The 66,802-nt window shown below is 45.4% G+C and overlaps 7 protein-coding genes across 20 annotated transcripts; 1 reads left to right on the top strand and 6 right to left on the bottom strand.

The window, feature by feature from the left end:
• Positions 1–13,768: 13,768 nt before the first annotated feature.
• lmo4lb (LIM domain only 4-like b) lies at positions 13,769–18,354 on the bottom strand. The gene is made up of 5 exons (XM_027024163.3): positions 18,033–18,354; positions 16,414–16,630; positions 15,358–15,454; positions 14,627–14,776; positions 13,769–14,381 (listed from the first exon to the last, which is right to left on the bottom strand). The coding sequence occupies exons 2-5, from the start codon at positions 16,626–16,628 to the stop codon at positions 14,373–14,375; spliced, it is 471 nt and encodes a 156-aa protein (XP_026879964.2). The 5' UTR covers positions 16,629–16,630; positions 18,033–18,354; the 3' UTR covers positions 13,769–14,372.
• A 1,987-nt stretch (positions 18,355–20,341) lies between these two features.
• Positions 20,342–25,875, bottom strand: ccn1l2 (cellular communication network factor 1, like 2). 2 transcript variants are annotated; one of them, XM_035536292.2, is made up of 7 exons: positions 25,433–25,875; positions 24,645–24,831; positions 24,420–24,505; positions 23,342–23,555; positions 22,756–23,097; positions 22,201–22,400; positions 20,342–21,769 (listed from the first exon to the last, which is right to left on the bottom strand). In XM_035536292.2, the coding sequence occupies exons 3-7, from the start codon at positions 24,471–24,473 to the stop codon at positions 21,464–21,466; spliced, it is 1,116 nt and encodes a 371-aa protein (XP_035392185.1). In that variant the 5' UTR covers positions 24,474–24,505; positions 24,645–24,831; positions 25,433–25,875; the 3' UTR covers positions 20,342–21,463. The 2 variants fall into 2 exon arrangements, with proteins under 2 accessions (XP_035392185.1, XP_026879982.2); XM_027024181.3 differs by having other exon boundaries at positions 24,420–24,500.
• A 7,856-nt stretch (positions 25,876–33,731) lies between these two features.
• On the bottom strand, positions 33,732–38,505 carry LOC113586210 (uncharacterized). Of its 6 annotated transcripts, XM_035536509.2 has the most exons (11): positions 38,375–38,504; positions 37,731–37,926; positions 37,351–37,522; positions 36,686–36,764; positions 36,480–36,595; positions 36,022–36,097; positions 35,608–35,937; positions 35,250–35,445; positions 34,968–35,095; positions 34,223–34,328; positions 33,732–33,966 (listed from the first exon to the last, which is right to left on the bottom strand). In XM_035536509.2, the coding sequence occupies exons 2-11, from the start codon at positions 37,879–37,881 to the stop codon at positions 33,767–33,769; spliced, it is 1,554 nt and encodes a 517-aa protein (XP_035392402.2). In that variant the 5' UTR covers positions 37,882–37,926; positions 38,375–38,504; the 3' UTR covers positions 33,732–33,766. The 6 variants fall into 6 exon arrangements, 5 of the variants coding, with proteins under 5 accessions (XP_035392402.2, XP_081559277.1, XP_081559276.1 ...); XR_014118796.1 differs by lacking the exon at positions 34,968–35,095; XM_081703151.1 differs by lacking the exon at positions 37,731–37,926 and having other exon boundaries at positions 36,686–36,795; positions 38,375–38,505.
• Positions 38,506–38,724: 219 nt separating this feature from the next.
• On the top strand, positions 38,725–51,354 carry fkbp15b (FKBP prolyl isomerase family member 15b). Of its 4 annotated transcripts, none has more exons than XM_081703148.1 (30): positions 38,725–38,864; positions 40,249–40,355; positions 40,529–40,562; positions 40,856–40,925; positions 41,123–41,197; positions 41,288–41,386; positions 41,830–41,979; positions 42,171–42,239; positions 42,575–42,718; positions 42,934–43,082; positions 43,491–43,539; positions 43,894–44,028; positions 44,427–44,517; positions 44,620–44,696; positions 44,870–44,957; positions 45,178–45,287; positions 45,386–45,484; positions 45,596–45,690; positions 45,950–46,052; positions 46,399–46,431; positions 46,833–47,004; positions 47,272–47,408; positions 47,597–47,752; positions 47,855–48,007; positions 48,105–48,197; positions 48,330–48,443; positions 48,672–48,779; positions 49,140–49,741; positions 50,241–50,349; positions 50,735–51,354. In XM_081703148.1, exons 1-30 carry the CDS (start codon positions 38,815–38,817, stop codon positions 50,816–50,818), a joined length of 3,555 nt encoding a protein of 1,184 aa, XP_081559274.1. In that variant the 5' UTR covers positions 38,725–38,814; the 3' UTR covers positions 50,819–51,354. The 4 variants fall into 4 exon arrangements, with proteins under 4 accessions (XP_081559274.1, XP_035392400.2, XP_035392401.2 ...); XM_035536507.2 differs by having other exon boundaries at positions 40,484–40,562; XM_035536508.2 differs by lacking the exon at positions 46,399–46,431 and having other exon boundaries at positions 40,484–40,562.
• A 434-nt stretch (positions 51,355–51,788) lies between these two features.
• Positions 51,789–56,591, bottom strand: stambpb (STAM binding protein b). Of its 3 annotated transcripts, none has more exons than XM_027024195.3 (10): positions 56,162–56,591; positions 54,956–55,178; positions 54,649–54,724; positions 54,430–54,525; positions 53,774–54,167; positions 53,366–53,490; positions 53,064–53,201; positions 52,848–52,960; positions 52,502–52,601; positions 51,789–52,283 (listed from the first exon to the last, which is right to left on the bottom strand). In XM_027024195.3, exons 2-10 carry the CDS (start codon positions 55,156–55,158, stop codon positions 52,227–52,229), a joined length of 1,302 nt encoding a protein of 433 aa, XP_026879996.1. In that variant the 5' UTR covers positions 55,159–55,178; positions 56,162–56,591; the 3' UTR covers positions 51,789–52,226. The 3 variants fall into 3 exon arrangements, with proteins under 3 accessions (XP_026879996.1, XP_081559278.1, XP_081559279.1); XM_081703152.1 differs by having other exon boundaries at positions 51,789–52,087; XM_081703153.1 differs by having other exon boundaries at positions 51,789–52,087; positions 54,023–54,167.
• A 145-nt stretch (positions 56,592–56,736) lies between these two features.
• Positions 56,737–60,483, bottom strand: tgoln2 (trans-golgi network protein 2). Its single transcript, XM_035536514.2, has 4 exons — positions 60,274–60,483; positions 58,749–59,827; positions 58,563–58,646; positions 56,737–58,241 (listed from the first exon to the last, which is right to left on the bottom strand). The coding sequence occupies exons 1-4, from the start codon at positions 60,377–60,379 to the stop codon at positions 58,239–58,241; spliced, it is 1,272 nt and encodes a 423-aa protein (XP_035392407.1). The 5' UTR covers positions 60,380–60,483; the 3' UTR covers positions 56,737–58,238.
• A 1,673-nt stretch (positions 60,484–62,156) lies between these two features.
• LOC113586208 (uncharacterized) lies at positions 62,157–65,789 on the bottom strand. 3 transcript variants are annotated; one of them, XR_014118955.1, is made up of 5 exons: positions 65,532–65,655; positions 63,668–65,010; positions 63,485–63,568; positions 62,761–63,096; positions 62,157–62,648 (listed from the first exon to the last, which is right to left on the bottom strand). XR_014118955.1 is itself a non-coding variant. In XM_081703857.1 (4 exons), the coding sequence occupies exons 2-4, from the start codon at positions 64,775–64,777 to the stop codon at positions 63,094–63,096; spliced, it is 1,197 nt and encodes a 398-aa protein (XP_081559983.1). In that variant the 5' UTR covers positions 64,778–65,010; positions 65,640–65,789; the 3' UTR covers positions 62,655–63,093. The 3 variants fall into 3 exon arrangements, 2 of the variants coding, with proteins under 2 accessions (XP_081559983.1, XP_026879990.3); XM_081703857.1 differs by lacking the exon at positions 62,157–62,648 and having other exon boundaries at positions 62,655–63,096; positions 65,640–65,789; XM_027024189.3 differs by lacking the exon at positions 62,157–62,648 and having other exon boundaries at positions 62,655–63,096.
• Positions 65,790–66,802: the final 1,013 nt, after the last annotated feature.

Genomic DNA, 66,802 nt, shown 5'->3' with positions numbered 1-66,802 from the left:
CTTTAGCTGCCGATTCTGGTGCTGCCGGACAGGGACCAGCCTGTCAACTGCTGCTACACCCGCAACATCCACCACAGTCCATCCAGCAGTGCTGCCTGGGTTATGAAGGGAAGCACGTGACTGGGTGGACCGATGCGCGATGCCTCTCGTCGTCAGTGACCCTGCCTCGGGGCTGCGTGGACGTTACGGCGTGCTGCCCTTAAGTGAAAAGCAATTTAGGGACTCAGACAAAGCAAGTGGGCTGACCTTTCCAAATTCTTACAAGGCACAGGGTCTTGGTGCCTGGTTTCTCTCAGCTGTTTCCTGAGGACTGCACCCGCTAGCAGAGTGAAAGTGCTCGGAAGGATTCAGATTGTGAATTTTAGGGGAAGGTATGTAATAAGCAACAGTGGTTTGGGTTTTCTTTGGTCAGTGTCTTACAGATTTATCCTTGGTAAGAGTCTTCGTTGATTGTTGTTATTGATGGAACAGAGCCGCTGGTATTAACAGCGCCTTTCTACTGGAGGGAGAGTGAGAGCAAGACAGAGAAAGTGGAGAAACATGTCTGATTTCATAAAAGGGGGCGGCGGGGGGGGGGGGGGGGCTGCAAATGACAGGATGTTTTTATTGTATTGCACCAAGGGCAGCTCTCAGTTTCCCCTCCTTCATCCACCCAGCACTTATCTGGCACCCCTCCATGCATCCATGCATCCCAGCTCTCCTGCACCCAACCCCCTCCCCCATCCTCGGCACCAAATGTGGCATTGAGCAGAGGAAAAGAGCAAAAATTGTCCCGGTGTTATTACCTTGAAAATGGAGAAATGAGGAAAAGAGAGAGGGAGACAACGCAAGACACTATAATTTGGCCATTTGTAGTGTCTGCAGGTTTCCTAAGGAATTGGGCTACATGCGATGCAGATGCAGGTGGTTTGGCATTGAAGTGTGTCCGTATGAATGATGTGAAATAACATAATGAGCCAGCCTTATTTTGGAGACTGTTTTCCCGCCCGCTTTGATGGGCTTCTGGAGGCATTTGGTCGCACTGATCTGGCACTGCTGACTGTTTGTTCACTTGCTGCTCTGCTAATGGCCTGAGCCTGCTGTCAGTGTACAATGGAGCTCGCAGTCTGCGTAACATATGAGGGATACATAGGATAACATGGGGAACGCCAGGCCTAAATGTACTGCTGCTCCTTGACTAAAGCAGGATCCTGGTACAAGCTTGTCAGAAAAAAAAAAAAAAACTTTTAAAAACTGAACGTACAAAATCCCCCCCCCCCCACACACACGTTTTTATACCTTGTCAAGGATGAAATGAAATATGTAGCTTTTTTTATGTAGCACTTTTCATTATTTAGGGCCATTGTTCTGGTCCTGCCGAGGTAGAGCAGCAATTAGGAAATACAGAATCAGAATACAGAAATTGAATTGAGTTGAGCTCGCAGGACGTGCAGGGTAAGAACCTGTTCCTATAGTGGTTTATTAGGCCTTCGAATATCTCCACTGCTGTGTCTAACAGACTCACATGAGACTCTATCATGGACATAATCAACAACATAACATAAGTCGATCACTCATTGTCAGTTTTCAGGCTCGCTGCGTTATGACTTTCGTCCTAATGAACTTGCTGTCGGCCCATCCGAGCACCTGCAAGGTTGTCACGAGGTTCAGGCTCTAAGACAACTTCTCCGAACTCTGAACAAAGCACGCGCTCAGATTCAGGCCCTTCGTTCCATAGTGAGCTGAAGGTGACTAAGGTATAGCTGTCGGGGCCTTGCCCGCTCGAGCAACAGCGGGACGGTATCGGTCATCACTGCCGCCTCTCTCAGACCCCCCATTTCTCACCCAGTCAGGGTCTGCCTCCCTGAATGGATGAAATTACACCGAATTCTCCAGTAATTGAAAATACCGATCCCACCTTACGGTTTGCTCCCCCTTCAGTACCCAAAGACACAAATCTATCAGCCTGGCACTCTCGGTACAGCTCTGGCTCTCTCCCTCTGTCGTGCGCTCTCTGCATCTCTCTCCCGCACACACTTAGCAGACCTAACAAAGGCCTTTTTGTAGCGTTTTAAAAGGCCCTACCCTACTTCGTCCTCACTCCACCGAACTGAATGGATGCAAACTGGTGGTGTCCCAATTACCGTCTGCCCGCAGGATAACACACACCAGCGCAGCTCCGGGCCGCACACGCGTACACGCCCCGCTGTCACAGATTGCAGGCATTGACGCTGTGCCATTGTGTCTCATAGCTCAGCAGGAGAAATAATTCGGGTAGTTTGGCCGTAATCGGGGCTCCTTGGGTGGAGAACGCTAGTATTGATCTCCGCCCCTCTCTTTGGTTGTAGCTCTTAAGATTTCCAGACCAAAGACAAATTTACAGAAGGCTTATTTCCCCACATGAGATACGTATGACACATTTAATTGTGCATATAATTACCTTGAAAATGTAAACTTATAATAGATATATCTGTCATTTTAAAAAGACAAGCACATGATTGCACGGGCCTGGCTGTGAGAGGATAAGCTATGAACGACAATCTAATACAGTACGAAAAACCCAACATGTATGTGACACATTGGAGCAGGAGGGTACAATTTTGGGATTCAAAATCTCCCATGAAGAGTACAAGCCTGGTAATGAGATATGGGTATTAATAGCCAACACACCCTATTAGTATAACAAGTGCAACTGTGAGGACACTGTTTGAGAGAGGACCATCTAATGTAACAGAGCCTGCCCTTCACACTTTTAACTCCCTCACACTCAGCCCACACATACACACACACACATATATACATTCATATATTATCACCATTGGAGGGACTTCAAATGAACTTCTGTAGATTATATAGTACTGTGCCAATTCCTAAATCGAACCATGAACCCTGAACCTTGGTAAACGAAATTAATTAATCTCCTTTAGACTTTTAAATAAAACATCGAGCAAGGCTGTCGTGCAAAAAAAAAAAAAAAAAAAGTATTCGTTCTACCATTAGTGACTCCGAACAAATATCCAAACAAGTCATTTCAACTCAGACTGTGAGCTCTGTCTGCCGTCTTGAGGATGGATGCTCTGCCGAGTACAAAGTGAGTGTTGACGTGAGGTCTGATGTGCCATATCTGTTACAAGTGCAGGCTCATGCTAATTAGAAAATTAATTACTGCAGAGAAATGAATATGTGGCTTCAAACTCTCTTTTTCTCAAGTCCTCATCGCCTCCCACACAGTTAATCTCGCTGCATCTCTCCCTCTCTCCACACACGGTAGTCAGATGTTGCGTGCAGTGGGTTCATCTAGATCAAACTTTTTTGCTTGATTTGCCCACAGCGTTTAGATTGTTCTTTTTAAAGTTTAGAATTACTTATAACCGAGATCGGCGTTTCATTCACAGCCGGAACCTGCGAGTGTCAGATCAAATTAAGACAAACATATATGCATGCCTAAAGTGTGTGTGTGCGCGCGCGTGCACGTGTGTGTGTGTGGGGGGGGGTTTGTGTGTGTGTGTGGGGTGGGGGGAGGAGTGCTCACAGCCTAAGGAAAGCACACAGGTGTCAAACAGCTCATCTCTCTCTCTCTCTCTCACACACACACACACACACACACACACTCTGACACTGTTGCCAAAGTGCCATTATAACCTAGAAAAGGTTATTTTAACTCAGTTTAACATGTAAGGAGATGCTTTGCACCCTCTCCACTGACAGCAACTGTGTAGACTGCGGCCCATAGCAGTTCGTTATTTTCACAATGCTATTTTTGAATTGATTTCATATGTACCATTCTGAACATAAACGACTGACTACCACCCCTGGAGCTCCTGATCTCTGTAGACCAGAGAGAACGACTGTGCCAGGATAGTGTGGGAAGACTAAATTACACCACACAGGTCAGGATCTTATTCACATCACTGGGCTCTACCCACACACACAAAGTGCCAGACTAAACACACACACACACAGATAAAAGTACTAATAATACAGTAAATAATGTAGTTTAGTTTTGAATGATGCTATATTTCCTAGCTGCAGACTGAACAGATTAAACAGTTTTAAATGTTACCTTGTTACTGTGTTATTGCACCTATTGTAACTTATTGTAACAGTCCGTGAAAATATAAGCTACTTATCTGGTCCGCATTAAAATGCTTATGCAAATGAACATGAATAAATTACATTTGCTTAATGTAAATTAAGACAATGTAATAAATCACATTACATTTGTATGTTATTTACTGGAAATGATAGATTCTGTGTGCCACTAGTCCAACAGTGTGCTTTCAGTGGGCAAAAAGACATATAATATAGATTTCAGATGCACTGAAAGACAATTAAGACCTGCATCTGTTCACTTAGAGAACAGGAAGAACAGAACCACACCCTCAGCATCAATATAAGTCAACACACTCAACACACTCTCCACATAAGTGAGCCACGCCCTCAATGTAAGGGAGCCACACCCTCCACATAAGAGCCACACTCTCCACATAAGTGAGCCACGCCCTCAATGTAAGAGAGCCACACCCCCGGTATAAGAGAGCCACACCCTCAGACTAACGGAAGCTCTGTGGGATCACTTAGAGAAGGAAAAGAACAAAAGGCAGCCAAGATCAAAAGCAGAAACTTGGAAGAGTTCCCAGTGGGACCATTTAAACATTTGTTGCTCTGATGAATAACTTTAAACATCATGTGTGCGTAAGACTTTGGCATAGTACTGTATGTATGCATGTGTATGTACGTACATACATACATATATACATACATATTTATTTTTTCTTTTGATTTCGAAGAGAGGAAGAGAGAGGGAGAGAGAGAGCACTGCTTCTGTCCCTGTGCTGTCTCACTGAACTGCAAATCAAAGCAGATGGACCCATTTGCAGCCAATTAGCCGCTGCACTCAAAGCTCAGACTCACCTACACAATTAAAGCCGTGATAGAAAAGCCATCCCAGCAGCCCCGGCGCCGACCCCCCAAGCACCCCGCAGTCCAGATGGGACGCGAGCATACGCTGCTCTTGGGAGCACAACGATGAGCTCTGGAGGACCGGAGACTGCAAAAACACCACACACCGCTGCAAGAAGATGTGATCTTCACAGACAGATAGAGATGTCACACACACCACATTTTGCCTTCCAGCACTGGAACAGCAGAATTAAAGTGACCAAGTTGTTACACTGGGTTTGGCTGAGCACCAAAGCTCTGCACCTCGCAGCCCAACAGGACGGTGAGCATGAGGTTTACGAGGCGTATGAGGTTGAAGTGGTCTTATGAGGCTAAAGTGGTTTTAAGAGGTATATGAGGTTGAAGTGGTTTATGAGGCGTATGAGGCTGAAGAGGTTTTATGAGGCGTATGAGGTTGAAGTGGTTTTACGAGTCGTATGAGGCTGAAGTGGTTTTATGAGGCGTATGAGGCTAAAGTGGTTTTAAGAGGTATATGAGGTTGAAGTGGTTTATGAGGCGTATGAGGCTGAAGAGGTTTACGAGGCGTATGAGGTTGAAGTGATTTGCCTTAGCTGTCAATAGCCTCCGTTCTCATCGTCCTTTAGGATGTTTTTTTTTTTTGCTTGTGGCCTGAAATTCAACTGAACTTTGGATTGCCTGCACATAATTTATGGACGGTTTAAAACCAACATTTTTCACCACTGAGCTCCCTAGTTTTGGGGTGTTTTGTATAGAGTAATTTAGCACTGTTGCATGGTGTAGTGTAGCACTATTGTACAGTGTAGGGTTGCAGTGTTGTATAGTTTAGTGTTGTATAGTGTAGTTTAGCACTGTATGGTGTTTTTAAGTACTATTGTGTGTTTAAGTACTGTTGTATTGTCTTGTTTAGGGCTGTTGCAGGGTGTAATTAACTTTCTTATCTGTCCAAAGAAGATTCTAGGTGAGTAACTGCAGTGTACTGTAGTAAGAGATGTAGAGGTATATAATATGCCGCCAGATGGCAACAGTTGTTGCAGATTTCTTCATGGCATTCTCTTTCAGAATATGCTGTTATGTTAATTTAGATTGCAATAATCTGTTTATTTTAGATTTTGATTTTTAGTTTAGTTTAGATTTTTAGATTTTGGCGCTGACGTAATATGAGTGCAGATGTCATTGATATATGTTCTTGCAATTTTGGACAGTAAGGTGTAATTTAATCAATGCACAAACATACAGAAAACTTTGCGTGCATTTAGTTTGCTATTTTCCCAAAGGCACACACAGTTTAAGTAATTTAAGCAATTATAGATGACTTACTAGCCCAGATTCATCAACACTGGAGCAGACGTCTCTTGTGCAAAGCGCAGTAGGCTTGCTGTGTGTGTCACCAGTCCGTCTTTTTTGTTTATGCTTTGATTTGTTTTGGTTTGTTGGTTCTTTCCAAATGCCAACCAGTCGTTCACAGGGCTTCCTGCATGGTGTAGCACCCATTATCATGGTAGCAGATCTGATTGTGCCTGCACTCATGTACAAACCCCACAAACTACAGTACGATCCTGTCCCTGTTGCTATGGCCAACGTATATGTTTAAATAAATAAAACAGAAACAAGGTCATGTGCTATTAATGGAACTGGTAGTATGACAACTGAACGAGATGCTTTGTACCAGCCCACTATATCCATGTGTATTTTGATTTGGAGATACAGCTTACTTGAACAAGCAGCAGTGTTTCTTTGTCTCCCAGTGATATTTCACTGTTTTGGAAAAGCATGCTGTGTTCCGTGAAGAGAAGCAAAACTATGGTAACCGCTCTCTCTCTCTCTCTCTCTCTCTCTCCCTCCCTCTCACTCCCTCGCTCCCCCCCTCTCATCCTCTCTCTCCATCTCTCTCCCATTCTCCCCACCTCTCTCTCCCTCTCCTGTAATCACTCTATCATGCTGCCGGCCTCTGCTTGACTCCTTTTGTGATGGTCCACTTCATCTAAGCCATAAACAACTGCTCCCTCTCTCTCCCTCCCTCTCTCTCCCTCTCTCTCTCTCTCTCTCTCTCTCTCTCTCTCTCTCTCTCTCTCTCTCTCTGTCTCTCTCTCTCATCAGTCTGCATTGAGGATCATATTTTATTAGGTGATTAGGTGTTTAAGTAATGGTCGCTGTCCTCTGTAACACGATTCCACTGGCAGAATATAGTAGGCCTATTTTTACAATGGACCCGAGATGATGCAGACTGCGTAATATCCCCACATACACACCAATTCAGCAGTTCAGTAGCTACTCAGATAATGTGGTTGATACACGTAAAAGTGAAGTCTAACTGAACACGTCTGCTGTCATCAGATTAATTAAGCACTTAAACTGAGTGTTCACACGTCTCGTGTGTGGTGGTGTACTGGAATTAAAGTGAAGCGCAGTGCAAACTCTAACATCATTTAGGACTGGATCCTGTTTCAGTCGGTGCATCAGTTTGGTTTTCATTCAAAACACAGATGGTTTGAGTGGCGGCTTGCAACTTGCTTGGTTTCAAACAAGATCCCAGTTGATTTTGACTCCTGGATCCAGTCCTAGATTGTATAAAAACCAGTAGTTCATTTAGTATTCAACTCACAGTCCATGAGGTTCAGTTACTCCAGATTATCCACTCTTTGCTTACCTATCAGCTAGATGTGATGGCAAAGTGGCCAACTAGTTATATATACTGTTTACCAGTCTACCACTGACTAAAAAATCCAGGAATGCGAACTGGATCTGGGGCCTGTGGTGAAATACTTCTGCTGTAAACTGCTCCTGAAGTGCATGGCTGACCGCCTGCTCTGATAGGCCAAATTTAATTACATCCTATATCTAGAATTGACAGTTAAGGACGGGGTCTGATTTTCTTTATAGCTCATTGTCATGTTGTCATTTAGGGACTACTTAATGTCGGCAGAGTAACACTGGACAAATAAATGAAGCCTTTTGAAATGAACAGAATTGAAATAGAGAAACAGAGAGATAGGGAAGGAGAGTGAGTGAGGGACAGAGAGAGAGAGAGAGAGAGAGAGAGAGAGAGAGAGAGAGAGAACAGTAGAAATATTCTGCCACTGTTATGAATGACTTTTCCTAGCACCACTGAGTCTTACGGTCAAGGTTCAGCACGGCCAATCCCTGTCAGCTCCTTCTCTTTCGTGTTCTGCTTTAGGATGCGCTGGGGGCCGGTCCACTCCCCATGTTTGGTTCACACCACCCCATCCTCTCCTCTTCTGCTGATCACTATCGCTACAGAGTTTTGAGAAGATTCCATCTCATGGACGTCCTGGTTAGCAATGTGGAATGCGAGGTTTGATCGCATACCGCCAAGCAAACACGCACACACACAAACCCCTACCCTGCAATAACGCTACATGAAGCAAATATCAGCATCATTAAAAAACCAAAGAGGTGACAGACGAAAAATGGCAGAATGAGGAAAAACAGAAACAGAGAGGAAGAAAAGGAATGCAAATGGAGAGAGAGAGAGACAGAGAGAGAGAGAGAGAGAGAGAGAGAGAGACAGAGCACTATTACCAGGCCTCTGTATCAGTGCAGTCATCGGCTGGTCTCCTGTACTGTGTCTGCTGTCTGGCTCCATCCAGCTTATCAGAACTCCTTAGTGACTTATACAATAATACACACAAACCACACACGCAGTCATTCACAAGAGCATACAATAATGAACACCACACGTGCACATACATGAGGTACACACCCCCAAACGTGTGTGAATACACACGCATGCACGCACGCACGCACACACGCACAATTTATGGTTACAAAAATATTGCAAAATTTCTTCCTGTTATTTCTGCCTACTATTCTCAAGGTGAACATATTTCCTGCCCTGTGTTTTATAATGGGTACAAATTAAATGGCTACCTGGATAGACTGAAAACATATGTGAGATATTTTACTTGTCTTGTTACCTACATGTTTTGGACGTGGTTATATTGTTCTGTTATTTAAAAAAAACAAAAACAAAAACATATCTGAACTTTAACTTTTTCATCTTTTCCTCTCATCACTGGAAATATTCGGTCCCCGCAAAGTGCTAAATACATGCCCCCCCCCACAGACACCCTGCTGTGGCCCCTTATTGTCTGTCTGAGCAGGTGTGTGACAGGCGATAACCAAGAAAGGAGCTCTGTGGTTCAGTAACGTGGGGCTCCCTATGAGGAGCTGTACTGGCATTTTACACACAAACACACACACACACACACACACACACACACAAGCACATGCACACACACACACGCACGCACGCACATGCACACACACACACACACACGCACACACACGCACGCACGCACATGCACACACACACACGCACACGCACACACACGCACACACACACACACACACACTGCCCTTGAGCCACATTTGAGCCCTGGCATTTCCACGCAGGCCTAAGAGGAGAACAGGGCCGGGTTTTGAGCCTTATCTCTAGCTGAGAGCCTGGGCAGCATTTCCCAGAGTACTTCTCGAGGCCTGCGGTTAGGACCCCTCTTTCACAGCTGCCCTCTCCGCTGCCCATGCAAGCCCCTTCCATGCCTCTATCAGGCACCTCTGTGGCCACCTTGGTCCGGGTCCAGCCAGGGAGGTGAGGGTCTCGCTACTCCTCTCGCTGCTGCGTGCAGCGCTATCTCTCTGGTAAAATGTCAGACCACTAACTGACATTTCGGCTGCCTGATTCTGAGTAACGGCACGCTAGAGTATGTGTGTGCATGCGCGTGCTTGTAAGAAAGAGAAAGAGAAAACCTAAATTGGAGCCTAAATACACAGATAAGGCCTTTCGTGCTTTTGTTTCGATCTAACAGAGGAGAAGAAGGTGCAGACAAAGAAAGACCCAGTAACTGGACTGCGCATTACACCAGCCAGCTTACACACAGATATCAAAAGGAGATACAGACATATTCCTCTGGCTCCGCAGACTGCGGAAATGGTGATGGATCAGCGGCGGAGGGCCCTCGGAAGAGTGCTGGCAGCGCCAGGCTAGCAGAGCAGCTGCACCGTGCACAGGACACGTGCCAACAGCTCCGAACCACCGCGTTCGCCCACTCAGAACGTTAATTGTGCGTTCCGGTGCTGAACGCGGCTCTCAGCATGCACGCGCGTGCGTGTGCATGTGTGTGCGCTTGTGTGTACGTGTTTATGAAGGTGTTTCGTACTGCATCTGTTCCTCTCCGCGGGGTGCTAATGAACAGTCTTACTCACCTTGGCTAGAGATGGAGAGGAGGGAGAGAGAGTGAGAACTACACGAGCCTTGAGGGGGAGCAGAGACTTCAGAGAGCTCTTTCACTTCTTCTGTCTCACACACAATTAGGCCTCAGTGATACACCATCATACACAGTGTAACAAATGGTATCAAAGACCTTCCTCATATCACTTACTGCCCTGTGGTATAATTAAATTCTGTTGTAGTTTTAGCATTGAGAATTTAGACACTTCTTCATCCGGACGGTGTCCATCCATGCATGCTTTGAGACAGCAGCGCGTTTCTATTAATGACCAAGCGCTTTGTTTCTGCTGCCCTCCAAGCAGAGACCCGCAGGCCATAACCGCCGGACACTCGCCACCCAGAGGCTCTCTGTGGTCCTCCGGACGTGTGTGTGGTTGTGTGGTACTCAAGCAGGTAATGCCAAGGGCGTTACGGCATGGAGTAAAACTGACCAGTGCATGTGCGTTTGTGTTGGTTTCATTATGATGTGGGTCTCCTTTCGATGCACGTTCACCTCCCAGGTGATCAGCAGTTCCTGGCCTTCCTGTGGGGCATCATGCTCGCCACGCCCCTCGCCACACTTATTCTATCACATCGCTAAAACAGGCAAAATGTCTAAATAAGGCCACCCCCCCCTCCCAAAAAAAGAAGCTAGCACAGGCCTGAATGAGGCCTGTATTATTATTACACAGACCTTCCTATTGTCATCATTCAGCCATGCAGCTTTAGGTCACTGTGAGCCTGGTGTGGACTCCTTCTCCTGCCTGGTGTCTCTGAAACGGTCTGCATTAAAGGCCCGGGCAGCACCAAAGCCATACGTCCATTTAAAATGCAAATGAGTCAGTTGTCAATCTGAATGCGTAATCTAATTAAAAAGGCACAGTAGCAAAGACATGATCATGGTCCATGGTAATGACACCTAATGACAAAAGGCCTCGTTAGAGCCAAGGGCTTCAACGCACGGGCAGACAATATTTCATCAGAACTAATCTTGCATGGCACCGGGGCTACAAAGGGTTTGGTGATGCAATGTACCTCGTAAGAAAATAAGCACCCCCCCCAAAAAAACCCGAACCCCCCCCGGCAAGTGACAGCGGACGTTCAAATGCAACGAGGAGTTTGATTAAACATGCTAACACAATTGAACACACACACACACACACACACACACACACACACAGGCACACACACATGCAAATATCAAGACAAATCACACTGTGTGCTAGCTTAGGTTATATAACAAAGGATCCATATGAGCCATATGAATACATAATGGACAAATCTGACTCATAGAACACTTGTAGTTAGTTCACCCATGGCCACATTGTCAACTACATTAGACAATAACAAATCAGTACCAGACCTCAACCCCACCCTTTTGTCATGCTCTGCCGCAAATGAAAGACAGATATAGAAAGAGTGTGTGTGTGTGTGTGTGTGTGTGTGTGTGTGTGTGTGTGTGTGTGTGTGTGTATATGTGTGTGTGTGTGTGTGTGTGTGTGTGTGGGTGGGTGGGTGGGGTGTCAACTCAAGCAGGCTTCCATGTAGCTAATTTATTTACAGATTTAATTAGGCCGATTGAGCCCTCACGGTTCTGAGAGAGAGAGAGAGAGAGAGAGAGAGAGAGAGAGAGAGAGAGAGGAGAATGTCGCCAGCGCTACACTTCTTTAATTACTCTCTCCTGCTCCAGATCCCCATTCACCCACGTCTGGGGAAAAGCTTAATTAAAATCCTCATTATTTTACTTTTAATTAGTTCCCCCCTCTTTTGTTTCCTTTCACCATATGGCCATGTTCCGTGGTCAAATTAACGTAATTGAGCTAATTAAGCCGATCGCCTTAATTATTCAAAGCATTCTGATTGGGCAGTGAAAGCCCCCCCTCCCCAGCTCCTTCTCTGACATTCTCAGCTCTGCTAAGTTCACAGTTGTCAGGACCGTCTCTGTGACACGTAGGTCCCCACGCCCGCTCAACGGGAGCGCGCATGTCATTAGGCTAGAGCTCACACCCTAGAAGACGTGTTCAAGAAAGTTCCTGTCTGACACGAACCTGGCAGTGCATGCAGCTTTTGCTGCCCTGCAGTGACCTACAGGACTCTGAGCTAATATCGAGGGTCTATAGTCTCTTATGTAACGCGTACTGTTCGGAAAATTGTCCTCACATGCAGGCTCAAGAAGGTAGTGCATGTATGCATGCGCCATAAAACTCTGGCTTGTGCTTAACCGTTTCAAGAACGTAGGCATGTGACTGTATTAAAAGATGCGTATCAAGAGGTGCCACACGTACCTTCTCCACTTCCGCCCTAAACGCTGCAAAGAGGCGCAGAAGTCTGCTCTCTGTGGTTAGCGTTTAAAATATTCTTGCCTTTTTTTCCCCTCGCTCTCTTTCTCTGTCTTTCACAGTGTGAGGCGTATAAGCTCAAGCAATTAGACTCATTTGCATGTGTTAATATGATTAATTAGTGAGGATAAACACTTTTTCCATGACAGAAGCCGCACAGCGATCCATACACCTGCAAACTTTTTCTGATCGAGGATAAAGCTCGTCGGCTAAGAGGCTTTTTCTCCTAGACCTGCTAATTGGCATCTGAATATGCCTGGCTAATTAGCAATATGCAGATGAGGCTTGATTGGTTTGAATCTGACGTGCGAGTCGCAGCACAGTGGGACTCGAATTGTGCCGAGGTTTTTATTTCCTTACTTATCCAGATATGAAGATAATTGTAATCGTGATCATTTGCATAATTTAATGAATTTGCCTGAATTGTTTTCAATAGAAGGTGGAATAAATAAATAAACGAGCCACAATGAGAACCTCTACTGACACCATGGCAGATTTCTTCTGAACACCAAGAAGCCATCCTTTTTGATTGGGAATGGTACTTGAACAACATTTACCACTTTTTGAACTCACCACACCACAGCCCTTGTACAACACCAAAAGAATGTACTGAACTTTTAATAAGAAGACATTATGCAGTCATTTTTACTACATAACAGCCAACGGCTCAGTGCAGTACGTCATTTCTAAATGGTCGTCATCAGTTTAGGAACTTGAACATTAAAAAGTTTGTAGGGATCTGAGAGGACAAACACTTGCACTCCTCTGAGAATTAAAACACAACTCATGAATATGTGAGGTAAAAGCCAAAGTGACTTTGAGCTACTATAGTTTAAATACTGAATCAAAGAATTTGTCAGCATGCTCAGAGATAGGGCTGGGGGTTGCTATGGGAACAGGATGGGGAGGGCAGGGGGGAGTTGTGTTGTGTACTTTGATTGCAACATGGTAAACAGTTAACGGGTGTGATTGTTATGAGGCAGTGAATCGAAAGCAGTGAGCCTCTCTTAATTAGCTAGGCTGCAGATTAGACTTTATTAAATTCAAACACAGGATCAGAGCAAAGTTCAGCCTCCCCAGTGCAAAAGTAATCGCAGATAGCACACACACACAGCCACACAATAGCGTCTGCGTGTGCACACACTTAATTGCTTCTGTAATGGTCCAAGCTCAAGTTGAATTGTTTCGAGTCCTTTGGGTAATCAGTTTTGCACCATTGACAGTGAAGCTGATCAGTAGGCGAAAAACAGCAATAAACAATAAACGAGTGTCACCTGCATTGTAAAAAAGGTACCATGAGTATTCTGAACTGAATTTATTGTATATTTTTACATCTTAAATAAGTGTTGTATTGACCATATGACAACCATAACAGCGCAACGTTATATATGAGTGTATATATATAAAAGATTTAAATAAGTATTTACATCTCCACACCCTGAGCAACGTCCAAAAGGGTGGGAACATGCTGCATTTACACTGGCTACAAAACCCGCACACGCTGACGTGCAGACAGAGGACAAGCTCTGCAGTACTGTGTAAGGAAAGCCACATCGAACATGCCACCCTGCAGAATAGCAGGAGGGACTCTGACGGATGGTTCAGTTTTGTGCAAGTGGCAAAAAAAGGGGGGAAAAAAAAAGAAAAAAAAAGTCAGATTCAACTTCGAGCCAAAGAGAGTCTTGCATATCCTCGGGAATATTGCATCTCATGGGAGCATTCCCGGAAGCTGGAGCGCTCGGTCGCTGTTCGGAGCGGAAGGAAGGGATGGTTTCTGTGGAGGGGCCATCCAGGAAGGCTGGAGCGACCTTTTGGCCTGTGAGTACAAGTGCATCAGAGGAAGTGTAGGACAGCTGGTGAGGAGCTCCTCAGGAGGGCCGTCGGGAGCAGAGGAGAGGAGGATTTCAACAAACCTGCCAAGACAAGACATCACTTTAGTGAACAGCCACATCCACCAACACAACGACGACTCTGCTGCGACTCTGTCATGCCAAAACGGACAAAGGAACACAAAACAGCAACACAAATCATTGATGTGAACTCAAAGGACAAAGGAACTGCAAAGACTCGAGGCTTTTCTTCAACTGACCGCTTTTGAGGGCAGTGTTATGACAAGGCTCGAGCAAAAATGGGCAGTGCTGCGTGGGTCCTCACTCACTTTTTGGTCAGGCAGCACAGGGTTGCCCTGCAAATGGGAGCCGATCGGAGTGCCTCCTGGCCGGTCGTGTTCACAGAAGATGGTGCCGTTGATGTAGTGGAAGCGGTCACCAGGGACCAGCCGGTGTCTGCACGTCGCGCAGGAGAAACACTGAAACAGAAAGAGATGGTCCCACCAAAGCCCATTGAGATGCAGCAAGATTACGGGTTCTTGCAGGGGCACTTCACTCAAGAAAGACGTGAACTTTATAAATAGCTAATAAATGCCAACAGGGAGAACACGCGACCCGGATCAGCTGCAAACAGCATTCCTTTCTAATGCATTTCCAGAGAATGCACAATAGTGTTTAAGCAGTTCTGGGAATGATCAGCTGTTCTTTTGCTCCCTTATCAGATGTTAGGCTGCATTTCTTTTAGCACGAGGTGTTGAGTAGTAAAACCACAGGAATCCTGACCATAAAGACAACACACTCCTGCTTCCTTACAAATACAGCGTAGGACTCCAGGGCAGAGGAGGGAAATCCCCCTTCGAAAACCCATCTGGGCAGAATCACTCCAGCACTTAAAATAATATTTCCGTTTTTCTGGCATGTACCTAATGAGCTCTGTCTGCTACAGGAGGGTTTGCACACCTTTGCCCTTGTGCTGTTATGTTATTACATCAAAACAGAGAGGTGGACGTAATAAACATGTTTTCTGACGTGGTGTTAACAGGCTAACCACAGGACTAACCTTGAGGTGGTAGACGTTGCCCTGAGCTTTCATCACCATCTCACTGGCAGGAATGGACTGACCACATGCGTTGCATGCTCCTGTATGCCCAAACAACCTGAAACACAAATAATTGCATACATCAGTTAGCTGGAGTATGTCATTATACTCAAGTGCTACATCAGGGACCATCTCAGTTTTAAAGACCACCAGCAAGACAGCTCACGCATAATGAGCACACCATTAGGCGCCCCAGCCTCATCAGATCAAAACTCGGCAGATCACAAGATTTTCCCCCTTCGGCCCTTTGAAGCCGCAGCTCCACGTTCTGCACGACGCGGTCGGTTCTGCGGCCGAGAGTGCACAGATCACAGTGTCCCCAGTGCATGCAGAAATCGGCCTGCCGCAGAGTCCAGGGAGTGTGGCATGTCTACCGGCACAGACTAGCCCGCTACACAGGAACTTCAGCTGGTTCGTTTGCACTGTAAATCTGGAAGCCCTGCGCAGACGTTGCCCAGTTTCCCTCTGCCCTTGTATTAAGTGCTGAGGCTAAATGGTTCAGAAGGATGGGTATAATTGGATTTAGGGGAGTGTATAAACCAAACAGGCTGTGGCAGAGGAGCAGAGAGGAGGTTCTCCGGACTCATCAGTAGCTGCTACCTCGTCTTACGGATCGTGCCTTCACGAAACTCAAGTTCAAAACACCCGGTTCTGCCATTAGAAAACTCGGGTGTGTTAAAGGAACACGCCTTGAACCTACTCTATGTGCCAGAGTAGGGAATATTTTAGACACATTTCCCTGGACTTGGACAGATGGGAAAAATCCATACAACACTTAACTTCCCGAAGCGCTCGCTAGAAGCGTGTCAATCATCATACATTGTAATCAACCACATGCTTCAGATGCAGCAGAAAGATTAGATTGAAAACCGTTGGAATATTCCCTTAAGGTGCATGACGCTTCATAAATATACATACATATATTATTCCATGTCTGGGGGGGGGAGGGGGGTGCAGGAGTGGAGGAATCCCCCCGGTTTCGTGTGTCGTGTTTGGGGCGAGGCCTTGCCATCTGACCTGATGTAGTCGTTCCTGCAGAGGATCATGCCCGCTTTGCTGTAGCAGGTGGTGCCGATCTCGCCCAGCTGCGCCTGGCAACACGAGCACTTGAGGCAGCGCGTGTGCCAGTAGCGTTCCATGGAGAAGAGCAGGAAGCGGTCCGAGATGCGCCCGCCGCAGCCGGCGCAGGCCCGCGACGGGCACCCGCCACCCGCCGCCTGGCTGTTCACCATGCCTGCGGAAGAGCACAGCGTTAGCGTTGAGCCCGGATGGACCAGCCACCCAGCACTGGCCCTCGGACGAATCAGTGGGAGACCGAGAGCTAGCCTGCCTTCTGTAGGAAACGACCTGGTAGAATCAGTGAGCCAAGAGAACAGCTCACTGTAGGCAAACTGGTGATGGTGTGTGAGATTAAAAAGCAGCAGTATTTTTGTCGGTTAACAGAATGAGTGATAGAAGTCTGACAACATTCGAGATTAACACGCCCATTTTAATTCGCCCCAAATCAGTGTACATAAAGAACCTTGAAAAAGGAAAAGTCTGTATACAAAGTAACGGACTTTAAGACTGAAGCAGCTCAGACGATACAATTGCCCATACATTCATTCAGTCATCCATTCATCTGTGTGAAGGAACCTGAACTTATTTACCTCTCCATTAAAAAGCATACATATTAAAATGATAGTGGCCCTCCATGTATATGCTCTACGGACAAAGTAACAAGATAAGAATGAGGGGACCCGACATTTTATGGGGATACACATCTATTACACTTCTCTAGCCCTGGGCACTGTACTCAGAAAGCCTTCATGCAACCATTAGCCTGTAAAAATGAATAAACCTGTACGTTTATTAATGATCATGTTAGCGACTGTAGACCGCTGCAAGACGGCAGCTCATTTAAGGCATACCTAGATTAGGACTTGATAAGAATGGGTCTCTCATCATATCCTATGTAATCTGATATGTAAACATTTGTCAGATGAACTCAACTGTGTGGTCGCAAGTGAAAGAACTGCGGGTAGCTCAGCAAGAGGCTACCAAGCTTACTGCTAATTAGTCAACATCGCTGCTCATCTACAGTCGTAAAAATACTTTGTACTTGTACAGGTTGTGGAACTGAATGACAGACGACGGTTCTTTAACCCTCATGTTGGATCCAATTAAACGGTTTGGACGCTTTAGATCAGCCTTCCTATTTAACCAGTTTTGTGGACCACTGTAGCTGAAGCGATGAAGACTGCGTTGGCGTTCATGTTGGCGGTCCAACCCTAGGCTAAAGTCATTAACTTTTAGAAAGAATGGTATTGTTTCCAAACTGGCTGTTTATCATCAACGATCCACAGTTAAACAACAACAAAGAAGCTTAAAGAAAAGAAAAAAAAATTACCAATTATGGACAAAAGCTATACCAGTCATAATCCAATATGATGTGACATCTATGGGCAATCCCCCCCAAGGTAACCTGGTCTGACTGCTACAAAACTAACACTATTGAGTGTATGCAGAACCAACAGAAATACAGAAGACTGACAGCTTGTTCTTGACCAGGTGTCGTTTGAGAGCATTTACAGAATACACCTTAAACTTCGTACTAAACTCTATAGTGGGAAATGAGAGTCAAGCTACTCACTCACCTTTAACTTTTGTTTTGAGACGAAGTGACCAGCTGTTTATCCGAAGAGAAGACGCTAAAGGATATGGTAGCAGTTTTCTTACGGAAGCAATAACGTCCACAATAACCAGCAAAAAAAAAAAAACAACGCAATTTTAATTTACGGTGGGTCACGAAAGTGGATCACGCTTCAGCAGGCCGGTCGTTTTAGTCAGCTGAACAAAACGCACCAACAGAAAAAAACGACTGACTGCTTTAGTCTAGACAACGTTTTTGGACGTGCGCGTTTTCCCGCAGACGTCAGCGCCACATCGCTGTTGCAACTGCGCTAAACCAGAGCTGCGCGGTCTGAGCGTTATTTATAGCGCTTCGCTGTGACACGATGGAGTTGTAGCGTGTGCAGCCAATGAAATCTGCGGGCGTGACACACGAAAGCACGCCCATTCTTGTACATTATAGTCATGTCTGAGTTATTTTTTCCATAATATTGTACTGGACGATCTACGTGTTAAACTGAAACTACAGGAGATTATAGCCCATCTCAAAGTATCATATAGAACTCAGTGTATACTATTTTTTGTTCAAACGGCTTTTTATCAGATCAGATTCCAGTAAATCGGTGTGGTCCTCCATAGACTTGCTTGTATAAAGTATTTACAATTTTAATATAGTATTAGCTTTAGTATATACACCACCGCCGACTCGTGTAGCCTATAAAGCAAAAATTAAATCAAATTGGAGCTTCTCTTCACACCTGCCAAACTTTAAGACAGGATACACTTATGACTCAGTAACAATAACAATGCTGTAAAAAAGAATTTACAGGAGTATTTCAAAATGAATTCAAGTCCGTTAAAATGTTTTCAGACGTAAACGTAATACTTAAAAGGGGTTGTTCTTTCAAGATTATTCCACTAGGGTGCAGCACAGATTCAATGTGCACAGCCTGTATGTCTGAGTTAATACCTCGCATTAACTCGTGACCGTATGAAAGTTTCGAAACTCCCAGTGCAATATTGGTTATGGTCACTTTCTTCTGTTTTGTAATCAGTGACATATTTCGCTGGATAATAGATTTGCTTGGTTTGTCGTTTGTTTATTCATTATAAAGGATTCTAGTCTTACATATGTTTTTATTTCAGTGGCAGTATGGCATAACCACACAGTAAAGCATATTTTCCAGTGTATTATATGTATCCCCACTGAAACGCTGGACATATTTGCCAAGAATCTAAGATGGTACCCCTCTCTCGGGGCATCTGAGGAGTGCACGCATGCTGTACTACTGATCCATTGAAATGTTTATTTTATCACGGAAAGTGTTTTCTTACATATTTTCCGAAAACATTAAGTCAGCAGCGACTGCTCATCCACACTCCAGCATGGCACGGGCTTCTCACTAGGGGGCGCCTAGGACACGTCATGGGAGTGTCGGCCCTCCTGGCCACGCCCCCGACTCCACCCCCTCCATGCCTCACTGCCCTGGCCATTTGTGACGCGCTCACTGTCGTCAAGGGACACCGTGGTAAGTTTGCAACAACTCTGTCGGCCATCCACGTCCACTGCGGCAGGGTCTTTCAGTCTCCTTTTCGCAAACATGTCAGACCTTTAGGCTCACAGAGGTTCAGGGTAAATACAGAAGACAGAACTGCAATTTACCTTACGCGTGACACTAGTGAGTGGATAGTATGGCCGTAGTCATGGAGATAACTTTATGCGCCATGGCCCTTTGACCTCTCTTACAGCGGCCTGACTTCCAGTTGACAATTAGGAAATTCTCTGCTAATAGAATCCTGTCATTTTTACCTGTATGAGCTGATTAACATGAAGTTTTTAATTTTGTGAGGGCGTCATCATTTTCGGTCTATGCTGAGTTACTGTGCAGGTGTGTACAGCGCAACAACCTTACAAGCCTGAGCCAGGAGGAAAGCTTCATTCCTGTGTCTGGACAAATAATGTTTTCACCTTGAAATCAAACCTTTTCCGGATATGTCTGCATCCTGCGTCAATGTAACATATTCCGACTTCCTGCAGTGTTGTGGTAGATAGGTGTGATGTGGTTTGCCTGTGCTTAGTTGAGTGTGTGTGTGTGTGTGGATGGAGCACATGTCTGGGTGGAATTTTTTGCAGAATGGAATGGTGAGAAAGGAAAGGGAGTGATAGCGGCGGTCCGTATGGAATTTTGGAGCAGGCTGTGATGTTTGTGCTGCCAAGTTGTATTGTGTGCAGAAGGAGGAAAAGCACAAGAGAACCTGAAATGAAACACACAGCGACACAAAACCTTCACTCACCTTCAGTCTGTCTATCACCTCTATCAGACAAATCAAAGAAACGGTCTCCTTTAAGTAGTGTATTTAATATACTGCACTGAACCTTTACAGTGAAGGGTAAAATCTTTCATAGCAGACACAGTAAATGCATAAACTGTTCGCTCCTGTACAAGTGAGCGCGTGAGAGAATGTAAAACACGCCCCGAAAAAAAGAGCAGTCTCTTCGAAAGCACTGCCACTCTGCCAGCAGTGAAGCTTGTCCACTACAGAAAGAAACAAGGCTCAAGATAAACACACACAACTTAATACAGTCTCTTTTACAGACCACTCATCCATGTACATTACAGTGTAATCTGTCTTGGAAAATATCTTTAAAAATATCACAAGAAAATATCTGTACTCCTGTAGCTTTTAAGTGAGACTGCATATTAGCACAGCAGAGAACTGACAATGCATTACAATAATGATAATTAAAAAAAAAAAAAAGTATTTATCTCACTCTTCTGGAATTCTGACTAATCTGTCAGTATCGGTCTTGGTGAATCCACCTCGTGTCATTAACATTGTGGAAGGCTAAATCGTGCCTACAGTTATGTCCGTGATCCACTGCTGTCTCCGTTCACTGGTTGCAGGGAGCTAGTGCATCATTACCTACCAAGTACGATAGGAAGTCACTATTAAGAAAAATGTGGAAGTCAGGTACAGAGAATAAATCACTAAAGTTCCTTGTCTAATTATTATGCAACAAGCGTTTTTGGCTCTGGAAAGGCCTGACATTTGCATTTATACAGGAATGACAACCAGAAGTCCAATGGATCATCACCTGCTGCTGTGTTCAGTTTGAGGGCTTCGTTGGTGTCAGTGTGCCAACAGCAGAAAGAAGCTGTTAAGAGTCTCCTCGGAGGGCCAGGGGCTGATCTTAGAACAGTCTCTGGATGGCTTAATTTAAGCAGAGGGGAAGGACCCCTTTGTGAGGCAGCATAAGTATAAAGTAATAAAGTACAAACTCATGTTCTACACGTAAGTCTGCCTGGAGTTATGGAGATAGAGAGAGGTCTTAGGAATGACGGTCGGGAAGGGGGTGCGTCTTCTGTCTTGCTGAGCACTCTCGCTAGGATGTCTTCGTTGGACTTAAGAGCAGGGAGTGCAGGCGATTCCGAGCGGCCGTGGTCATCGAGTGTGATCAGCGGGAGAATGTGTGTATGTCGTTGTGCAGGCTAACGGAAGGAGCCGCGTCATCCCCGTCGCCGTTGCAGTAGCTCCTGCTGCAGCGGCAACGCTGGATCCACATGACGTTCCGTGCGACGCTCTCCCCGCCCGGGCAGCGGAAGCGCAGACGCACGGTGCGCGACTCCGACGGCCGGCAGCACCTGCCGTCCGTGCACGCGCCGCACGTCCTCGGTCTGTAGCGCCTGACTGTGCTGCAGCCAGCGAACGTGATCTGTTCGGGCTCCCGCGACCTCACGGCCCGCCTGCACTTCTTCCCTTTCTGCACAGCCAAGGAAACAGTTATATGTTAGCGATTTCTTGGCACCATAAACATTCAAGGTCCGTGCTGAGGTGATTCACTCTGTGTCACGTGCTACGCACTCTGCAAATTTCTTCTACCTCTGATATCCCTTGTGATTTGCTAAATTGTAGACATATAATAACAACAGCAATTACCAAGGATTAGAAGAAACCAGACCAGCTTTTAAGGGTCCAGTTTTTTACTCTGGGAGTACAGTAATAAATGCATGTCTTTATCTGAACAAAAGTGACCTAAATACATAAAACTCCTTAAAACTTATAAAAATACAACTTTAGATCTGGCCATTGACTGCACGCTTAAATGCGGAAGGAATATTTGTCATCAACCTAATCTGCATAAAAACACTCCTATGTGTATATCTGTAGTGCAGACATGGATGGATCCCTTACCCTGACTGCAGGGGTGATGTCACACTCGCGGACCTGACAGAGGCGTGTTTCCCGGGCCAGTTTGCACCGTGGGTTGTTGTTGGTGACGCGGCTGGAAATGCCAAACCCACAGGTGGATGAGCACTGGGACCAGTCTGTGGTCTGCAGGTAGCACTCGGACGAAGGGGAGGGGACTTGCCGCACGGGTGCAGACGCCCATTCTGCACAAAACGGGTCAGAATGCATATTTGAGCAATGCAGTTACCATCCACAGAGCACTCAGAACCCCACTGGGTGTAATTTGCTATACATACCATACATATTATAAGAATTGAGCTCTCCTGTGGTTCATTTACATATACATTTACATTTATGGCATTTAGCTGACACTTTTATCCAAAGCGACTTACATTATGACTGAGTACAACTTGAGCAACTGAGGGTTAAGGGCCTTCATTATACCACACTTGCTGTAATTTAGAAGTTTGTCTTTCGATGAAGTTATGGCATCACTGTAAAAATGCGATATGGTCAACACTTCTCAGCAGTGACTTAAAGAGTTTCGAGCGGTCATACCTTGGAACGCGTCTCCTCCGTTGGCCTTGTGGCCACCGAGCACCCGTACCAGTTTGCTGATGTGGTTGGTGTGAGAGAGGGAGACTGGGGGCGAAGAGTCTTCTCCGATGCGATTGTCGTCGTCGTGGTCGCACACCCAGCGCTCACAGCAGTGCCCGGGCAGCGTCTCCAGATGGGGGCTGGCGCAGTGCACGTCGGGCAGGGGCAGCAGCCGAGGGCAGAGGGGCATGCAGCCCACCACGCCGTCCGTGCAGCTGCACTGGTGCTCGCAGCTGTGCTGGAAATCCTCGCCATGCTGGAACACCCGCCCGCCAAACTCACACGGACGACCCTGGGTGGCAGCTGAGGGAATAGATGCGTGCGCGCAGACACACACACACACACACACACACACACACACACACACACACATTTGGTAAGATTTATTAAATTTGTAATTACTCAATCTGTACAGAGCGTCTATTTGTCAACAGTGGACACACTAAGTCCAAGTACTAAAATACTGATTTTTATTTAATATAATTTAATATTCCACTAATAATTTAAAACCATATTTGCACACAGCCCTTGCCCTGTCCATGATCACCTCTGCAGAGTCCGCGGTGAGGGTCTCCTCCAGCCCCTAGGTGGCAGTGCAGGCCCTTGATGTGGTCGCAAGGTTTGTCTGGGCCACAGTCCTGGTTGAACTGCTGGGCACACACCTTACAGCAGTCGCACTCATCCAGCACCCAGCTCACTCCCACTGAACAGGAGGGAGGGGATGGGGGGCAGGAGCATGGCATAGAACAGCCTCCTGCCACCTGGCAAATCACAGCAGGGGGAAGGAGAGCGAATGAGGGAACAGCTCATAATGACATAATGTACTGAAGTCACCAGTCAGATAAAACCATTCAGTAACGATAGAGAGTTTATATAAGTGATGATTACAGGCCGCATGGAATTAGCAAACCGATTCTTGTGGTATGAAACTGCAGCTGATTACAAAGTGAGATTTTATCATATATTTGGATGAAAAGTGATAGTCTTGACAAGAAAAATGACCCCGTGTTACTCCCACAGAGCAATATGGTGATAAACCTCCTAACAGGCGGTATTCACTAGTAGTAAATATCCCTTAAGGAACTGCTGGCCCAAGCTCCTATCGCATGTACTCACATGAGTACATCACAAGGGCTTTTCCTGATGAAAGCTGAACTTATATGAACTTATGTTGTCATTCAGCCCAGGGGACTGCGTGTATTTAGGAATCAGTAGCCTTCGCCAGGAATGGTGTTTCAAATTAATGATATTGACGATCAGATGTGTGCTTCCTAGTGAAGGTCATTGTCTGAGTATTGTCTTATTTCCCAAACTTACAATATCTATAGACATCTTATGCATATTATTAAGAGAACCCATGAAGAATTTGTGGATTTCAGTGATGTCATTTCTGACTGCAGGCATTATTCCAAATTACACTCGTGCTGGCAATAAGAATTGAAATATTACAACTGACTCTTGTACCATGTAAGAGATATGCTGTGTACCAGCCAAGCACCAAGGAACTTAAGCGCGAGCATGTTGCAATGTGAAACATCTGAATGAAGTGTACTGCACACACAGTGCCTACAGCACTTCTGAAACGTAGACATCCGTAAATGTCACAGCGGATCCTGTATACTCACGTTCTCAGCAGCACGGAAGGCTGCCAGCAGGACAATAACCAGAACCGCTTTCATGCTTCCAGTCTTGGGAGAATTTTAGAACTGTCCTTGTAAATATCAAGTTCCCCAGAGAGAAAAACAAACACGATATTCCAGGTAATGATGAAAAGAGGACCAATTCAGGAAAAAAAAAAAAAAAAGCTTCAAAGAACCGAGCCAGCCCACGACTCCAGCACGGGTACTCACGGCTATCCACGGAGGATTCTGTTGACCTGTTTTTCTCCTTGGTTTGACACTGGGAGGTGAGGAAAGAGCTACAACTGCAGAGTTAATTCCAAAGAGAGCTAGTGTCAGTGTAGAACTCACAGAGCCCAGTCCAGCCTTAGGGGAATTACAGCTGGTGCAGGTCACCTTATAGCAGGAGGGAGTGGGGCTAATGGGGGGGGGGGGGGGGGGGGGGATAGAGAGAGAGAGAAGAGAGAGAGAGAGAGAGAGAGAGAGAGAGGCCCCTTCTGACATAAGCACACACAGACGAGAGCAAGGAACACACACACATACACACACACACACACACACAGAACATAAATCTTTCAATTTAAGTTATAACAGTGCTAAGAAGAAGACATGTATGTGGAGGGTTTCATTTTGTGTTTAGTGTGAGGTAACCACATGCATATTTTAAAATGAGCACTACCTGCTCTTAAACCATCATTTATTTAATGAAGGCATTGTTGCTGTGTCCTGTCTTCAGGACCAGAGCAGGGAAGAGTCCATAAACGTGTGTTATAGTGGAACAAATGAGCAGGGAGGGAGGGAGGGAACTCCGCCTACTGAATGCTTTTCCTTTGTAATAGGAAGCAGTGATGCAAATGGAGAAGAAAATCCCCATAAACAACTCGACAGGTTTTCGACAAATTCTAAACACACACACACGCGCGCGCACGTACGCACACACAATCACATTTACAATGCCAAACAGAATCTCACACACGCACACAAACACATTTATGCTTTTCAGGAAACCGGTTACTCACACTGGTTCCCAAGTTGTGGACAGGAAAATGATCCATTTCCATTGTCATGTGTGGAAGGCCTGGAAGCTGTCTTCTGCTGTGCCCAGGGAAGCAGGCTCACACTCAGGCTCGCGCTGAACCTGAGCAGGCCAGAAAACCAGGACATCACCGAGAATGAGGACTTCACCAAGAAAGAGCTGAGACACTCGATGTGTCCTGTCTTTCCGGCACCGAATATGTCAGCCACACAGTTAGGATGGATGTGTATGATTCGAGAGTAGGCCTGATGGTGTTAGCACGATCCGGGCGTAGGCCTACTGTACATCCGAGTGTAGGCCTGAGGGTGATAGCATGACCCGAGCGTAGGCCTGACTGTGTTAACATGATCTGAGAGTAGGTCTGTGTTAACATGATCCCAGTGCAGGCCTGATGGTGTCTCGTTTAAAAGTAAGCTAGTTCAGATATTTAGGTGTTGGCTTTTTTTTTGAGATCACAAATGCTTTACAAAGCATTTTTTAAATAACTCCTTGTCTGCACTAGTGTCTCCTTATACTGCCTTTACTTGGCTTAAAACACCCACACAGATAAGAACTACAGGAATGGTCCACAACTGCGTTAGAGTGCACAGTCCGTCTAACAAAAGAATGCTTAGTACTGAAAAACATCACTTCTAATATAACTTTTAGACTAGGATCACACATCTCTCCAGGTTACCGTGATCTCCGGGAGAAAAAGGTAATCAATAATGAGCACTGCTATGCTTTCTCAATGCTTGTCCATTACTAAATGCATGCCTATTGCCATGTGTATGTTGTTTCACGAACATACATCTATTTATGAATGAATGTCCATTACTGAATGCATATCCCTTACAGATCTGTCTGCAAGTTTGCCGAGGCTGTACGGCGGTCGTTAGGGCTGAGTGATCCGAGACAAACAGACGTGTATGTGCCGCTGAGGAGGATCTGAAAGAGTGAAGCCTGACCTGAACAGCAGGGAGGTAGTGAGCGGGTGTGCGGGTGTGTGTGGGTGTCCACACACCTGTTCACGTGTCCGTGTGTGAACTGTGAACTGGGTAAGCAACAGGTACTAGATGCTTATTCCCATAAACGTAGCAGCATATTGAGTATTTTGTGTGTTTTTGGGTGTGTGCATACACTTTACTACTTAGGGCTTAGCTTTTGAAGGTTTGCGTGTGTGCGCACAGGTACATATGTACATGTGTGTATATGGTCAGCACTATACATTTATATATAAAAACAACAGTCCGAGCCATGCGGAGGGAGGAGCCCCCTGTCTACAGGTGCAACCTGTGTTAGAGCCCCCGATGAGCTCCAGGGCAGCAGTGATGATCGGAATTCCAAAAATTCTTTTCCCACAAAAGCAGGATGTTTGCATATGCCTTCTGACAACATACCAAGACAGGAAGAAGGGGCACCGTGTGTGATTGCAGCATGAGTGTAAGTGCACGTGTGTGTGTGTGTGTGTGTGGAGGTGGTGGGGCTGCGCTATAAAACAGCATGGTAAGGAGACTGAGAGTGAGATGGAAAGACAACCAGGGAGATGGGAAGAGCATTTGGCCCTCAGCTGGTCTGAATCCAGCCCAGACATTGGTAACACTTTTTATCAGCAGTAGGTCGGATCTTAGAAGGGTGCATACTACAGCTGGTCGAGACACACACACACACACACACACACACACACACACACACACACACACACACACACACACACACACACACACACACACACACACACACACGCTACAGCTAGTCAAGACACACACACCCACACACTACAGCTGGTCGAGACACACACACACACACACACACACACACACACACACACACACACACACACACACACGCTACAGCTAGTCAAGACACACACACACACACACACACTACAGCTGGTCGAGACACACACACACCCACACACTACAGCTGGTCGAGACACACACACACACACACACACACACACACACACACACGCTACAGCTAGTCAAGACACACACACACACACACACTACAGCTGGTCGAGACACACACACACCCACACACTACAGCTGATCGAGACACACACACATACACATACTACAGCTGGTCGAGACACATGCACTCCCTCCCACAAACACTATACAGCTGGTAGACACACACACACACCCCACACACACTACAGCTGGTTGAGACACACATACACAAACTGGGTTGAGACACACAGACACACTCCGCCACAATGTAGCAGCTGTAGCATTCTGCATCTAATAGGGTATACTGCAGCACATGGCATCTGAGTACCAGGACTCTCTGATCATAGTTATTCTATACAGGGGTTCATTTAAAGACAGACTGGCAACTTTTAGCATCACCTTGATCCAAATGCTAATCTGTCTTTGTTAATCTGGCCCTGTGTGCCACTCTGTGAGTCTCAGAGGCACAGCGTCTCCATAACTCACCACTTCCGCTTAGCACAAGGGTCAAAGCAACAAAGTGGTATTTGAAGCCCGATCTAATGTAAAGCGCACAACCGCTTGGTGCACGATGATGAAATGTGTTTAATTCTTTAGCAGCGCCTGTGAGAACAGTCCAGTCATCACAGTGTCACCATCACCATCAGGTTGTTAGTTCATACATTTACCAAGTGTGGTAAGTGTGTTCCTGTGCATGCGTGTGAGGATGAGTGTGTGCGGCAGGTGTGCTTAAAAATCGGAAGGTGCAGAGATGTTTCCCACATCCATACATGTGGCAGTTCAAACCTGAAAATACTGGCTTGAAAACATTTGCTATTGTGACAAACACACCTGTGAAAAAAAGATGGACAGAGCATGTAAACAGGAACTTTGGGGACGCGTGTGTGTGGGAGAGGGAGAAAGAGAGAGTGTTACAGAGAGCTATCTGAACTGTAATGAAAATGAGACCAAAAACCCATCCACAGCGGAAGTGTGTGGAAAGAGGTGCTGTAGCTGCACTGACGTATTTCAGAATAGTCTGTGATAACTTGCAAATGCCCTTAAGAGGAGCAAGTGCATGTTTCTATGTCCTGTGTATCTTTGGTTAAAACGTGTCTCCCATCTCCATGTGAGGAGTTTCTACTCTCACGTGGATCAGCAATGCAGAGGCGACTGTTTTGCCCACCCTGGTGTGAGCCAACGGTGTGTGTGGAATCAGCTGTGTGTTGCTGAACTCTGACCCTACATCCTGACACCCAGAGGTCAAAGGGCATGTACATTCCTCATGACAATCTCCTCACAAACCATTAGTGCCAGCATCAAAATCCCACAAATTTGCTGCCTCGGTACTTAAAAAAAAAAAGCTCCTTCTATATATATTAGATAAACTGGCTCCTCCTACTGCTAATTCAGAAGCACTTTGCTTGCACAGCCAATGAAGGGCCTCTGTCTGAAACGTTCTGTTTCTCTGGAAACACTGTGTAATTCACTACAATTCTGAATCAATCTCAGTGACATTGGAATGTCATTTGGGCCGGATAAGTGTGGTTTGATGGTTACAAGGAAAGAGAAGGTAGCTAGAACAGAGCGGATCGCACTACCAGAAGGCAACCTAGCATATGCCGAGGACCCTGGAATACCACAGGAAATGGGAACCATGAAGAAGCCACAATAAAGGCAACACAGCCAAATACCTAGAAAGAGTGAGGCAAGTCCTGAGAAATCAGCTGAATGGAAAGAACAAGATCCAGGCTATCAACACCTACACTCTACTGGTCATCAGATACTCAGCTGGCATAACCAGCTGGCCAAAAGAGGAGGTAGAAGCCGCTGACATCAAGACAAGGAAACTCCTCACAATGCACGAAGGGTTTCATCCCAAATCCAGCACTCGGAGGTTGTACACAAATCGGGAGGAGGGGGGCTGAGGACTAGTGACCGTCAGAGCCACTATCCAGGAAACCTGAGGAGGATGGGAATGAGGAGGAACAGGAACTCTCATGGGAGGAAAAATCCCTGCATGGTACGTCCCACCGGCCAATACTGGATAAGGCTGAGCTGAATGACAGCACGGAAGCACCAATCACAACAGCAGAGGAATAAGCTCTGAATACAAGATCAATAGAGACTGGGATTTACCACAGCGGGCCGGACCCCAGATGGGGATGCGGCACATAACAGTGGGATGCAAGATGCTAGCAGGCAATGTGTCAATGGCATCGCATAATAAATAGAAACATCTGTGCTGCGTACAGCTGGAAGTTCTGAGGTGTATCTGAAGTGGGATACACCCCCAAAGGTGGTGGAGAATGACAGAGCTAAGAGCCTGTGGGACTTCCAGATCGAGACAAAAGGGTAATGGCTAACCACCCATAGTGATGGACACTCCAAGATCTCCATCCAGAAGAGTGCAGTCCTGGGAACAGCTAAAATACTATGCAAGACCCTCAAGCTCCCAGGCCTCAAGCTTGAAGGAAAGACAGGAACCATACATAATTATACACTGCCTGGCCAAAAAAAAGGTCACACACTCTATTACACTTTTATTACGACTCGCATTCGCTGTGGCATCGTTTTCACAAGCTTCTGCAAGGTCAGAACATTTATTTCTGTCCAGAGTTGCATTAATTTTCCCCAAGATCTTGTATTGATAATAGGAGATTTGGACCACTGCGCAAAGTCTTCTCCGGCACATCCCAAAGATTCTCAATGGGGGCCAGTCCATGGGTGAAAATGATGTCTCATGCTCCCCGAACCACTCTTTCACAATTTGAGCCTGATGAATCCTGGCATTGTCATCTTGGAATATGCCTGTGCCATCATGGAAGAGAAAATCCATCGATGGAATAACCTGGTCGTTCAGCATATTCAGGTAGTCAGCTGACCTCATTCTTTGGGCACATAACGTTGCTGAACCTAGACCTGACCAACTGCAGCAACCCCAGATCATAGCACTGCCCCCACAGGCTTGTACGGTAGGCACTAGGCATGATGGGTGCATCACTTCAGCTGCCTCTCTTCTTACCCTGATGCACCCATCACTCTGGAACAGGGTCAATCTGGACTCCTCAGACCACATGACCTTCTTCCATTGCTCCAGAGTCCAATCTTTACGCTCCCTAGCAAACTGAAGTCATTTTTGCCAGTTAGCCTCACTGACAAGTGGTTTTCTTAAGGCTACGCAGCTGTTTAGTCCCAATTCCTTGAGTTCCCTTCACATTGTGCGTGTGGAAATGCTCTTACTTTCACTATTAAACATATCCCTGAGTTCTACTGTTGTTTTTCTATGATTTGATTTCATGACACGTTTAAGTGATCGCCAATCACGATCATTCAAGAGTTTTTTCTGAAGATGATGTTTCCCTACTGTCCTTCCACTTTTCAATAATGCGTTGGACGGTTCTTAACCTGATTTTAGTAGTTTCAACAATCTCCTTAGATGTATTTTCTGCTTGATGCATGCTAATAATTTGACCCTTCTCAAACAGATTAACATCTTTTCCACGACCACAGGATGTGTCTTTCGACGTGGTTGTTTAACAAATGAGAAGCTCCTCACGGCATCAGTTAGGGTTAAACAATCACCCATGCATTAATTATCCAATGGGAGGCTCTTACCTATTTGCTTAGTTAAATCCAGGTGGTGACCTTTTTGTTTGACCAGGCAGTGTATAATTTATGGAATTATATAATTTATGTGCATTAATGTATATGTAAAATTCCCCACACAAAAACAAAATGATGATTAATAATGGAACAATAGTGTTTAAGTAGTGAAGATGGCCTGCAACACTTTCACAAGGGAGTTCTGTTTCTCTCTCTGCAATCATGGTGCATAAAGCACCCTAGAACACTTCACTTCACAGGATGATGCAGTGACCTATCTGAGTCACAGAGACTCACCTGAGCAGGGGAGCAGTCACTGCTTCGAAGAAGGCAGGCACAACACACACCTAGACAGAACTCACACACCTAGGCAACCTCCAGCTAGGCAACACACACATACACCCAGTTGCCATGTGACTGGATTCTCATTTCAACCTGGCATCTATTACTTTAAGGTTCGTCCTCAGAAGAGTCGGGTTTACCTTGATAACAAGGTGAAATGTAAACGTAAACGGAGTCTGAAAATGGAGCTGCGATTCGGCCTGGCTTCTGAGGGTGACTCTAAAGCGAAGCAAGAGGCGGTTCGAGTGTTGAGGGGAGTCAAGTGTTGAGGTTTGGGGGTCTGGCACCTTCACACTGGTCTCGCTGTTTGCAGTGGGGGGGTAGGGATGAGGGTGGGGTCAGTGTGTGAGTGCGGAGGTCTTATTCACAGAGTACCGCCTGTCTCACTCACAGAGTACCGCCTGTTGATTTCAGCTGGGGAAAAAATGTTATCTCGGAAAGTTCTAGATTCACAAGCAAAGTGGCAAAGTGACACTACCGAATATGCCCGGGGCATGCACGCACCCCCCCCCCCCCCACCCACACACGTGCGCGCACACACACACACACACACACACACACACACACACACACACACACGTGCTGTGATTGCGTGCTTACAAATGTTGTGCTTTTATTAAATCGGTGGTCCGGATTAGACGATCCCAAAAGCGACAACATCAAAGGAAGCGCGAGAGGAAAAGATAAGAGGGCAGAGGAATGCTGGGAAAGGATGGTGCTGCTCACTGACCTGAGGCCTGCCTCCACCAGCCACAGCTACAGACCGACTGTAACGAGAGACGCTGCGGAACTGTCCTCAGAACAGGGTAAAGGCAGAACATCAAAGCCAAGGCTCCTACATAGTTCTTGGCATAACATCATTTGTTTAATTAGGTTTAAATACCTTCTGTCACTTTCTCTCTCTCTCTCTCCGACAAACACACACACACACACACACACACACACACACACACACACACACACAGCAGCAGTGCTCAGGCCATCAGGTCATTTGTTTACTCAAATCACTCACTCTTCACACTGATTTGCTTGTGTGTGTCAGCCGGAGCTGAATTAAGCCAGTCTGTCGGTGCAGGCATTCACTTTTTCCCTGAGTCAACGGCCATCAAAGGCGCCTTTATCCCAGGGCTGAGGGCCTCACCAACGCAGGCGCAACAACTCGAACTGGGTCAAAACCCTTACAGATCAGATGTAAAGACACACAAGTGCACACACCTGCTCACGCACCCCTACGTGAGCAACACAGAGCAGCCGCCTTCACGCAGCTCACAGACGTCATCGCCGGCCCGGCGACGGCACTCCCCCTCATCCCCGAGGCCGTAGGTTGTGTGTGAACAGCCTGTGCAGGCAGGAATGTGTAGTCAGCCCTAAACCCTGACCAAACAAACCCTTGCGCTCACCGACGTCACTGGGACCTGCAACCAGGGGCAGCAGGGCAGCAATGCTGCAGGAGCTTTTATGCAGGGCACCAACGTGGGTTGCCTCCGTGTTAACCTACAGCGCGACCCGTGACCATCGTCAGTGTCATATTCAGAAGCAAAAGGGTCTGATGAGTCAGGTGATGTATCACAGCAGGATTCTCTGCGCTCACATCACAAAGAGCTCGTGGCATACTTGCACCTGCTCTTAAGTAGAAAATTGTGCTGACTTAAAACTCAGATGCCCCTTTTGTTTGTATATAACGTTCACGTATAATTAAGGCTGTATGTTTAAGTCGCACATGCCTTTGAGATGTGCATCTGCCTCTACAGGTTTGCATGGCACAGACGAGTCCGTGTTGTCCTGACAACCCTTCCCAGGATAGCCCCTGTCCTTGCCCTCCCCGGCCTTAGGAGTGCCGTGTTTTCCGGCCCTGCCGCAGCTGTAGGGTCTGCGGGGCAGTGAGTCTGGCTCTTCCTGTGCTCGGTGCAGGAGCAGACGGACGGGGCCAGGACCCGTGCAGGTAGATGGGAATTCCCAGCTACCCAACTCGCCTCTCCAGCCCTGGGCAACCACTGTGGAAATCTCTCCTCACAGAGGAAGCACTCCTCTCTCCCCCCCGCCCCCCCACACTTCTCCAAAGCTTAGTCCTCATGGAAAGTGTGTGTGCATGTGTGTGTATATGCAGTGTACAGAGTGACTGAAGGTTTTCTGGCATGGGGACAGAGGCTGGGTGTGAGAACCGACCCAGGGCACACACAACAGCTGTGTTTTTGGGTGTGTGTATGTTACCATGCTATCATTGTTGCGTGCACAGTGGGTGACTACACTGTCCTGCAGGGTTCAGGGATTTCCCTCAACCAACACACCTGAGTCATCTGACCAGCACATCAGAAAGCATAACAGGAATCAAATCAAATGTCTTAAAATAAAGAATCTTCTTAAAGTAGGACAATGAATATAACAAACTTACATGCACAAATAAGTACACTATAAAGAAACAAAAACAAAACAAACTGCTTTTATTTTGTGTGCACTCGCTACAGTGATCTGATGCTGGGCGGGGGTAGCCGGTGGCCCTTGTGTTCCGGGCCTCTGTCTGTGGAGCTCAGCCCTCTCCAGGGCTCTAGTAGCCCACTGAGGAGGCTCAGACTGTGGGCCGGGCCAGCACAAGAACAGGGAACAGCCTCGCCTGTGAAAGCAAGAGCAGCCTGCACCACTGGGCCCTCACACTCACCATCTGTGTGAACAGACAGACAGAGAGAGAGAGAGAGAGAGAGAGAGAGAGACAGACAGAGAGAGAGAGAGAGCCCCTCTATAATTAGCAGTATTAGTGCCAAGAACACCAGGCAGGGACAGGGATCTGTGGTGCCCAGTAGGTTCTTTGACCCAGGCTGCACTGTGAATGGCTGTGCTGGGCCTCACTGTGTTTTTACTGTGAATGGCTGTGCTGAGTGTTATTGTCTTGTGCTGTGAATGGTTGTGCTGAATCTCACCATGCTGTGCCTGTGCGGGGCACCTGCAGTAGAGCGCAGAGTTAAAGGGCGTGACGGAATCTTTACTGCCCTTCTGTCTCTCACTCTTCTCACCTGTGTCTAGCACCTGCATGCATGCACACATATGCACAGTCGCACACATAAAACACATAGACATGCATGCAGACACACACGCATGCTCGCACACACATTTTCAGTCTACGATCTTTAGGAAGCAGGAAGCACTGTTCAGTTTTTTCTTAGACCACTTTTCCATCCAAAAACCTTAACGCCTTATTGCATGCATATGTGCTTGTAATAAACAGATGCTTCTAAGATTTCTTCAGTGGCTAGCGTCAGATTAGTGTCAGATACATCAGAGGAAATGTTCAGCATGTTCTACAAGTGTTATCAAAGCTTGCTTAGCATTACTCAAAGTTGCTTGGTGTTGTTATTCTTGCTAGGAGAAGTTTCATCGAATAATGGGGTGCCAATATTTTTGAGAAACATATTTTTATTGTGTTACAAAAAAAATGTTTTTCTTCCAAAATAGTGTAAAATATACAGCATACAAATATACATTTGTTTGAGCCTGAAATATCACTCATTGAATGTGTGATTTATTTAAAATACTGCTTTTAGCTTATTTTTTTAAAAATCTTATTTTATCCTCATGAAGGGTAATTCTGACATTATATCTATGAGTGTTTGTTTGTGTGTGTGTGTGTGTGTGTACATGCATGCATTTGTGCATCTGCTCTCTCACTTTGTGTAGAAGACTGTGTTCGGCCTCCATCGTAGTGTCAAACATAGTGGGGAGTGTGTGTGTCTCTGCTGCTGTGCTAGGCTGACACTCCTGCTGATAGTGCCATATCCCCTTTATACAGTACCACGCTACACACGCACACACACACGCACACACGCACCAATCAGACTTCTGTTACTCCAGTAAGTTACTCCATTATAAGTTTAAACATACATGTTTTTCAGGGCTGAGTAAGGTGGTAATTGTTACAGGCAAACAGACGAACGAAGCAGAGGCACTCACCTCCAGATGCTTGGCTTCGGAGCGGGGGTTGAAAACTCACTTTAGAAGCAGTGCACAGGCCAGGAGTCTCCAGAGTTTTGGCGGCCCCTGGTGGACAAAATCTGTCCCTGCACTCTTTCTGCTGAGGGACGTTATGCCTTTTCCACAGGTACGCCTGCCCTTTCAGGTTCTCCCAATCAACATGCTCCTTGCCAGTCTATGCAAAGAAAAAGCAGAACCCCATAACACACAGTATAACTGACTTCACTTGAAAAACCACCATGTAAATGCAAGGTTGACAGGTAATAACTAAATCCTAAAAGCCAAGCAAGATATTATTACTCCACGACAGAGGGATGTGTGGAGACAAGGTCCTAACCTTGCTGTCCAGTTTGTAGAGGGAGGCTGGAGCAACTTTGCTTGCTCTCTTGGCTGCCCTCTCCTGGCCACAGTGGAGCACTACAGGCGTGTTCCTCAGCAGGAAGGAACTGCTCTCTCTGGGGGCTCCGCACTCAGTGGGTGGATGGCTGGGCCCAGTGATGATGCCTGCCTCCTCTTCATCACTGCCACTGCTGACTGTGGCTGAGTCAAGCTGAGCCTCTAGGGCGGCGCTCTGATCTAGAGAGGCGAACCTGGCTTGGCGCCTGGGACGAGAGGTCAAGGGCAGCTGGAAACGCACGCTTTTCTTCACTCCTTCAGATTTGCCACTCTAGACAGAAGGAGCAATGAATGTCAGCTATTAGCCAGCACGAGCAGGCAGGAAAAACAGTTACATGGTTTCTGCTTTCCTTACCACTTTAGGAGTCTTCTGTGGCAGACAGGCTGGGAGACAGATGATCTCCTTCACTGCACAGTGTGGAGATTTTGCCCTGACAGTGGACAAGTAAAAAAAACACAGTAATATATTCTGAAATAAAGCAATTAATTCAACATTAATGGTTCTACTGTCCAATAGGGTATATAATATTGAAGCTCAAAACAATTAGACCCTTGTAATGTAAAGTACTCAGCAATGGATAGATAACTGTTTATAATACAGTTTTACAACATTAACATACTTTATCTTGAGTCGTGATATGTAATAACGTGGTGCTGGATTTCCCAAAAGAATCACAAAGATAATCTTTAAATGGTAGGGTGAGTATTACACCGAACACCCTCTCTCTCATGTAAGATGATCACACTATGATGTTTTTGGGGAACAGAGCACAGATCTTTGGGGGGGGGGGGGCAGGGGGGGCTGCTTGGTACCTCTTCAGGGTAAGACTCTCCGGTATCCGACGAGGGTTTGGGACCCACAAGACTAAGGAGCCTAATCCCCACGGCGATTCACAACCAATCAGAGGGCCGATCTGAGCTGTGTTCAACTGTTAAAACCAAAACAAAAAACAATTCATACGACCACATACAACCATCCACAACATGTTTATATCGATACAGCATGACCTTTGACCTGCCTTTACTCCCTTGTCTTTGGTGCCACTGGTGTGTGCTGTGGGACCTACTGAACTAGGAACAGGGAGGGCAGGACCTGCACTGCACAGAAACACAGCCAGTCCATAATGACCTGAGGCAGCCACAATGCACACAGACAACATTCTGTCTAGTTATAATGAAGATATAAAGTGTTTTTCTTGAGTTGGGCTGTTTAACTGTTTCATCCCACAAGCTGAGCCCTGAGTACCAGTTACGCACAGTCTGAACCCCATGCAGGGTTAACTTGCTAACCACAGCTTGGCAGAAAACCAGAAACCCAGTTTTACTCTGTCAGCATGTCAAACGAAATGTAACGGACTCATTTTAAATTAACCATCTGTCTCTTCCCAGGTGTCATTCCAACAACCTCAGTTCAGAATGCTATTGGCTGTCTGGCAACTACAAGTTGCAAGTTGAATGCCAAATTCAGATGCATGTTAAGTAGCTGTGAAATTTCATTTTTAGTAATGAAAGTGACTAGTGATAGCAGCACATTACTTTTTCTCCTCTGAAGATAAAAACATTTCTCTAGCAATTAAATTTCAACTGTAGTCTTATGGAGTTCTTATAAACTGCAAAAGTACTAACAGGACTAACAAGAGCCCAAAAATACTCCAAAGGCTGGATGAATATCAACATCGCTCACCTTTTAAACTTCTCCTTCTGTGGACGCAGAGGTGACCAGGGAAAATTGTAGGCAGAACCTTCCGGTACAGATCTGCGTGAACCAACGGTCTTGCACAGGAGCCTCCGCTCAGGGTGCTCTGTTCTGCCAGCCCAATCCGAAACATCGACCACGCTCAGACGTGGCAGACTCTCTGCGGATGAGACACTGGACAGACTGAGTCGGGAAATGCGGTAGACGCTCACAATCAGTGCTTTATCTGATGCAAAATATGAGTGTTTTAACGCTCTGTATCCAAGAACCACTGCAACTGACTTTCCACCTCATGGCACAGATAGTGTTGCACGTTAGGTGCAACGCATGTATATGGCACCTTTATGATTTCATCATGGGAGACCCACCATCGACAGTACAACGCTTAGTGGGGGCCCCGGCGGCGCGGCGAGGAAGCCCTTTAACGACGCGCCGCTCGGCCTCCCAGCAGCACGGATGTGAACACAGGGCCCACAAACAGTGCGCCTCGGTCAGGCGCTCATCGCCGAGGTTGCCCATGATGTGCAGATTTCAGTACAAAGATGTACCTTACCATAACATTTTCTGAAAGATACAGGTCATTTGAACAAGTTACACACAAATGAACTGCCGTTGCACATGTAAGGTATTGCGCCATCAACAGTGGTTCAGAAGTACAACCTACATGCTTCATAACCTGTTGAGTGTTAAATTATTTGATACTTTATGAAGGCTCGCCAGCTAGCTAACCTACGTCCCCAAACATCAATTCACGAATTCAGCGGTAAAGTGGTAAAATGTACTTAGCAGTTCTTGCAACTAAACTAAATACAATCTAATGTTATATTTATAATAATGTTAACGTTACAACTACTTTTAGTAAACGTCAGCTAACTGAATTGGGTTAACTGCTAGCTATCAAGCAGACTTGTGTAACTTATGTCACTGATATATTCGTTATTGGCTTACCCTGGCCAGCTACTTTAAATTACATTATTTATTGAAAATAAGTATACAATTGTCTTACTCTTACCGTAGTACTGTAAACCATGAACAATGTACGACTATGTTTCTAACTTGTGCTAAAGTATATAACACTAGCTAGCTAACTTAAGGTAGCCTAACCTAGAGAAGTTTAGCTAGAGGGGAAAGTTCCGTTGCTTAGCAACCTCACAACCCCAACGATATTGCTAGCTAGCTAGTCGTGTTCATTTCCTACATAACTTGAGTCTGTACTGTGTAACCTAGCGAAGGTTATCGCAGCACAGCATATATTGGCAGACTAAATAAATAAATTGACGTATATATAGATTCGAAGGCGACATAGCGACCTGGTAGCCAGTGGAAGGTCAGGTGATAGGAAGGGACAGGGAAGTTAGCTGACTGGCTAGGTAGCTATCCTAGCTTGATTTGAATGACATGTCGATATTCTTTATCGGCCGAGAAAATCTACACCCCTGTTAATCCGGAGACATGTTTGCGAACGATGAAGAAGATGGAGATTTCATGTCTCCAACTGGGGGGTGAGTTCTTGCTTTTCCACAAATTCGGCTCCAAAAAGCCATTCAGCCATTCAGCTCACAATATCCGATGCCTGATTTTTAACTATCTGGCTAACCTAGTTGTGTTAGCTAGCAAGCTAGTATTGCCTGTTCAGAAGTTCACTTTTTGAGCATTTTGGAATATTTATACAATATTCGGAAAAATGGTAGCTAGGCATCTTGCTAGCTACAAACCTAAGTTGCATCTGTAGCACAAATGCACACACAACCTAGCTATCTTAAGATAGCTAATAACTGTGGCCCTTTAAACTAGGTTAGATAGGTTACGCTAGCTAATTTACACAGCATTAACGTTAACATTTTGCAAGATCGGACCGGTTTCAAAGAAAAGACTCCCACGAGGTCGAATCTGATTCAGCCATAAACAGCTATGAACTGCTGTTCACGATACGAATGTGCCAGGTTGACCGTCTTGCGAGCAATCAGCGAGTTGGGGATTGACAATCTTTAACAGAGGCGAGTGTGCCTGAATGGCTAGCAAAGCTGGCTCGCTTGCAGTGTTGTAAGGTTAGTTGTAAGTAACTAACCTGGGGTTAGTTATAGGGTAGATTGTCAGATAGCTAGATAACAAACTAGTATAATAAAATATTCTTTCTCATTTCTGTCCCATTTATGCCACCCAGTCCCCTTAGTGTTTATATTTGTTTTCACATGACCAGTTTGGCTGCCTTGATCATGTGATTTCAGGCCTTTAAGCAACACTTTCGAAATAACCATGGGTCAGAATGTTGCTTTACAGTAAAGCGGTTCACGTGTTGTAACTGGTTATTTATTCGCTGCAAAATCATTTTGCCCACTAGAAATTACCCCTGTAATCTTGTCAAATGTTTATCACCAAAAGGAGGACAGCTGTGTTTTTGTTTTGTAGTTCTAAAAACAAAACTACGTCCAAAAATCTAATGCTATATAGCCTCTCTCTGGTGAGATAATAACATTTTGTTCTCAACATTTATGTCAAACCTGCTTTCACTTACATCATCTGTGAACTCTTGCTTGGGATCTTATTGTATTAAAAGGGAAGGGTGGCATGTTCTTTTGATTTGGAGCTTAGTTTTGTGTTATGTGTCTGGGCTGGGAAGCAAAGCTGATGGCAGGGATTTGGATATGTGATCATTCGTCTCACATGTTCGTAGCTATGTGCCCAGGCTGGCACAGTCCAGGAAACCAACAGCAGCCTTCACTGTGTTGAGAGCACTGCCTCAAATCTCCCATAGACTGTGATTAGACCAGAGCAGGGGCACCTCTGGTACAGTACCAGGGTCTGAGGGCAGGGGGCAGTGGGGAGTAATTCTGCTGGAACCATGATGTTTGTGTTTTCTCTTTCTCTCTCTGTGTTGGATTTCAGGGCAAAGTTAGCCTCGCTGTTTGGGCTGGACCAAGCAACCAGCCAGGGCAACGAGTCATTCCAGTACACAGCCCCCAAACAGCCCCGCAAGATCTCCATTAACTCAGGTAGGCTCCAAGAGCTGGATCCTGTGGACGTAGACTTGGCAGTGCTCAATTTGTTAGTCAGTTAGTGTCTCCGTGGCCGTACTCAGCTTGCTTTGGTCAGATCTGAGTCTGTTTTAAAAATTTCCCAGGTCCCCCTGCTCAAAAGCCTGGCCCTCCCTCTGTCTCTCCTGCAGTGCTCTTTGCCACTGCTGTTCAGGCTTACAGATAGTAAGTACTTCATGCTTTTAAACACCTTTATCCCTGATGGCTCCAACATGTGCTCAGTTCCCTGATCCCAGTGCAGCATGTTTAATAACTCCATTAAATGTACTTCCTTTAAAATGTATAAAACGTTCAAGTGTAATGTGTATTAACACAAAGGACTCTAGTGTACAAGTTAAAGTACATATTGTGAATGTTTTGATAAACTACAGGATTTGCTTGCATTCCGGCTCTGTACATCAGGCTCCCAAACAGGAGTATAGGATGACTTTAAAGCAAAGTTATGTTTACCTTTGCAGTGTTAATGGACAGTATATGAAGCAAGGCAAGCTGGGAGCTGCAGTCTTAGGAAACCACACAACCAAGGAGGTGGAGGCAGTCATTGTTTTTCTCTATGACTTAGTTCCAGAGGGGCCCCTGGAACACTGCATTTTATTATACATTTGATAATTCATTATATATCATAGAATAATTTGTATGGACAGCACAATACACTGAGGGACAGTCATTTCAGTAGAGATTGGGCTGTAAGTTGTACCGGTCCATTTGTCTTGTCTCTTGGCCAGTATAAACTGCTGCTGTATGCCAGCCAGCAGAGGAAGCTGACAGCAGCCAGGATCCACCCCGCCTTCATCCTCACTGTGAGTGTTTTTTAAATCTCCATGACGGTACTCGAGCTGTTACGAACGGCCCTGTCCTCTTATTTACCACGGCTGCTTCCTCTGGCCCAGGTCCAACCCAGCAACTACTGCACCTTCTACGATGACCAGAGGCAGAACTGGTCGCTCATGTTCGAGTCTGAGAAAGCCGCCACGGACTTTTGTAAAGAGGCAAGTAAGAGTGTGCAGCGTTTTTGGAGCACTCCAGTTCCTCTAGTTGCACCACAATGTTCTAGACGTTACCATGCGTGACCTAACTTCCTAGGCTTGTACAAGAACTAAGTGAGCTTTGATTTTCAGCAGGCAGTAAGGTCCACACTTTATCTTTATTTTTCTGGATATCCTTTATTGATCCTTATTGATTTGCATAAATAACAATGAAAACCATGAAACCTCAATTAACAACTATAGTGTTAGAAATGAATTTCTAAGCTTTTATGCCTATTAGACATTTAGCCATTTAAATTCCCGGTGTGAATGAAGGTGTGAATAATGAATGTCTACATAATCAACTCTACTGTGTACAGTATGTTGGTCAGCAGTGGTCAGTTAGCATCTGGCCACATTAAATGAACCATGGGTCAAAGCTGCACCTGTATGTCCGGCCGGTGCAGGTGTGTCTGGCTAAGGCGAACTCTGGTGCTCCGCTGGAGGCCGTGGTGACCCAGGACCTGGTTTCCGGTGAGGGCCAGGAGGTTGAGCATGGAGACTCGCTAGAGGTGGCCTACACTGGCTGGCTCCTGCAGAAGCACACCATCGGCCAGGTGGGGGAACAGGCTCACTTTAAGGGAACTGGCCAAATGTGTTCATGTTATTATGGACAATGGAAACTTTGCATAATGATACATATTATGAATAATGCTAACCAAGTCCCAACCAGCCCTTCAAGGCTTGGAGTGAATGTCTTAACTGCTTAACTGCTTGCTTGGCTGACTTTTCCTGTGCGTGTCTCCAGGTGTTTGACTCTAATGTGAATAAAGACAAACTGCTGAGGCTGAAGCTTGGTGCAGGGAAAGTCATCAAGGTAAGGAGAGAAGTGGAGCTGTTAGCATTCGCAAAGGTCAAGTGTTACTCGCATGTCAAATGTTCTTGTTCTCTCCCTCTCAGAGACTGAAAAGCTTTAATTACTGCATGACTGAAAATAGAATTTGCCTATCTCCAACTAATGAATGAGTTTGAGTCCTTTCAAAATATTGGCTAAGCCTTGTCTTGTGTTGTTAAATGGGGAACCTTTATGTGTAATGTGCTCTCTCAGCAGTAATGGATCAGAGGGTTGTAAAGTTGTAGAAGACACTAATGCATTAAAAGCACTGTAAAAGCGCCTCTCTCTCTCGCGCTCTCTCTCTCTCTCTCTCTCAGGGTTGGGAGGAGGGTATGCTTAACATGCGTAAAGGCGGAAGGCGTTTGATGGTGATTCCGCCTGCTCTGGCATACGGCTCGCAGGGCGTTCCGGGCCAAGTCCCTCCCGACAGCACCCTGGTGTTCGAGGCAGAGGTTCGCAGGGTGAGGGAATGCAGCCTTAGTCCTTAGCCATAGCCATGCCTCCAGACCGTTCTTATGCTTCCCGTAAAAAAGCATTGTGGTTAAATATCATCAAAAAAGCCAAGAAGAACATTTTGGATCACTTCATATGGGAGAGTGGCCGGTGTGGTAATATGGAGTCTACTGCTCATTGTGTGTGTATTTTGGTGTATGGATGTGGGCACATGTACTTGCAGGTGAAGTTCGTTAAGGACAGTTGCTCAGAGAAGTTGGGTGTGGTCTCCAGGGACTCAGCCGTCCCCTCCCCTGCCCCCAGTGTTGAGAGTGTTGGTCCTGATCTCACCCAGCAGGTGTCCAGCACAGCCTCAGTCAGCAGCAGGCCAAGGTACCAGCACCAGGTGTGGGGGAGGGGTCAGACAACTTCTCTGGCCAATAGCAGAGCAGCATTCAGGAGGCCGCCAGCTAATACCTGTGCCAACAAAGACATTTTTCGCAGATAAGAGAACTTGGAACTGCTATCATTAATGGATCTAGAGAATTTAGCTTGTGGCTCATACCATTTTGCACAACCTTAAATATTTTATTGGCTGCATCTTTTTAAAAGAATGTTTGCTTTTTTTTAATACATCAGTGCATCTTTTCCATTTTGTGGAATGATTAAGTGTAGAACATCTGTATTGATTGTATGTGGGAATATTTGTTCAGTTGTTTTTTTCCAGACACTGTTGAATCTATATGTTGAATCCTGGGGGGGTTTTGACACTGTTATTAATTTTTATTTTTCTCCTTTTAGTGAACCTCCCTTAAGACCTAAACCCAACTCTCTGAATGAACAGCTTTCAGTAAGTGGCCTTCTTTGTACTTGGGTCAGTTCCAGTTTTCTTATAATATTGACAGTTGCCCACGTTCATTGTTTGCTGGAAATTTTGGGCAACATAGTACAGGTTTAAAATTCATCTTGGCCAAATTGCAATCCCAGTGGTAAATCACCATTAGAAATTCATTTTAGTCTAGTTTTAGGCTAGTCTTGTGCTTCATCTGAGTCTGGGAAACTGACCACGAATGAGTAATGTGTGAATGGATCAAAAGCACAGGCAATGAGTGCTATCTGCTGTGGGGGACTGTCATGACACATAATTGCAGGTGTTTTAGTGCAAACGCCATGTCCAGGTAGACATCCCTGTTGTCTCTGGCAGAATCCGGACGCCACCAAGGCCAAGCTCATCTCTCGCATGGCTAAGATGGGCCAGCCCATGTTACCCTTCCTCGCCGGAACAGCAGCAGCACCCTCCTCCTCCTCACAGGCCGAGTCCAGTGACTCAGAACTGGAGGTATATATATATATTAAAAAGTCTCCACCAACAAGTTTTTTCTATATTTCAGAATCCACTATGGTGTTCCTCTCTGTTCCTTTTTATAGTGTTCCTTTCCTATCTGTGTTAATAAAGATTTATGTTGTAAAATATACTGAATATTTGACGTGGGAACAAGCAACTAACAGCTTTTGTACTGGTCTCAAAACAACAACGTTTATATTATTTCATCATGCACAATGCCTGTTCTACAAAAATTTATATAAAATCCTTGTGTTGTAGGATTTTATTCATTAAAATATAGAAATATTTTATGAATTACAAAATTGGTTCAAAAATGGTACTTGGCCCACTGTTCAGTCTACAATGATAAGTGTGTGTGTGTGTGTGTGTGTGTGTGTGTGTGTGTGATGTAGGACCCGAGTGTGTCCCGGCTGAAAGAGCGACCTGCAGCTCCATCTCCACAGCCAGTCTGTCTCTCCTCTGCTCCTTTAACTTCACTACAGGGTGAACACACACACACACACACACACACACGCAAATACTGAAAGATCTACTCACCAGTAGATAGATGCCCATGGTTAGTGTCATATTATCCTTTCATCGCAGGAACAGCCTTGATGCCGGTTTCTCTGGCAGCAGCCAACCCACAGCTTGGGACACCTGCAGCAGTTCATGCCTTTCAGGTGAACACCCCCCCCCCCGAGCTCAAAGAGCAGTATCCTAACAACACAGATGGCACATCAAGACATGGAACTGACATGGAGAATGCCCTTCCATACTGTATGTGGATGAGATAATGATCACTGACTTGAGCTTAAGTGTGTGTGTGTGTGTGTGTGTGTGTGATGTTTCCTAGCCTTATTCCATTGCTCAGTCCAGCCTGGCTCCCTCTCCCTTGCAGCCTCTTGGACAGGTCTACCCCACACAGACTGTGCCTTACCAAGGTAACCTACACCCTCACAGCACACCGTGTTACAGTACTAACCATGTTGCTTTACTCAGGTAGCACTAGCAAATGCGCTACAGTCAAACCCTACAGGCGACCTCTACACAACAGCCATTCCGTCAGTGTCTCGGCTTCAGCAGTATTTGCAGTGTTTCAGAAGATAATTTATCTTTTTTTTTTTTTAAGGGAGGGATGAATGCATCTGTTTTGTCCTCCAGGAAGTAGCGATGTCACATCCTTCTTGATGACAGAAGCCCGACAGCACAGCACTGAGATCCGATTGGCTGTTGGCAAGGTGGCAGACAAAGTGGACCAACTGGCCTGCAAGGTCAGCAATTCACCATTCTCCCTAATCCTCGGTTCTCTTTATTCACTTTTGTTTAATTTTTATACTTTCTGTATTTGAAAATTGTCTTGCCCAATCAGATGGAGGATCTGCACAAGCAGGGCGGGCTCTCGGTTGGCTTGTCCAACGTTTCCATGGAAACAGCAATGATCATGCACAACATTCAGCGCATCATCCAGGTACCCCCCCCCCCCCCCAGCATGTCATGCCACACGTCACGCCTGCCGCGTTAAGGTTGAGAGTCCTGCGGTGAGACAGAGTCTGACCAGCGTCCTCCCCACCCCTCCCAGGAGAACGAATGCCTGAAAAAGGAGGTGTTTGAGAAGAGCTCGCGTATCGAAGAGCAGAACCGCAAGATAGGAGAACTCATCAACCAGAACCAGAGGTCCGAGATCCCACCGCAGTGGTCTGAGACAGGGCGGTTCTTTTAGTGGAGTATTTTAGGACCTGAGGGGTTGTAACAGTAGTAGTGATGAGAACAATATGTTCTGTTTATATATATATTTTTGAAGTCACTTTACCTAAGACACTTAAGTGTAAACAACAATGGTTATAAAATGAATACTAACATAACAAAGCATAAATTACAGGATAATGCAGACCCAACATAATGCAGACCTGTGTGTCTGTCTGTGTGTGTGTAGGTGCATGGAGCACAGTAATCTATTGATGGAGCAGAGGAACGACTCCCTGAAGAGCTCAAGTGAGCATAATCAGGCTCGGATCTTGCAGGCGGAGCAGGAGAAGGTGCGGTACCTCCACATCCCCAGCACCATGCACCCATACACAGCTGACCTCCACTACACAGCCGTGCTGTGGCTTCTACTGCGCAGATGTGCTGTACTGCCTTCTACTTCAGTACCTTCACTGCCTGTGTTGGTCTTCGGTCTTTCTTTAAACCACGCCTCTTAAAACCTGCTCTCTGATTGTCTTTTAAACCAGCATAAGTTATGGAAATGAGGGTAACTTGAACTCTACCGTCCGTGCAGATGTTCACGACTAAGTCTAGTGCTGCCACTGCTCAGTCGTCCCCCCCCCCCCCGGTTTACTAATTCCAATTGGCCATCTAGTAGTGACTGCTTTCTTTTCCCAGCATGCACTGACACAGGACCTGGGCAGGAACCAGGTGAGCGTCCTCTGCACTGTCTGTCTGTCTGTATCCATCTTTTTCTTTTATCATTCCTTTTTTCTCTTTCTCTTGCATTTTGGCTTTTTCTCATTTCATTCCACCAGACCTTTAACCACATTTCATTCCACCACTCCTGTCCCCACAGCCGTGGGTCACTAGCCAGCCTCCTGCTCCACAGACCCGGTGGTCTATTGGCCATCTTGCGCACACCCCCTCTGCATCGCTATTCCTCTTTCATTGGCCCCACGACAAATAACCTTTTGTTCTTGTTTTCCTTCTTCATATACATTTTTTTTTTTTCCGCGTGCATAAAAAGTCCTTCGTCTTGTTTTTGCTTGAAGTCAGAAGCGGCGGGACTGTAATTTGCATATGGGTCTCCCTGGCTCCGCCCATTTCAGGCCCGGCTGACGGAGGAGCTGGCGTGCTCGACGGCGCGGGTGTCAGAGCTGCAGCTGGAGCTGAGCGCGCAGAGACAGCACTCCTCTGGCCTGCAGACCAGCTTGAGTGCCGCACTGCAGGAGGCCGAGCAACACAGCACACGAGCAGGGGTGCTGCAGGGCCAGCTCCAGGGTGGGTGGACCCACACCCTAACACCTCCACCTGTTGGACAGACCCACACCCTAACACCTCCAACTCACCTGGTTTAGCCTGCAGGCCTCATTCATAATGTGTTGATTTTACTAGAATGAAACAGGTTCACGTCACTTTTTTACTAGAATCTTTTCTCGTGGTAGTCAAGAAATTATAGTCACAATAGAGACTACACAGAATCTAGGACTTGTTCGGGTAGTTTTAGGGTTCATTAGGGTTGGGTGTGTGTGTGTTTGTTGGTTTCAGAGCTGAAAGACACAGCAGAACAGGTGCAGACTCAGCTCAGAGCGGAGAAACAGAAGCGGAAGGAGGCAGAACTCAGACTGAGCTCCCTGGATGATGAGCTGCAGGATGTGAAGAGTGAGAAAGAGAATCTGGAACGAGTGGGTACCTGAATCTGAACCTGTACTGGGGTGGGGTGGGTGGGGTGAGGTGGGGGGTCTGGCTGTGGGTGTGGCTTATGTACCTAACGGACATTCTATTCCAGTTAAATAAAGGACACTGAATGTATATAGGCATTGTATCTGTGTATTTGTTTTTTGACATGTGAATGAGTGTGTGTGTGTCTCAGACTCTGTCAGAGAGGAAGCGGAAGTGGCAAATGGAGAGGCAGCGCTTCGATGAGGAGCTGGAGGAGCTGAGAAAGGCCAGTCAGCTGGAGATGGACACACTCCGCAACCAGCTACGCAAAGCCCGCACCAGCACGGACCAAGCAGCTGCCGAACAGGTAGTGTGTGTGTATGTGAGAAACTTTGTCAAAATACAATGACTTGCTGTACTGTTTTTTTTAATAGTTAAAGTCTAACTGTGTGTGTTTTTGTGTGTGTAGTTGACCCAGGTGCAGGCTGATGTGGAGCGTGAATGGCAGGCTAAGTGTGAACAGGCCCTGGCTACTGCACGGGAGCAGCACAGCCGACAGATCACAGAGCTCACAGAGCACAGAGACACATTGCAGCTTAAACTCACACAGCTACAGGACAGGGTACGTGCGCATACACACACACGCACACACACAGTGCAGCTTAAACACATACAGCTACAGGTCAGGACACACCTACATCGTCTCTCTCGTTCCACAGTTCTCTGCGTTCAAACAGTCCAGAGAGGTGGAAGAGCAACAGTTGCTACAGCAACAAGATCAGGGGGAGGAGCTTCAGGCCCTTAGAGACAAGGTTAGTAGGGGCGTCATCTTTGCACTTTGTACCTCTCTGTCATTTTGCATCTGTATAGCGTCACCCCCGTCGGTCTGCCACACCCTCATTTCACTCTGTGTGTGTGTGTGTGTGTGTGTGTGTGTGTTGCAGTGCTCTGCATTGGAGAAGAGAGAGCAGTTTCTGATGCATAAGGGAGAGGCCCGTATTGCTGAGTTGGAGAAAAGACTTGCAGAGCAACAGCCGCCGCCAGACACTACAGGAGAGGTGAACACACACACACACACACACACACACACACACACACAGAACAACATGTGCCATACTCCACATCATAATCCTGCCCATAGTGAATAGATAAGACTTTATCCTGTGTTTGTACATTTGTTTTCTGTGTATGTGTGCATTTGCTGCTGTGTGCACGTGTGTGTGTGTGTGTGTGTGTTTGTGTGTGCACGCACACGCATCTGGTTGTGCCTACCTGCATGTGAGCAGGTAAAGCGTGTGATGAATGGAGTGTTCCATTCTTTGCGGGGGGAGTTTGATCTCCAGGAGACCTACACAGGCAGTGCAGTGCTGGGTGTGCTCGTCAACACCATTAAGGTTTGCCATCTCGTTCTTTTCTGGAACATTCCCTTGCTGCTATAGCAGAGGAGATGAATAAACTCTAAACCATGTTTCAGGTTCTGCAGGGCTGAGCCAAAATTTAACATGTTAATGAAGTCTTCGGTTCCTCATTAAGCTAAATGGGAAACAGTGGCATGTGGTCTTATGGTCCTCCAGATTTGATTTTGTGAAATGTCCTAGCTGCCAGTATTTCAGAGCAGCAGATTGGCACGCCACGTCATTATTCTGTAGATGTAGAATCAGTCCTAAGCACTAGCACGCGAACTTATAACAGCTCATGGATCAGAAGCCTGTAGGCAGTGACTGAGGCTGACTGAGTCTTGGTGGTTTGTGCAGAATGTTACCCTACAGCTGCTCTCCAAAGCGGAGCCGCTCCCAGCCACGGGGAGTGAGAAGGAGGAAGATGAGGGTGAGGAAGAGGATAAAAGGAAGCACGAAATCCAGCCTGAGCAGGACAACCCTCAGCGGGAGGTGAAGGTGAATGGAAGGAAAGAGGACCAAGAGGGGGAGAAAGGTGACCAGATGCGAGCAGAAGAGAAGCGCGATGTCTCAGAGAAGGCGGAGACGAGAGATGGGGAGACAGAAAGCTGGGAGGGGGAGGAGGAAGTTGCCGGAGGTGAAGAGGAAGTGGAGCGGAGCGTCACTGCAAAGGCTAGACAGGAAACGCTTCAAGATGCTCTTCCAACAGACAATGAGAGCAGAGAGGAGACTGTCCAGTCTGACATCACACCACAAACGCGGCCTGAGAAGGACATTACTCCTGAAGAGGGGAGAACCGCAGGGCTGTCTGCCACAGAGGACAACGCGAAGAGTATTTCGGGTCAGCTTGGCGAGCCCAATCTGACCGAGAACAAACCGAACGGACCCCCTAAGAACCCCCCGCCGCCCCCAAGCGCTCCCCAAGAGGACGTCGCGGTAATGGCGCCGCAGATCACCAGGTAAGCGGAGCCTTGGTGTGCTCAGAGCTTGAACCCACGTCAGCCCTGCACGTCTGTCCATGTGAAAATCAATGGATCATTCATTCTTGTTGTGGCTTACTGTCCAGATCCAGTCAGTTGCGGCAAAAGGGCAATAATTTGATTTCTCAGTAATTCAGTAACTCAGCACTGATTTCATTAGTTGGAAAAATGTTTTGAATCGTTATTGCTGGTATAATGGAATATGTTTAGAAAATCATAAAACTAATAATAATAATAAATGGTGTTATTTAGTGAAAAGAACATTGTTTACGAACAGCTTAAAACCCTAATGACTACCGACTCCTGACCCCACCAAACCCCCTAATGGGACTTTGTGTCTGGCCTTGTTATCCACTGACCATCTTTATCACATGCATGAGTTTTTGTGGAGACCCTCAGCCTCTGTGTCGGTGTGGAAGTCTTCTTTCTGTTTCCTCTACGTTCACCGTTGTCCGGGTTCATCCCGCTATCCTCTCAGCACTTCTGAGAAGGGGGAGGGAGATGATGTGGAGGAGCAGTTTTTCCAGAGTCCCACTGTGAGCAAACCCCCACCACCCCCCACTGAGGAAGAGGAGGAAGAGGAGCTGGTGAGCAGGGACCCCAATCTCTCTCTCTCACACACATACACACACACAAAGACACACACTTTTGTGTCCATGTCTGTATTTCTGTTTGGTCTAACAAATTGCCAACACCTAGTGTTAACTAACCAGATTAATGATTATTAATCATGTGTGATTATTTGAAGTGTTGAGCTTCTCAAGCTCTTTAACTGGGAGAGAGATAAATACATTCAGCCAAAATCACCTTGCCAGAGGACAAAACCAGGCTAGTTTTTACATTAAAATCATAAGGACATGTAATTGCAATATTTGAGTAGTGGTTCTGCTGTTTAGGGCTTTTTGCTGTTTTTTTTGTTGTTGTCGTTGTTTGATGTCCTTTGACGTTTCCTGCTATCCGATTGGTCTATAGAGCTTAAAAGGACGGCCCCCTCCTGCCCCTCTGTTTGGTGATGACAGTGATGATGATGATGATGATCTGGATTGGCTGGGCTGACCGCATCGTCAACCAAAAAAATCCAAAAACCACCACTGCCTGTCTCCTGGATAACTGTTGCCGTAGGAACTGGATGAGTTGGGGATGAAACGTAAGAGAGCATGGACCGACGTGTATGATGGGAAGGAACTGCGAGCCTGTAGCTTCTCCCATTCCAAAAGTATTGTTAACGAGTTCAGAAATGTAAAGTGCTCCCTTTCACAGAGGAGACAGCAGCGCTTATTGTAATACGGCTTCATGTTTTTGACACGAAAACCGCGTCAAGGGTCATGACTAGTCGGCTTCTGGAAATGCATTGACAAACAATCACATACGTTGCACCAAAATAAGCATTCACAATAAACAAAATCTAAAAATCTCATTTCTAGTCTGAAACATGATCATGAAAGTTATTACTGTTCTCTTTTATGAAACAGGGTTTTCATATGTAATGGTGATAACTGACCATCATTGGCTTGCTAAAGACGTGTCTTAATATTTGTACTCAACATCAAACTATCCTGGAGTGATGTAATAAAAGACAGGATGGTTGTTCAGCTGGCTTCTTTTGCATTCCTGGAATTCTTCTCTATTTAAAAAACAATCCACTTGCATGAAATACAAATGTAAACATCTCACATTGGCTTTCAGTATCGTAGTAGATTCAGTATGCAACAGTGCTATATTATAGCTATCTAATGACATCCTAATTCTGTGCTAACTTTTTTCAGTACATGTGGAAAAGTTTCTCAACAGCAGAAGATACAGTATAAAAGTGTACCAAGCCACAACAATAGTTGGGGTTTTCTTATAATTGACTGGAAAAAGTAATGAATGTTAAATGAATCAATTTTCCTGCTTCATGCCTGCAGCTAAGACCTCAGTCCTCAGTTCAAAAATGTAATATTTCAGGATGGAAATTGACTGGTGCAACCCTGGGTGTGGATATACATACAAGGCGAGTTCAAAACAACTTCTAGGGTCTTGAAAATAATTTTAAAAACATCAGTTTGCTTTAATGTTATTTACATTGATGAGATATTTTAGTGTGAAACATCACCATAAAATTAGGATAAGGACAAAATGCCTCTTAGGGACAAAAAAAGAGAACAAATGAAATTATCAACAGTCTGTCTTCAAAGAGAACCGGAGTAATGTTACAGTTCTACGTAGAGGTGTACATCCCTGAGCTCCCAGCAGATGCGACTGTAGACTTCCCCTTCAAGAGTGTTTTCTTTTCAAAAGTGCTTTACGCAGACAGCCGTCTGTCTCTTTAAGATATCCCACCACCTGTAAATGCTGATTGGTCAAAACACCATCCTGTCTCTAGCCAATGGATGTCCACACAGCGAGTTAAGGGTAATAATGGTATGCAGCTGCTATCCATGGATTAAAATGCTTCAAAATCGCCATTATGGTGCTGAGCCGCTCAGCGCAAGTCTAACATCGCGACGGTGCTCTCCGTGATCACAATATGGCTGCCACCCTGAAAAAGTCATCCAAAGCAACCACGTTTAATGGGATAAATGATAAGTTAAAAAAACTGATACGTTTTTAAAACGTAACTGAACTATTACAAATATTTAAAAACTAAGAACGACAGCAAGTTAAACTAAATGCCATGTCGACGTGCGTTTATTGTTTTAGCTGACTGTCAAAGCAGCACAAAGCAACACATGGTGCATTTAAGCGCAAGATGCTTACGGTAAAGAGAGGGGGCTCTTTGGGGTGAGGGTGAAAGCCTTTCTGGGTACATGTGGAGATCTCCTCCATGCCGTAGTCGGTAAGTCTGAAGTAGCCCGTCCTGTAAAACAACCACATCCGACACGTTACAAGTAGGTCCCAATTTTCACTAGTACTGGTTCAAACCTTTATAAATGTATTTGGAGCTGAATTTATTTTGCCATAGGGGCAATCGAGCCTGATGTATAAACCTGTAAGAGAAACTTAGCATCGAGAGTCGTAAAATTTCACTAAAGAGCCTGCTAATGTCAGACAGTTCACCGAGAACGCACTCAAGAGCAAGAAGGATTTATCGGCGTGAACCTACTCGTTGAATTTGGGCGAGCAGACGATGGCGATGGCTTCTGGCAGCATGAGCTGGTAGGAGCAGTGAGTGTGAAGGTCAACGCTGGAGAGGAAGGCCGTCTGCGTCGGATGTGTCTAGGACAAAAAGACAGAAAGCGAATGAAGAGCCACAGGCAGCTTGGAGTTTTCCATCCTCAACGGGCTGTGGTGGCCCATGAACGTCACATATCCAGCTCACATGTATCCAGCCCAGCGTGATCAGGTTGTGCTGGTCCTGCACCAGGAACAGCTCCTCCTCGTTCTCGGTGTCGCAGTAATCGGGGCCTCCGCACTGCTTAGGCACTATCACGTGCGTCACCGTGAACGCGTTCCTGTTCTGAAGCAGGCACACAATCACAAAAGCTGGGGACAGTGCGGATCATCCAGGACACAGCCAAAACGGACCATGATCGGAACAATACTCGGTATGTTTCAGCTTGGCGTTATCGTTATACCGTTTACTGCTGATCTTCTGAGTAAACGGCGCATCGCGGGACATACCAGTCGGCCGCAGAGAATTCCGCATGTCTCCACAGCTCGTGTGGTGTTGCTGTTGGCCAGGTGCAGGAACTTGCTGCAGAGCTCAGAGGGGACGGCCACCTGCCTCAGTCCGTCCACCAACGTACCTGGAGGCAGAGGAGATGCACGCCCACTCAGGGGTTTCACACGCACAAAAATGGCAACAGCTCCCTACTGCACTTTGGTTGCTACCCTCAAATAACAGGCCCCGTAAGCACTGTAAGCTTGTCGATAATGGTGTTTAGTTGAATCACGGTTTAGCATTTCTCTGCCCTCAAAAGCGAAATGCGGATCATCTGGCTCTCAGAGCAGCTGGGCTCCAGTGTCCCAGAGTTCCCTCCTGCCCCTTGGGTTAGACGGTAACATACAACACTGTGTTAGCAGTCTTACTGTTGACTGGCCTGTTGAGGGAGCCTGGTTTGAGTGAGCGGTCAAAGGTCGGGGGAGGAGCTGGAGTAGGCGTGGCTGGTGCCGATGGCGTGCTGTTATTGGAGGAGGCACACTGTGGGCTCTGAGGGGGAGTGGGTGACTGTGGGTAAGGCAGCGGTGGGCCCTGGATGCCAGGGATAAGTGGAGTGTCGCCGGGGGGCGAGGCCGGCACGGAGAACTCATGGAGCACACGTCGGCGCTCACGCTCACTCTCCTGCCGCCGGATCATCTCCTCGAAGGCGCTGAACTGCTCCTGCTCCAGCTGCCTCCGCTGCAGGTCCGCCACACGTCTCCTCTCCGCCTCCAGCTCCCTCTGCCGGGACAGCTCACGGGCCAAAGCTGCCTCCTCCTCCCGCTAACACACACACAAACACACAGAGAAAGGAGGTGTCATATAAATAGAACTGGCTTATTATAATTTATTTTTTAATACAAGAGAATAAAGAAATAAACAAACCGTATACTCCTACTTAATGAATATTATATGAATGTATTAAATAATGAATAAAGGCATTCATTCATTCTTATTTACATCTTATGTACATCTGTTTAAGACAAACTCTTTTGTTTTATGAGGCCTGTACAGACCTCTAGTCATCTGATCCTACACAACTCACCTTTTTGGCAAGATACTCTGCATATTCTTTCTCGTATCTTCTTAGCAGGCATTTCTTCAGCTCTTCAGCTTGAGGGAAGGCGATCTCCTTCAGCCTCTGTGTTGTGAAAGCACATGGCGCAACATCACTGACGTTAGCAGGTCACGCGGTCGTAATGTTGAGGATCGACGGGACAACAGTAAAAGCACTCAAGTGCAGATCGAGATGAAAATTGGCTACCTTAAGAGTGTCCTTCTTTTCTGGGATGTTGGATAGTTTGTATTCAGGATGTTTGGGGAGCTTCTCAATAAAAAGCCTAAGGGGATGTGAAAAAAAAGCCACACATTTTAGAAGTTTAACCACTGCTGGAAGGCAAATATTATCTGTAAAAACTCATGCACCAAAAACAGAATAGCTAGCTCACGCCTAAAAACGCTGTGACATGTGGACAAACAGCACCTGCTGGTCTGAAGCCAGATGCGTACATTTATTTAATCACTTTCAGCTTTCAGGAAGCGGAAAAGTGAGGTGCCTCGGCCGTCCTTACGTGATGTATTTGTTGTACAGGACGAAGGCGTGTTCCAGGTTACCCTCCTCGCCGTAGACGTGCGCCATGCGGATCATCTCCATGCCCGAGCGGAAGTAGCGGCGGGCCGGCACGGCCCCGTTCACGTCCACAGCGCTGCCCTTCTTGGTGAGGGCACGCACCCGCTCCTCAGGGCTCAAACTAGTGTCGGCGTGGTCCAGCATGGCAAAGGAGGGTGGGCACGCTACAACCGGAGGCACACACACGCCTGAGAGTAACTCTTGCTGAAATGTCAGGCATGACCAAACATAGCACTGAAGGAGGACTACAAAATGTGCAATCATTACTAATAATAAGGAGGTTCTGAGATTCTCTAATCACTTTTATTCAAGGTAAAAGCAAATTTGTTCTCGAAGGAGCAATAAATAAAGAAAAGATCTGTATTATCTGTGCAGGGTGCTGGCAGCAGAGCATCTATACATGAGTTATCAGGCCATTCGTTCAAACCCCGTGGCAGGGAGCGCGACAGGACCAGGGAATCTTAGAGACATCGTTGTAACTGTCCTGTCCCGCCACAAATGGTCCTTTATCAACCCCAAAACGCTTCAACAAAAATGGCTGACCTTTATTCTTTGAGGCAACTACAGGCTATGTACAAATACAACTGTACAAATACAACAAACGTTACATTAGTAGAACAGTTAACAAAATGTCATAGATAAGGCAAAAAAAAAAAATCCCTGGTTAGATTTTAGAGGAAATAATTCACTTAATTCAGACAGACGAATAGACAGATAAAAGACAGGATGGCTAGCTAGATAACCAGACGGAGAGAGAGAGAGAGAGAGAGAGAGAGAGAGAGAAAGAAAAACTGGGGCTAATATTTGTATTTATGTGGAACGACATAAAGAAGCAGAAACCAGGGCTTTAGCTTGGCCATCAGGCGGAGGAGTGTCCGGAAAGGGCAGCTTTAGCCACTTAACTCTCTACCAACACTGGGCTAACCAGGCAGCTAAACTGGCTAACGGTTAGCTGCTACTCTGCGACATCGCCCCCGGACGAAACGATGGTACAAATGACAAGGCGTTTAACAGAGAACCAAGTAAGCAACGCCGAGGAGAGGAAAACAGTGGAAGACGTAGACAGCGGCTAGCCATAATAATCCAACACAAGCTCGCCATTAGCGAGGAGGCTAGCTAAACAACTTACGAGTTTGAACTGCCTTACCCCAGTAGGCACACAGTATCTTTCTTTGTCCTTCTCGGGCGGTAGCTAACCTCCAGATATATCAGTTCAACTCGGCACAGAATTCCATTGTAAATACGATTCAGTTCTGCAGCATTTGATCTAAACAAGCAGGCAGCCAGCAGTCATATCTCACTCCTAAACCTCATCATTAGCTCAGGCTCTTCCTGCTGGGTGTCAAACAAACCCAGTGGCTGGTTAACGCCGTGGAGGCCGCACTGTGGCGCCCCCTGGTGGCGAATGTGAACCCTGCATACAGGCGTCCACCAAACAAGCGCTCCTCAGAACTAAGGAGGCTTTAGTTGTAATTAAGACGAATAAAACACTGGACGTATTTTGCGACCATGCTACAGTTGTCTGCGTCCCTAAGCACCGTGCTCCCGTCTGGAGAGCGTTGGGGTTTTACAGCTTTTCGTGTCGAACTGTTATATCCTACACTTATTTCTTCTAGGTTACTGTAGGGAATTACTACACGTCAACAAATGAACCAACTGAAAAAAATAGTTGTCGTGATATAACTACGGCTATTACACACAACAGACAATGCAACGCCAAAATTCAATGAAATGTTTGATTTTTTTTATTCAAAAATAACATTTTCTGAGACAAAAGTGACAGTGGTAAAAGTCAAGCCACATTTATTCCCATAATCGTAATATTGTCTGTGTCTCGCATTTAAGAGGTGCCACGCAAAGCCACAGTTTGTCTCCACTGTCACTCGCAAACTCAGCAAAATGCTAAATGAACAAAACGAACCCAACAAAGAGACAGAAAATCTGGCATATCAAGGATCCCTGGCGCAGAGTGGTTACTGGTCATCAGCAGGCACAGGGAGGAAGGTTTTCTATATGGCACAGACGATTCTGCTGAGTCTGATCCGTGTGTTCTGAAACAGGAGTATCTTGATACAACACACAGGGTAGTTTTGGCACAGACTAGTTTGCCAATGGCATAAGGCTTCCAAATATCTTGCAATGCCATGCTCACACCTAGCCTCCATGCAAAAGGACAGCATGTATTTTAAAAATAAAGCCACGGACACTATCTTTATATCTCTCACTTTTTATAGAACTCTAATAAGTCCACTTCTAAAGTTAAATGGAAGATGCAACAGGGTTGTAAACAGACAAAGCCCAAAGTGAGCGTCATGCACTTACATTCAGGCCAGGATTGTATGGCTAAGCACTGAGGGTGTGATTGCACAGAATGAAAACAACTTGACCTTTTGCTGATGCAGGGACTCATTTACCTTCTACGAAACAAGTGGCCAGCTCGTGACTCTCCAGTTGTCCAGAACTGTTTGAAGATTCCCTGCTCAATTGCCTCTTAATTAAGTGAATGTACTGTGTTTGATCAGGGAAGCTCCAAACTGTAATGGACTCTGGCCCTCCAGGACAGAGACAGACACACACACACACATTCTCATCTTTCTATCATTAATGAAGTACAATATTCTTACAGCAGGCTCACTACCTTTAACCCAGAGGTTTTTAGCTTGTCCACATTTTAACTGTTCCTCCTTTTAACAGAACAAAAGCTTGGACTTTCCGGACACCGGACTGGGAACAACTCAAAAGACCGAGACGTAGCCCCCATCACTTCACAGTGCAACTGTGGTTTAGATCACAAAGACTGCTGCATGATTACACAATCTCTGCAGCATTAGAACACATTTTACATGACCTTGTTGAACCCAGAATTTTTAAACCTTCTGAGTATCATTTCATTTGAAATAAAAACAAGACCTTCCTACTCTCGCAGCCTCTGAAATGCTCCTGCAGGACATCACTAACCCTGCAGACATGCAAGAAAGCAGCCAAAAGGTAAAACAAAGAAACATACACACTGCATTTACCTCCACTTTGTCAAGATATTCACTGATTTAAAAAAATTAAAAGACAGAATTTAGAAGCTATCACAGTGACCATCAGTCAGTGGCTAAACTTCAAATGCCTAACATTTAATGAAAAAACACCCAAAACATTTAGCAACAAACAGGTTCCATGCTGCAAAAATCGAGTTTCACAGTCACAGGTTTCAGTCTAACCATTGGTCTTCTTCACTGCAACAGAAAACATACATAAGTTAGTTTTAAATACAATTCTGATATACATTTCAAGAAAACAACAAACAGAAATTTAGTAGTTTAAATTCAGAGTTCAGTAGTCTGGCGACTTGAATTTAAAGCTATGCAGGTCTGACATGCTCTCATATGATTCCCACAGGATTCCTAACTATCTTTCAGTTATTTAAATGTATAAAAAGGCAGGGATTAGATACACGGATGAGTATTAACTCGCTATCAGTGTCCTGATGGCTAAACAACAGTCAATCACGGTGTAAAGTTGTTGTGATGGCCATGTGTACTCATGTGACTACTCACGTGTTGATCAAGTTTCTGATAGTCTGCCGTTTTGGGTCTGCGTGAGGCCTTTGACCTTCTGCCCTCAAGCACAAAAGCAATGATCTGAGACAGAGAGAGAGAGAGAGAGAGACAGAGAGAGAGAGAGATAGAGTAAAACAAATCTAACAGAAAAACGGTCTAAAAAAGACATATATTAAGACCCACTTTGCGCTTGTTGTGATATCCAACGTAGAGGACGGCAACCAACAATGCCATGCACACGAGGTAGGCAAAGAAGTGACTGCTCTCCTCCTGTGGCTGCGGGTTAAATGGCTGACCCCCACTCTTATCTGATTTATTCAAGCCCCCATCCTCTTCCTCGTCTCCTTCTTCTTCTAAAGTAACATCATCTACCTCGTTACCCTCACCCTCAACGACACCCCTTCCTGGGGCTTCACTTTCAGGCTTGGTGCCTTGTGATTCAGCTCTCCACTTATCTGTAGTAGCTGTGTCCTTTTCTTTTTCTGATTTTGGCTTCTCATCCACTTTGCCCACCAGCTTGTCTGCTGATTTTGGCTGTTCTGTTTGGTCATTCAATTCTTCTGCTGATTTTGGCTGTTCTGTTTGGTCATTCAATTTGACTGCTGATTTTGGCTGTTCTGTTTGGTCATTCAATTTGACTGCTGATTTTGGCTGTTCTGTTTGGTCATTCAATTTGACTGCTGATTTTGGCTGTTCTGTTTTGTCACTGAATTTGACTGCTGATTTTGGCTGTTCTGGTTGGTTATCTGATTTCAGCTTGTCCTCTGGCTTGTTTTTGACCTTGCCGTGCGTTTTGTCTATTGAGCTCGGCTCATCGTCTGGCATGTGGTCCATCTTGCTGTCTGCTGATTTCGACTTGTTGTCCATCTTGCTGTCTGCTGATTTCGACTTGTTGTCCATCTTGCTATCTGCTGATTTCGACTTGTTGTCCATCTTGCTATCTGCTGATTTCGACTTGTTGTCCACTGTGCCGTCTGTTTTTCCCACTGATTTTGCCTCATCGTCCAGACTGTCATTCAGCTTGACTGCTGGTATTGGATTGTTCTCTTGTATGACTTGCAGGGTGTGATTTTCTGTTGTGATTTTTTGGGTCACTATGGCTGTCTTTAGTTTTTGACTAAGATCAGAATCTTGCTCTAACACATTATTCTGAATTTTGTTGTCTTGTGCTACTGCATTCGTCAACCTTTCTTGTTGACTTGGACCTTTTTGTGACCCACTCCCTTGGCTGTCTGCTGCAGGGGCACCTTCTATGGCTGTACCTTTACAGAGAGAGAGAGAGAGAGAGAGAGAGAGAGAGAGAGAGAGAGAGAGAGAGAGAGAAGAGAGATACAAAACACAAAAGGTTATAGATTCAAATAGTTATTCAAACAAATATAGTTATTCAAATATAGTTACAGATGTCTTTTACTGTGGGAAGTACCAAAAAAGAGGCACAAATGTGTGCATTCCGTGTACTGAGCGGTTAAAACCATATTTAACTGCGCTTGGTTTCAAAGTTTTATAGCAATACAATGATATGAGACATGAGAAAACGGATATAACAGTCTTGTATTCATTTGTGTTTGGGTATGAAGACAGTTATCTAACTAGCAAGGTAATTGGTGAGCAATCTTGGTAACTCTTGAGCTAGAAAGCTCAGCTACCTCCGTTTGTTTACTAAGCTAATCTAGATGCTTAGCTAGCCAGCTACAGAAGTCTCACTTACCTTGAGAACTACACAAGCACGCCAGAACCAAGAACAGTAAAGTTAACCGCATTGTGATTTTATGTGACAAACGAGAAAATAATATACACGGAAAAATCTTACACATGTAATACACGCCACGACTACAGAAATAAACTGTAAAACAACACACGACAAGGATGTGTTTCTGCGGGGGGAAGCAACGTCAAACCCTTCCGTGTTGAGCTGAGCGGAAGTGGGCGGGGCTAGTATTGTGAGGACATAGTCAACATTATTAGACACGTAGTGCGTTGCTGTTACAGACCTGCTGCGTTCTCCTTCCCCCCTCATGGCTCCTTTTTAAAAATAACTTTTATCTCTGTAAATGGCGCGTAATAGTTATGACTCTTTACGGTTCTCTGACTTTTAATGGAGTCCCGTGCGCATCCTCCTTGCGTCATAACGTCACGTGAATGGCAGGAAACACCGGCTAACGTAGCACGTGAACAGCTGAAAAAAAAAAAAAAAAAAAAGTTAAAAAAAAAAAAGTTTGTGTTTAACGAAGACCCGTGCAGCGTGCATTAAAGAATGAACAGCTACAACAAAGTAACATCTGGGTATAAATCGATCATTATAACGACTACTTTCTATGGAGACCGGCTAAGAACGTGCTGGGGACACGAATGCAGAGTGTCGCAAGAAATGCAGCTGCCATTCAAATTCGCGTCGTCTTTAAGAAGTCAAGTCCCTGGCATACATGTTCATTTAGGAAAAAGCGCTGGGGCTGAAAGGAAGAGGATTTTAGAGCCGCGAGTGTCAGCACTATGGCTTAAAATATATTTGTAGTACAATTTCTTTCTGGTAATTTGGATAAAAATAATTTGTTTCGTCTTGCAATATGTCATTCATTCATTTCAGCTTCGTGGGATACAACATACACGTACGTTTTCTTATTATAACGTTTTCTTATTCGTTCTATTGACTAAAAGAAGGCTATTATTCAGCGAATTATTATTGAACAAATGAAGTAAAGACATCTTGTAGAGCAAACGCCAATATTTTCAGAGCACACTTTGTGGGGACAAATTTCAGAAAATGGTAGGGACATGTCCCCCAGTGTAAATTAAACCTATGGCTGAGTGTGGGAACCTTTTTTAATTTTCACCAATTCCTTTTTGCTTTCACATTCATTTTCACACAGCGTTAACAGGTTCATATGGAGTTCACATTTGTATAGTTTGTTTGGCTGCATAAACATTTTATCAAGAATTTGTAAGCTTACTGCTTGAGTACATGAGCAATATACATTAGGATCTGTATTATGACAATGTATATGATTATGTATGTGCTTCTATGCTTGTGAGCTTTAAGCGTGTTTAAAAGGGTGGTAAGGTATATATGGGACCTTGTTTTCGTGGAAGAACTTCGTATCACTGCTTATCTAGCAACTGACAAACAGACAGCGTGGTGACATTGGTGTGTCGATATAAAAAGATGTAGCGTGTGTGCTGGCGAAGGAATACTGCTTGCCAAGTGCTCACAGCTGAGACGGTATTGAGCATTAAGGCGAGAGAGGCAAAACGCGAAAAACACGACGGTAATGTTTTATGAGCAGAGGGAACCAGTATGCGGTTAAAGTATGAGGATTCAGCCACTGGTGATTCTAAAGTCTGTTAGGGTCCTAGGCAAAATTTCACGGTGCCCGCTTATGGAATTCAGGTCTCATACTGACATTGCAAGCTTCGCACATTGCTGCTGCTGTAGCTTAAAGTTTGTCAGCCTTTAGGGGCCCCCCACTAGCTTGGAGCCCCAAACAGCTGCCTGCCCTGACTGGTGGAAAGTGGCGCATCTGGAAAGAGGGAAGAACAAACCGATTTTAAAGTCTGTACTGAATAGTCATGTCACATGAGTGCATAAATAAACAAAGAAACAGATTTTCTTTTTTAAATATATATTTTTTAATCTTCAGTAGCATAAGTGACACTATTGGTAAAAATGAGACCAAACGGGGGAGATGTAAAAGCAACCTTCTCCATTATCGTTGTGTACCATTAAATAAGTAGATTGTTTTCTCTGCTGTCAATTTCAAATAGATATAAAAGTGCTAGAAATGTGTAGTTACAGAATCATACCAAAAATCCACCAAACCACAATCATGGGAACAAAGAGGTTTTCATGTTGTGCAAATACGTTTTAAACATATTCCTGTCCATTCGTTTGCTAACATCCGAGCTCTCTCCAGATATGAATGGACACCACTGCTCCACCCACAGCTAAGCTTGAGGACCCCAATACATCCTACTCAAACCAAAAGCCTATATTTGCCCCCTGCAAACACCTTCCTGCTTTCGCTCAGAAAACTAATTCTATTCCCCCACTCACTCCCCCAAAACACCAATCACACCTACTCTCCCTCCCTCAAAATGTGTACCCACCAGTAATGTGTACCCACTCTCACTCACTTAAAAGTCCAGCCATATCTACCTCCTCTGTCTCACTCAAAACACCAACCACACTTACTCACGCTGCCTCAAAACACCAGTAATGTGTACCCACTCTCACTCTCAAAAAAATCCCAACTGTATCTCCAGACTCTCTCACTCAGAAAAAACCCATTATCAAGGAAGCCCATCAATTTCAATAATGATTAACATCTGCATGCAATACGAACCCCCATATGAGTACAAATCCCTATCCATAATCTCACCGACCAACAACGCATTTTTATAGCAAAAGACCACACGATCTTCAAGCTGTAACTGACCTTCTCCATAGATAAACACATTTGTGACACAAGCTTCATGAAACCTGATATTCAAGTTTTACATCTATTCTTTCTAATCCTTCTTTTGTTGGTCTTCATCACTGCAACAGAAAAGCACAGTTTTAGATACAATCGTGACAAATACCTTGAGAGGTGCCTAAACCCTTTACGCCACTGCATCCACTTCTTAAATGACTTCAAAAATAGCTTATGCAGCTACAGCCTATGCACTGTCATATGATTCCCACATGGTAAAATTAAATTCTAACAACCTTATGAATCTCAATCTTCGTCCTTGTGAACATCAAACCTATCCTTTCAAATGTTTACCAAGAAAACATTCAGTAAGAATGTTACATGAAAAGTGGGCCAATAAAGCCATTAAATATATCCTGATCTATGATTTGTTTATGATTAATGTCCTACCGCCCACGCCTGCCATAGTGTAAAGACGGTCTGACGGTCATGTGTGTACACTTTAGTACTTACGCGCTGATCGAGTCTCTGATAGTCTGCCAAATACTGTCTCCGCGAGGTCCTTGATGTCCTTGATCCAAAGATGGATGCAATGATCTAGAGGTGGGGGTGTTGGAGAACACACATCTATCAATACGACCCTCATATCATTTCGCTCCCTATAGCGCCTCAAACCAGACAGCAGAAGAGACCCACCTTACGCTTGTTGTGATATGCAATGTAAAGGATGGCAACCAGCAGTACCGTGCAGACGAGGTAGGTAAAAAAGTGACTGCTCTCCTCCACAACTTTCAACAGCACTTTCTCGTCATCATGCCTATCAATCTTAAGTAAGAAATCTCCATTTTCTTCTTCTTCATAATCAAAAGCAATTTTATTACTGTCCATGCCATAAACATCTTTGCCCTGGTGTGTTGTACCAAGCTTAGTGTCGGTGTCATCATATCCAGGCACCTCCTCCGTTGCCTTGTTTTCTTTGACTTTGCCATGTTTTATCGAAGGGTTGAATGCCACTTTCCGATGTCCAGTCCGGTCTGGTTTAAATTTTACTCGATTGTCTCTCTCAGTGACATCCTCTGCATCCTTTTTTGGTGCATCAAGGTCGGTTTCAGTGCCTCTTGGTTCAGACTTTTCTCCATCTTCGTACTCCATGTCTACCTGCCATTCCTCTTTTTCCTGTTCATGATTCTGCTCTTCATCACCCTGCTCTTCATCACCTTGCTGCTCTTCATCATTCTGCTCTTCATCACCCTGCTTGTCATCATTCTGCTCTTCATCACCCTGCTCGTCATCATACTGCTCTTCATCACCTTGCTGCTCGTCATCATTCTGCTCTTCATCACCTTGCTGCTCTTCATCATTCTGCTCTTCGTCACCCTGCTCGTCATCATTCTGCTCTTCATCACCCTGCTCGTCATCATACTGCTCTTCATCACCTTGCTGCTCGTCATCATTCTGCTCTTCATCACCTTGCTGCTCTTCATCATTCTCTTCATCACCCTGCTCGTCATCATTCTGCTCTTCATCACCCTGCTCGTCATCATACTGCTCTTCATCACCTTGCTGCTCGTCATCATTCTGCTCTTCATCACCTTGCTGCTCTTCATCATTCTGCTCTTCATCACCCTGCTCTTCATCATTCTGCTCATCATCTCCTTGCTGCTCTTCATCATTTTGCTGTTCATCTCCTTGCTGCTCTTCATCATTTTGCTGTTCATCTCCTTGCTGCTCTTCATCACCTTGCTCGTCGTCATCATTCTGCTCTTTATTCTGTTGTTTTGGTTTTACCTCATTACGTTTCTGCATCTGTCCTTCTTTTGCTTTGTCATGTTCTTTCTTGTTTTGGCTCTCTTCCTTACCTTCTCTCTGCTCTTCCTCATTTGCTTGTCCAGTCTGCCATTTTTCCTGCTTTTCTGCTAATAGCACTTCATCCTTCTGAAGTTCTTCTTTGGCCTGAGACTTATCCAGCTGCTGGAAGTCATTCCGTGGTTCTCGCAGTAAACTATTATTTGCCTCAGTGAAAGTTAGGAGAGATGCACCTGAAAAATCCATACACACATCCATAAGTTTTTAGACTGACAGAACTAAAGTTAGCAAAACATAAATCTGTTTAATAAGACATCTAAATAATAAATTACTGCTATTACCGCCACAATAATAATTACACAAGAAAAAATAAAATAGCTTTTACTTACAACGTAATAATAACACTATTATTAACAATAATAAACCATTAATAATATTAATAACAATAGTTATATTTATTATTATTATTAGTAGTAGTAGTAGTAGTAGTATTAGTAGTTTTAGATATTTTATAGCCTATATTAAAACACCATGATCGTTTAACTACAATTTAAAAAAGCGTTTTTTTGTTTGTTTTTTGTAAAATGCTTTTTTATGTTGTAAATTGTCCAGGAATGAGGAATCAGCCATGGCATATTTAGCGAGAACCTTTCTGTTTCCGTGTCGATGTGAAGGCAGCCTAACAACCCCGCCGGTTATCTCCCCTACCTCACATTAGCCAGCCTAGCTCACTGGTTCAAATTCATTTACTTACCCTGACAACAGCACAAGCAGACCCCAACCAAAAACAGCACTGATAGCCGCATTGTCATTTCACAGAAGGCACGAAAGGAGGATCAGCGAGAATAAAAACAGAACAAACCCGTCAAACACCTGTCGCACGCCACGTCACAGCCTTCGCTCTTGGACTTCCTGATCTATGCCGAGGCGTAAAAAAGATATTAACTTAGCTCACCATTAGTTGTAGTGTTTAAAGTAGACATTTTGTACATACTTTATTTCCCACGTTTTATTCTTTGGGTCTTATGTCCTTTTATCACCGCAGGTTCGTTCTGCAGCAGGGACTGTAGTGGAGAACGTAGTTGTCTCGCCTGCAACGCCCTGTTCATACAGCAGGGGGCGATAAACGACCGGTTAACACACGCTTTCATTCTAAACCGATCGAGGCCCATTACTGTATGTTGGTTCAATAGAACACTCGTGGTGGTTTGAAAGATATATTTTACAATAAAATAATACATTTGAAGCTCAAAAATCATTAATGGCTATCCTTTTTGCCACTGGCATTGAGTAAAAGCAGTCGTAGACCTCTCTCCACACATGCACACTCCCACGTTAGAATGTACACACACACACACACACACACACACACACACACACACACACACACACACACACACACACACACACACACACACACACACACACCTCTGGAACAAAATACAAATACAACATCCCACGTCTGAACACAGATGAAATCTTAAGTAGGCCTAACCGACCCAGAGTCCAAACACATTAATAATGCTGTGTGGAGTCTTTGGGACAACAGATGTCCCCTTCAATTTTAATCACAAAAGATGAGTGCTTTATGTACATCCAATTCTTCAAGCTGCTAACATCAGTCTCCTGCTTCCCACACTGTGTCATTACGGGGACTCAGCGGCCAGACAGTGGCAAGGATGTCATCTTTGGCAGAGTGGCGGGGCGTGGAGGGGAACCAACATAAAGTAGACCTGATACATGGTTTGCTTTGTCATTTAGCCGCGTTGATTTGCACACTCTGGAAAGACATTCTCGAACACAAGAAAGATAAGTTACTATAGGCGATAATGAACAAACGTTTTTACTCTGCTGTTTGAATCATGTGTCACATTTAGAGGTGGGTTGTCTAAAACCCAAGGCCAAAGACTCAAATAAATGTAATGTTCTAAAAGAAAAAAAGAAAACATTTATCAGTTCTAAAATCTTATACTCAGCCAGGCTTTAAAACGATAATGTATCTTTGATTATACAGTGTGTGAAGAG

This window comes from Electrophorus electricus, chromosome 20 (assembly GCF_041902795.1).
Source record: "Electrophorus electricus isolate QZ-2024a chromosome 20, ASM4190279v1, whole genome shotgun sequence".
NCBI classification, from domain to species: Eukaryota; Metazoa; Chordata; class Actinopteri; order Gymnotiformes; family Gymnotidae; genus Electrophorus; species Electrophorus electricus.
This window is presented reverse-complemented; position numbering and strand designations above follow the sequence as displayed.

What these genes read in the sequence shown, in the direction of transcription:
- ccn1l2 (XM_035536292.2), bottom strand. Translation starts at nt 24,473, where the DNA reads ATGAAAGCGGTTCTGGTTATTGTCCTGCTGGCAGCCTTCCGTGCTGCT. An exon ending in CGGAGGAGACGCGTTCCAAG is followed by an intron (nt 22,401 to 22,755) that starts GTATGACCGCTC and finishes CGTTTTGTGCAG; the next exon opens with AATGGGCGTCTGCACCCGTG. An exon ending in ACATCACCCCTGCAGTCAGG is followed by an intron (nt 21,770 to 22,200) that starts GTAAGGGATCCA and finishes TTGGCTGTGCAG; the next exon opens with AAAGGGAAGAAGTGCAGGCG.
- lmo4lb (XM_027024163.3), bottom strand. Translation starts at nt 16,628, where the DNA reads ATGGTGAACAGCCAGGCGGCGGGTGGCGGGTGCCCGTCGCGGGCCTGC. An exon ending in TGCAGGAACGACTACATCAG is followed by an intron (nt 15,455 to 16,413) that starts GTCAGATGGCAA and finishes TTTGTGTTTCAG; the next exon opens with GTTGTTTGGGCATACAGGAG. An exon ending in GCAACGTCTACCACCTCAAG is followed by an intron (nt 14,777 to 15,357) that starts GTTAGTCCTGTG and finishes TTTCTGTTTCAG; the next exon opens with TGTTTCTCCTGCGCGACGTG.
- fkbp15b (XM_035536507.2), top strand. Translation starts at nt 38,815, where the DNA reads ATGTTTGCGAACGATGAAGAAGATGGAGATTTCATGTCTCCAACTGGG. An exon ending in GCTGTTCAGGCTTACAGATA is followed by an intron (nt 40,563 to 40,855) that starts GTAAGTACTTCA and finishes TTACCTTTGCAG; the next exon opens with TGTTAATGGACAGTATATGA. An exon ending in AGAAAGAGAATCTGGAACGA is followed by an intron (nt 47,409 to 47,596) that starts GTGGGTACCTGA and finishes TGTGTGTCTCAG; the next exon opens with ACTCTGTCAGAGAGGAAGCG.
- tgoln2 (XM_035536514.2), bottom strand. Translation starts at nt 60,379, where the DNA reads ATGTGTAAGATTTTTCCGTGTATATTATTTTCTCGTTTGTCACATAAA. An exon ending in GTGCTTGTGTAGTTCTCAAG is followed by an intron (nt 59,828 to 60,273) that starts GTAAGTGAGACT and finishes CTCTCTGTAAAG; the next exon opens with GTACAGCCATAGAAGGTGCC. An exon ending in GATATCACAACAAGCGCAAA is followed by an intron (nt 58,647 to 58,748) that starts GTGGGTCTTAAT and finishes TCTCTGTCTCAG; the next exon opens with ATCATTGCTTTTGTGCTTGA.
- LOC113586210 (XM_035536509.2), bottom strand. Translation starts at nt 37,881, where the DNA reads ATGGGCAACCTCGGCGATGAGCGCCTGACCGAGGCGCACTGTTTGTGG. An exon ending in CCGAAGCCAAGCATCTGGAG is followed by an intron (nt 35,096 to 35,249) that starts GTGAGTGCCTCT and finishes GTGCGTGTGTAG; the next exon opens with CGTGGTACTGTATAAAGGGG. An exon ending in CCCCGCACAGGCACAGCATG is followed by an intron (nt 33,967 to 34,222) that starts GTGAGATTCAGC and finishes CTGTTCACACAG; the next exon opens with ATGGTGAGTGTGAGGGCCCA.
- stambpb (XM_081703152.1), bottom strand. Translation starts at nt 55,158, where the DNA reads ATGCTGGACCACGCCGACACTAGTTTGAGCCCTGAGGAGCGGGTGCGT. An exon ending in AAAAGAAGGACACTCTTAAG is followed by an intron (nt 54,526 to 54,648) that starts GTAGCCAATTTT and finishes TTCACAACACAG; the next exon opens with AGGCTGAAGGAGATCGCCTT. An exon ending in AAGAGCCCCCTCTCTTTACC is followed by an intron (nt 52,088 to 52,501) that starts GTAAGCATCTTG and finishes CAGCATTTACAG; the next exon opens with GTGGTGGGATATCTTAAAGA.
- LOC113586208 (XM_027024189.3), bottom strand. Translation starts at nt 65,589, where the DNA reads ATGACAATGCGGCTATCAGTGCTGTTTTTGGTTGGGGTCTGCTTGTGC. An exon ending in CTGCTTGTGCTGTTGTCAGG is followed by an intron (nt 65,011 to 65,531) that starts GTAAGTAAATGA and finishes TGGATTTTTCAG; the next exon opens with GTGCATCTCTCCTAACTTTC. An exon ending in CATATCACAACAAGCGTAAG is followed by an intron (nt 63,569 to 63,667) that starts GTGGGTCTCTTC and finishes CCCCACCTCTAG; the next exon opens with ATCATTGCATCCATCTTTGG.